Raw genomic sequence first — 72,089 nt, 5'->3', positions numbered from 1 at the left:
ATTTAAAAAATCGATTCAGGATTTTAATGAATCAATGTCATGTTATCCAAGCCAGAATCGATTTTAATCGATAAATCGATTATCAAAACCCACCCCTACACTTGACCCGTTGCCTACTGGTGGTGGTCAGAGGGCCCGGTGGCGCCAGTGTCCGGCAGCCTCGCCTCTGTCAGTGCGCCCCAGGGTGGCTGTGGCTACAATGTACCTGCCATCACCATGTGTGAATGTGTGTGTGGATGACTGGATGTGTAAAGTGCTTTAGGGACTAGTAAAGCGCTATACAAATACAGGCCATTTACCATATGGTTTCTTTTGTGAGTTTCATTAATTGCAAAAGGTTCTTCATGAAAAAAAATTTTCATTCATTTAATTTCATTTCCGATCTCTAGACTCGGAATTTTATCTCTAAATTTCTTTGGAAATATAAAACCCTGGTATAAGTTTAAAAAAGCTACAGAGGACCAAGGATAGAGGAGGACTAGATCTGCCTAACTTTTACCATTACTTCAGAGCCAACAGGCTAAAATACATCTCAATATAGTTAAAACCTCTTACATGAGCCCTGGATAGACGTAGACTATATATTGAGATTTTGGACCTATTATTCATTAGCTCAGATGACATGTATGCTTTAAAAGCACTAATATAAGCTCATCTCTGACAGCATGGTGGATGTTTCTAAAAATGACCAAGTCTTCACTAATCCCATGCAAATGTACACCCATCTGGAACAACCCTGACATCTTACAAAAGTGTGGTTTGGTGCAATTCCTTAATCTCCAAACCCCCAAATTACTGTCTAAAGTATACTGGATGCTCTCTCGATCCTTCCTCTCTTCTCTATTTTTCTCTCCCTGTCCTTCTGTTGCTAACTTTTTCTTTTTCTTTTTTTTACTTTTCCATCCCCCATTGTGGCCAATTATGGTTGTCATAATCCAAAATAAAGAATTCTAACAAAGTTCCACAAAATATGACTAGCAAATGGACAGTGAATGCTGCTTGATAATTTGCTTTGTGTTCATAGATTCTTTATACTGCAAACACCAGTTTCCACACGCCCTTTATTCCCATGAATGGGTGAGTATGTCTAAACTTTTGACTCTTGCTCTAAGTGGTATCAGTAAACCAAAGTTTTGGTTTTATAATCAGACATGATTATTATCTCTTAATGGGATAGTGTAAAACCCCTTTCACATCACACACTATGGATTGATTTAGTTAAGAATATTATATTTTGGATAAAAAGTGCTTGAACCTCCCTTTTTGCCTAGAAATTGCAATTTTGTGTATTTTGTTTTTAAAAAAATATTTGAAAGTTGCCCACCAAGGCTTCGGCATGGATTTCAGAAAAACAGCTGTGTTAAATGTGGAAAGACCTGTGAGATCACTGAATAGACTTTGCTGCGAGGAACAGCCTGGTGAGCACGGTAAACAAGACAGCAACAACATGGCTTATGAAGCACTACTACTGAGTGTATCGTTACTTCTGCAAGTGTTCATGCTTTAACTGTCTGCCACACCACACCATGCATTTGTCATGAGCTGCCAATATTCTACCAGGCATGATCAAGCAGTGCACCATAAAAGTGCAAAAATTAGGATAATTTTGGTACCTCAGCCACTTTTTGCTGGTTTCTTTTGACCCATTTGCAACAGCTGGATGAATGTGTTTACACTAGTCTAAGTGCACTTTGCCAACTTCTGAAGCTGTGTAGAGAGCAGCAGATGACCCTATACATTCCTTTCATCTTCCTCATTAAGTCATATGATTTTCATGATTTATTAATTCAGTGCAATTAGCTGTCAGCTCCTCGTGGCCCTTCACTGTCAGCAGAGGCTTCAAACAAGAATGTGTGCTTGCTCAAACACTCTTCACTCTACCCTAAGGCAACTCTTTGGCACTGCAACAGAGCTCTACCTGACTGAGAGCAGCATGTTTTTCAATCACCCAAACTGCCCATCACAGAGTCAGGACAAGCACATGTGGCGTGGAGTCCCTACTGTTATCAGCTGTAACACATCCAGCCAAAATCTCGGGTCGCTAAACTACTTCTTGAAGGCCTCCAATCACTTTGGGCTGGCCATCAGCAAAAAGAGGGCCGGTCTTCCCTTCCTAGCATATTCACTGGGAAGGCAGTGAATATGCTCTCAGGCTGAGGTGTCATAAATGAAGAGCCAGCATCATGGTGGAGAGTCATTGGTCACCTCAAAATGTGCTACAAAGATGTCTGTATGTGTTCAACATCAACTTGAAGTCATTGCCACTGTTTGCACAATGTGGAATAGTACTCTGACTGACAACCTAAAGACTAAGAAAGAAATTGATGAATGCATCAGCAGAGAATCAGGTGCAGAAATAAGTGAAATTCATTTGGAATGGCCACCATATACAAATGTATCCTTGCTGGACCGGGTTCTATAGTCCCAAAACAATTGTTTTGGACAACTAGAATAAATCATCCATAGTCAAGCTTGATCAATAGAGGCTTTCTTATTTCCCTGAGGAAATGTAAAATGTATGACATAAGCATAATACATGTATGAAATACTTTTTTAACTTTCAGAACTACGGACTGTGCCAGTGATATTCAACCTCAAATTAAGCACAAGAACTGTGCTTTTTCATTTTAGCCTCCGTAGACGGTAGCACTGTTTTCAGATGAATACTATTGATCTGTATGAGATTTCCATAACATTCTGAAAACACAAAACAACCCCACAGACAAGTTTTAGGATCATATTTCAGTATTATAAAATAAGCTCCTGTTGGGAGATATTAACATTTACAGTTATAATGTTGCCCAAAAACAACTGCCCTTGACCATACCTACTTGTGGAAGCGGCGCAATGCAGACCTTAGCCTACAAGCTGTTCTTTTGAAAAGCGAATAATGTTAGTCATGTAAGATTTGCACAGCCACCTTTGTGAATGAGCTTTTAAGTCTTGGTTGAATGCTGCAGTACACTGGGCATCAGATAATGATCATGGAAACAGCTGAAGGCAAGACTTGTCAGCCCAGAAGACAGACTGGTTGGTGGTAGGGATAAGAATGGGACTATTCTTCAGGCAATTATTATGTCATCATCATACTGTCATTTTTTTTCCAACTTGCATCACAGCACAAAGGCCTTTGTCCTTTATCTCATTCACATTTAAATGTACTTTGATAAACTAGATACGAAGCCGTGGATTCTGTTTATATGTTTATTTTCCCTCTCATCGTGTTCCTTATTGTTTTGAAGGCTTTTTGCTTGTTCCTCTGCAGAAGAAGTCAACTTTTGCCAAGACTGAAATGAGGTACAGTGGGCAGACAGCACAAGTAACTGAAATAAGAGGAGGAGCGGTGTCGCATGGGAGAAGGAGAGGTTGCAGAAGGGCATTTAAAAAGATAGATTAAAAGGAAGAGATGATCAGAGCTTCTGCAGGAATAGGAACAGATGCAGCAGGGATGCAGTGTACAGAAAGTATGCAGAATATAAAACCACTTGTACAGTATTGAATACAAAACTATAGGGAAATATAAATCTGAATAAAAAATGGGATTTTCTTGTATAAAGTATTGTATAATTCTAGCCAGTGGCTACAATGATATTAAGCCTGTCTCCCGAAAACTTTACCTCTTTATTCTTTGATTTCTTTATTGACTTATTGAAATCTGCTGGGGTGGAGACATGCTTTTTCCTAATCATAAATAACACCTTTTCTGCCAAACCTAAATACGTTTACTAGTCTTTAAAATGTCAAAAAACACTTTCCTTTTTATGTCGTATATACATTCAATTTATCTGCAGTGTTGCCTTATATAATGGCAGTTATGTAATATAATTAAAAGTTGCTGTTTTACCATCATTCGATTACATTTATGGGCTTTTCACTTGCCGGCCAAGCATCCTAAATCAAGAGAGGTCTTAAGCTTGTTGCAATTCATGGTTATATTTAATTCCAGACAACAGAAGACTAATTTATTTGGCTTACATCATCAAATGCATCCTATTCTATTAAATTGCTAGTGAGGGCTTTCATGTGGAATTATTTCCCGACTACTTCTGGAAATGCTATTTCAAACTCACCCATTCATAAGAGTCACAGACATGCAGAGGCACATAGAGCGCCCTTGTTTGTTTTTTGTTTGTTTATTTTCAACCCAGTTAAACCGTATTTAGTTTTGTTTTCATGAAAAGACATTTTTCGCAGCAAGTAATGAGAAACACTCATGACAAGTTATCTGTAGACATTCTACTTGCTATTCTCTTCTGAGTTTGTACAGCAAGAAGGTGATACTTCAGTATTCAGTCACCATATCAGCAGGATATAATCCATTGTTTATAGCAATACAACTGGATTTATGTGGAGCAAATTCAGCCTGTTTGCGGTTATTAAATTCTTTTCTTCCAAACAATGGCTCTGGCTTCAGTTTTGCTGCTGTAAGCTAGTAGGGTACACAGTCGATGAACACTGCCTAATTCTTGAAGGTCATAGCATAAATATCCTTGGATCCAGTGTGGACAATATGGGCAATTTGGAAGTACTTTTGCTTGGAAATTACTTTCTTTACAGGGTTTTATCAGAATGTATATGCTGCCAGCTGTCATAACGTAAAGCTGTAATAATGTAACCTCTATTTGGCAATATAGATACAATGCAGCTGAAGCACCACACCCAGAAGGCTTGTTGAGCACTGGCTGTATGCACACTTGCTCAAAGGTACATAAAGCTGACTAATCATCCATCCATCCATCCATGCATCCATCCATTCATTACTTAACTGTTTATCCAGGCCTGCGAGGGGCTACGACTTACCCAGCTTTCATGTGGAAAGAGGAAAGGTGCACCCTGGCTAGGCTGTCAGTCTATCACAGTGCACAGAGAGACAGACACCTATTAATACTCCCATTCACACTGCCAACAAACTCAACCTATAAATTTTTAGCTTCACCTTGGTCAGTTTAAAGGTATGATATTTCTCTGTTTCAGACTGGTAAAGATGTGCTTTATGTGCATATGCTAGTGTTCATATTCATGTGTTTGTGTGTGTCCAGCATAAAGCTGTGCTGATATCCTGTTTACTCCTATAAATCACAGAGCAAACCCATATTTATGGTCAGCAGTATCACCTTGTTTCAGTTCTTCTTTGTCTTGTACCCTGTTCAGCTTGACCACTTCTTCACCCTTTGGGGATTCTGAAGGAATCACTTGTATTCCTTCTTCTCTTGCCATGTTCTTTTAACCTCCCTTTCCCTTGTTCTTTCTTTCTGTCTCCTCCTATCCTTCCCAATTTCCCCACTATCTTCAAAGCCTTCTGGATGTTCATTGTCAAAAGCAGCTGTTACCATGTTTATCTCTGAGAAGCTCTGTAGTTCTTAAGGCAGTGACTCTGACTTTCCTTCGACCAAACATTGCAGTTGAATCACAGCATTGTACAATGACATGCTATGTTTGAAAGAAAACTAGCAACTTAAATGTTCTTTTTTTCCCTCTCATCACAGTTTCTTCTTATAAATATTTTTGTGCACTATGAAAGTTATTGCATAATACAGATGTAACATTAAATATATTGGAGTAGAAGTAAAACATTTAACTTCCTCTGCAGGGCAGTCGTTTGTTAGCCTTCTATTAGCCTTTCAGCCTTTAAACATAAATTAATAAAGAACCTACAGGATGACGAACCTACAAGCTAATGTGTTACCAAGGAAGCGCATTGTGAGATACTTTATAGTTAAGCTATATCATGCAGTGGTGAGGGGGGGAAAAGGGAAAATACTTGAAAAAGACAAATTGCACCTCTTCCATTTCACTTGTAAGATTTTCTTGTTTATTATAGGCAACACATACTGCTGTTTGTGTAACTATAAATCACGATTTGATTGACAGCACAGACTGAATCGACATATAACTCACATAACCTCCTAATGGAATTCTAAAGCATCCATCAGAAGTTACCAGGTTGGTCTGATTGGTAGATGATGTATAATCTTTCATGTGTCTCTGTAAAGTAATGGCCACATTTAGGGTGTACAGTAAGCTACACTGACACTCTCTTACCAAACAAAAATATTGTCTGATTGAATCGGGCATTACTTGACACAACTTAACATGAGATTTGATAAGGAAAATACTTTAGTCATAGGGTACGAATGTAACACCACCTATTTTGGTTAAATCCTTCTCTCCAAACAATTAACACAAGGTCATCTTATATTTCAATAAAATCAGGGATTACTGTTTGTATGGCATTTGTCAGCATATCCCTTGTTTTCATTTCATAATAGTGCTCATACGGTTATAATGTAAATCTAACTTGAATCTGTGGAGTCCAGTGCAGTCCAAGACCAATATTTTAGTACTAAATGTTCAGTACATTCAGTGCAGTATTATTATTAATCTCTGGCTCTCTTCCACAGCACGTGTTGGTCCTGTCTCCCTTCCCTCACCCCTAACTGGTTGTGGCAGATGGATGCCCCTCCCTGAGCCTGATTCTTCCTGTTAAAAGGGAGTTTTCCTTCCCACTGTCACCAAAGTGCTTGTTCATAGGGAGTTGTACAGTTTTAGTCTCTGTATTATTTTGGGGTTTATGTTACAATATAAAGTGCCTTGAGGCAACTGTTATTGTTATTTGGCACTTTATAAATAAAACTGAATAGAATTGAATGAACTGAAATAGTATTTGGTCTGTCTATTAAAGCCATGAAAATGAAATAAACCAATCTAATAGTGTGCATTGTAAATGAAATAATTTACCATATTCAATTCATCACAATGGTAAAGATAGCAGACTTAAGATATAAGCAATACGGTGCTATGTCATTACTGCATCTAATTTCTTTTTTAAACCACCATAGAGAAAACCTCAAGATTAATCAATCCAGATGTAATACTGTTGTTTTGGAGCAACAATTCCATATTACATGAGTGCGTTCATGCAAAAAAAACCTTGCAGGCTGCACTTCATGTGAGCATGCTGTCCAGACTTGTGGTCAGTCTTCCACATATTTTATAATCTTTAATGAATCATTTTTGAAATCATTCATTTGAGGGTGAGGGTGTGTGTGTGCATGCTTGTGTGTGTTTGTATCACAGAGATGCTGCTAATGATGTTGCACTTCATTGTGTTCATTTGATCCCACCCACCAAGTAGATAAATAGATACATACACACATACATATACAATATCGGGCTATGAAAACGAGGGAAAAGTTCAGTCGATAAGACAGCGAGAGAAGCTGTGAGATATGCAGAAACAGAGAGACAGCCCCTTCATTATTCATCTGCTCATTTCACTGCAGTAGATCCAGCAGGGGGAGGTGTTGCGATATATGGTTGGTTTTCTGCCTGTCTGTTGAAAGAAGCCAGTCAACTACATAATCTCATTCACACTTACAAACAAATGTGTACAACTTTTTCTTCACACCTGAGAAGCGTTCCTCAAACAAAGGAATACAAAGCCTGCATGACATCCCTAATAGAGTAATCTGATACTGAATAGAGAGCTTATGTGTCTGTTCTGTCTCTCTATAGGCCAGAAAAATATATCACTCTGTCTTCTTTCTTTAGTGTGCAAATCTGACTCACTTGGCTGGAGGAAAGGCAAATGTGGAGCAGAATGGCAAAAAGACCTGTTCAAAACCATGAAATGTCTCCCCTCACCCGGGAGGTTCTGACATTTTGCCCAAATGAAAGCAGGAAGTGAGGGACACGGATGTCAGGATGAAACAAAACAAAGACAGAACTGTATATCTTTATCAAACAGAGTGTGATTGTTGTGTCAAATGGGCAACCACTATCACAGAAAAAAAAGAATCATCTAAGGTACTGATAAAATATTTTTAGGCCTTTTTCTATTTATTGTGATTCAGCTATGCATGAAATATCACACATACAAATACAGCAGTTTAATGAAATTACTACAAGCTAACTGACCCACTGACCCTGAAGTTCACTTTTGTGCACTCTTGGGATTTGTAGCTTGAATCACTTGCCTGATTTGGCTGGATATGAACCATCTTGGGATGAAATACGACACAAATGAAAAAGCAGAAAATATGTGGTTCGCGTATAAAACACATTTGTATCTGTATCTTTGGAATTCCTAAATATTCGAAACAGATAAAACAAGTCAATGTCTCATTAACCTTTTGTTGTATGTACACTAACTTCTACATTCATTCAAGTGTTTATTGCAAATATTTTTCTTGAGTTAAAAGAAAGCCACTTGCAAGTTTACAGTTAAATCAATTAACAAATTAGTAAATGATTATTAATTTTCCAGCTATTACAAATTGTTGTTCTACCCTTTCTAAAATTTCAAAGCAGACATGCTGTTGCTACAGTAAATGAAATTAGTTTAGAAGTTATGATTTGTTTCATTTGGAGTAAAGGTGACATTTTAGTTCCCTGTTTATTTTTTTAGTCTTCCCTTTTACATCTGTTGAGGCTATTATATAATATAAGAATTAGTTCACACACCTACACAAACAAATACATAGTCCGTTATGAAGATTATGATGTGATACACAAAAAAAGAACTTTTGCCATTACATCAAAATCACAACAAACAAGAAGCATCTCATTTCTCACGGGTGGGCATTTTGAAGGCTGATATGAAGTCTCATTTCTTTATTAAATTATTAACACATAGCCAAGGCACTTGCAGGCCATAGTGTGTCTTGGGTAACAGCTATTATTCATTTTGTGGCTGGCCACATGATTTTTTTTTAGCACTTAATGAATTATTGTTGCATTCCAAAACATTCACCACTATCAAGCCTCTCTCCCTCTCTCCATCTCTGCTGCTTTGCGGTTCCAAATCAGATTTCAAAGTGAATCCTAAAATTCTGCTTTTAAGTGTAATTTGTTTATTTACTTTTTTAATATGATGGTAAACACATGTATAAACCTATTTTTAATATTTTCAACCAGTCAATAACTTTCATTAGATTTCTTTCGTTCTTGCTTAACCCTTTCACGCGTAGTGGTCACCCCAGTGGACAGCTATTCAAAGGCTGTTTTCTTGTATTTGTGTCAGTGTTGATGGTATACTTGCACATAAAACACTACATTGGACACTGATGTGTCACTCCATACCCTGCCACCCACTTTTCAGCCAGTGTAAGTACACAAAAAATGTTTCAAAATGTAAAAAAATCTTTTTTTCATGCCTAAAGATGAATAAAAATACTGATTGAGGTTGTCATAATTTATGCATGAAAGTTTAATATTGATTTTTATATGGACAAATATGCAACATAAAACACTATTTTCAGTTTTAACTTAAAGGAAAGCCAGTGATCTTAAATGCTTATAGTGTTACTGTGTCTGGGTTTAAAAAAAACAAAACAAAAACAATACCAGATGTTTTTCTTATACTCTGTATGCAGTCAATAGATCCACAAATACAGCAGCTTTATACAGGTAATTTCTTATCTTTATACATATCCCTCATTCTACAACTATATCATATGTTAGAGCCTGCATGGATTTCATTCATTATGTTTACTTCAACCTGAGATTAATACCATCACCTAGCATTTCATATACATATCTTTAAATGTAATATTCTTTGACAAATCCACCTTCAGCATGAATGCAGTGACATTTCCAAAGGTGAAGGTTTTTTGTGTTTTTTACTGTTAAAATAGTATTGCTTCGGTAGATAGAAGATTACTCCAGTCACCAGCAGTTTCCATGGAAGGTGGTAACAAGTCTGCGAATACTTGGTAATGACTTGCACTAGTGAAAATATTAATATTACAAGATTAAATAACAAGACATTCATGTTCGTTACTAAGACTAAAAGTAAAAGCATTAAAAAGGTCATACAGATATGTTACACAAGACAGTTTATAATGTGTTTTGAAAAATTGTTAAAAAAATATATATATAATGACCTTATTAAAGATTATCTTTAAGTGTTTAAAATGGTCCCTATTTGTTTTGTTTTTTATTTAACCTTTATTTGACTAGGAAACTATCACTCTTAAGACCTTCTGCAAGGTTGTTCTGGTCAAGATAACAACAGTTGCAATCAACAAAGGTCTAATGCCTGAAGAAAGGGTAATGATAATGAGGCAGGGCATTTACAGCCTGAAGTAACTGCATTCAAGTCACTTAGAATCACCTATCCTTCATTTAGCGACACCAGTTCTTAAGCCATGTTATCATAGAAAATGTCAGCAAAATAAATAAACCACCAAAAAAGGAAAGGAAGGGAGTGCAAGAAGCAAATGAAGAATATATTTTGTGGTATAAAAGTATGGTATAAGTTTTAAAATGAAAAAAAAAAATGAAACCAAAATATGTTCTTTACTTCAGCGTAATATATCTGTCAGGTTCAGATCCAGACGTTATCTGATAGTGTGGCTGACAAACTTGGGTAATTTTAAGTTTCTGTGTAACAAAGATTTATTTAATTGAGTGCAGCAAATATAATCACATTTAATGCAAATTTTATGACGCCTTAAATTAATCAAAACTGTTTTTGCTCTTAAAAGTAATTATAAAAGTTTGGATATGGAATTGCTCACCTTACTTGAAAGCAGTTGAGTGTATTATGTCATGGCCACCCATCCTATCTCTTTAAGTGGATTTTTCCAGTCTGTCAAACAGGACAATTTGCTCTCAGATTCCAATATTGTTGAACCAGGTGAGCAAAGAAACAACTGCTAAAGGGCACTTTGTTCATATCTCTGAGACACCAGCTGTGCTCTGAAAAACTGTGGTATTTTGACACTCTGGCAATAAAAATGGATTACCATGGCAGTCCAGACTTGTCATTTTGTTACAATTGGACTTTTTGGATTGTCAGCTTTGCTACCTTGAACTTGGTTGCCTATTGTCACTACCTCCCCGACTAAAAGCAATACAGTCTAAAAATCATTTTATGGAATTGTTAAATAATCAAAATTATCTTCACAAAAAAACCCCAACAAATTCGGTCACATGAATAAAAGCAAAAGGAAACTGAAACTGAAGAAGACATTTAAATGTATTCTCTTCTGAAGGTACAGTATTTTGTGCACTGAATCTCAAGTGCACTGTAGGTTAAGATCTGATTGACATAGCATCAGATATATCATTGGCAGGGCAAAGTAAGACCACTGTTATCTCATATACCCCACTGACACTTCCTTGCTGTCGTGTAGTCATCCAATGATTTTTAGATTCAACCTTACTGCCAGATGGAAGCAACAAGGGAAGCAGAGGACAGCAAGACAGAGGAAGGGATGAGCATGAGCAATTATGTAGGGAATGCTAGAGACAACACAAAAGAAGAGGGAGGGTGAAAAATCCAATAGGGCTTTTGAATGCTCTCCAGAAAATGCATTAAGGAGTTACTTCGATAAATCTATTATGCCTCACAGGATGTGGCTGCTTTTTTGCTCTAAATCAAATCATGCATCCAGGTAATAGTTCTCACATTAGAAAAACAACCTCCGTCTTCTATGTCTTGAATGCTGGCTCACCCTGTTCCATCTGTCTGAGATAGGGGATGGTTAAAGTGAAAGGCGAGGGATGAAGTATTGATGAGATGATGATGTTTATAATGTTGATAATGCAATACACTCCACGAGGAGGGTTCCAGCATTGTGTTTCTGAGATGAAGTGAGTTCTAATAAAGCCAAAACAACAAGGACAGCATAATTGGCAACAGCGATGATGATGACGTGATTACCTTGATTTACAATTGCAAAATTTACTGACTGTGCTTCTGTGTTTCTGCACTGCACTTACACACTTTTATGTAGGCCATTCAATACAGTGCCAATAATCTACTGAGTATCACTGCTGGTGTCTAGAAAGGAGACGAATTTGCCATTGGACCGTGATAATGTAATACTAAATCTTCTATAAGTTACGATTTACATTTTTTTTAAAGTTAATACAGCTTAATTTATAGTTTTGAAAGAAATATAGTACATAACACAATGCAACATAATTTACACCATACTGCAGGCAGGCCACATTAGTTCTCATTCGTTCTGCTACAAGTAAGAAAAATGACTGTGCCATAGCAAATGAATTACTCAAACCTTCAATGTGTGAAGCCCAAATTGACCTTTACATGGAGCCTATCAAAGGGGAGCACTGCATAATTGAAAATCTTTAAAAAATAAATGGACACCGAATCTCATCAACTTCAATGTAGAACATCAACAGCAGTGAACTCATAAAGTGTCTCTACATTTTGATTTGTGTTCAGGTATTCAGTTTGATCAAGTTTCATTCCTCGCCCACAAATTAACATTTTAGTTACTCCTGCCACACCAGACTAGCTGCACAAAAGCAACTAAGCAGATAAGCTGAAATAAATCTGAAATACACGTCAGTCACATCTTGATGATTTGATTTTACATCCACTGTGGTGGTTTACAAGGCAAAATGACCAAAATGTGACATTGTCTAAAAATGTATGGACCCAGCTATACATGTATTTAGCCTCTTTGTCAGGATATCATTATAAAATTATATGTACTACTTTTAGTACTGTAAATTATTACATCAAGATGTTTCGTACTACAATTATAAACACTCACCAGCAACTTCACTTTGCTAAAAGATTGGACCACCTTTTGCTTTCAGAACTTCTTTAATTCTTCAACAAGTGTTTAACAGGATCTCAATCTGGTTTTCTACTGGACTGAGCTCTAGAGGCAAGGGACATCATTGGCATATTCAAGATATTAGTGTGAGATGATCTGATATTGTCTGAGTAGGCTACATCTTTCCAATTTTCGATTGTCCAATTTTGGTGAACCTGTGTGAACTATAGCTTCAGTGGCTCCATGTGTGATCTTCTAATGTTGTAGCCCATCTGCTTTAAGGTTTGATATGTTGTTCATTTAAAGGTTCTCTACTGTATACCGTAGTTGTAACAAGTGGTTATTTGGGCTACTATTGCCTTCCTGTCAGCTCAAAGCAGTCTGACCATTCTTCTCTGATCTCTGGCATCAACAACTATGAGGCTTTTTTGCCCGGTAAAGTGCTGCTGACTTCTCTTTCTTCTTTTTCTCTTTTCAGACCATTCTGTGTGTGGAAAAATCTCAGCAGATCTGCAGTTTCTAAAATACTCAGACCAGCCCTTCTGGCACCAACAACCATGCCATGTTCAAAGTCATTTAAATCACCTTTCTTCCGCATTCTGATGCTGGGATTGAACTTTTGCAGGATGTTGAGTTACTGCCATGCAACCGGGATATTAGATATTTTTGTTACCCAGCAAAGCGAGTGTACAGCTAAAATATAACTTCATCTTTCTCACTATGTCTTCTATATCTCTCCTCTGAATTAGCCTAAACCATGAACACTGTGGTTTCTTTGACAAACTTTGAAAGCACTCGTGGATTAAATCAAATATTGTTTAAGTGTACACTGTCTCTATGACCTTGGTTCTTTAAACCCATCTCTGCAAATATTAAAAAATGTGAAAGGCTCACAAAAGAAAGTGAAGACTTTTGATGTCATCACAGAATACCTCCTGGAGCTGTTCCATTTGCTTGGATGGAACAAATTTGTCAATAATGTGACAGCTCTCAGTGGGACTTTCTTGGGAAACTGGTAATTCTTTGGGTTTGGATCGCTCAACATTTTTATCACAGAAACAAATGTGGGTATAAAACACTGTTTGTTTGTTTTCTCTACAGAGACTACAAAGTCAGTCCCCCAATCTCAAATATGAGGAACTATAACCGTGATGACATCATTGTCACTGGCCTAATTTTAGGGCATATTTCTTAAGGTTAATAACTATTAGAAATGTATTTCAGACAAGGTATTACTTGTCACATACAAGAATACTGTGCTCATAAGTAAACATATAATAGCATGTAATAACATCTTCCAAAAAAAAAACAAACAGATGCGTTCCCATAAACTTATAATTACGTTATTAAAAATACATAAGAGCGGGTTTGTGGTTTGTGAAAGCCACCAAGTTCCCTCACCATATTTGAATACAGTGGCCAGGAAGGACATCTTTCTTCCAACTAATGGGGTCTTACATATGTGGCTAGAGACCAAATAAGTAGTACCCAAAGGCAGAGGAGAGAACATATGTGCTTGCTTGCTGTGGAGGGACATTTAAATTTGTGCTTGCGCCATCAGAATCAAGATATGAAGGTTCATACCTAAGTTTTATCAGTGGAGAAAGAGTCCCCCTGATCAGCAAAATTAAAACGCAAAGGAAACAGGTAAAGCAACCGGCATCTTAATAAAATGTCATCATCTTCCTCTTCAAATCAAGCTTCAATCTCTTAAAGTCTCCTGAACAAACAAAAATGTGCATAAAAATGCTTATTTATTCTTAATATTTTCACACGTACTTATTGTTTGCAGATTAGATATGTGACCCTCCTGACAAAACCCAGCTTAACAACAACATTAGCTGGTTACAGTGTTGCCAAATCGCTATTGGCTGTCCTAAAAGTCTAGAAGTCAATGTCATCGCCCAATTTGCATAATTGGTCATGCTTATGTAATTGTAACCTGACATAAAGTAAGTAAAAAACACCCTAAATGCATTTAGAAAATATTTAGAACTACAAATGAAATTTATTTTAGCAATTATTGTGTTTTTTTTAATGCCACAATTCCAACCTTCCTCCTTTATCGGGGGTTGGGACCGGCAAAAGAGAACTGAAACAGGCACTCTGGCAGACTTACTTGTGTGTGTGTGTGTTCTTAAGTAATTTAAAACATTGTCATCCACAAAAAGTAACAGTAAAAGCAGAACTGACTGCTCAGGGCAGGAGCGGCTTCACTCATGCACGATTCATTTGCAGTTTGGACTGTAGGTGTGAACATCTCCTGCTCTGACAGCAGCTGGGGGCAACTGCTGCAAGGACTATCTGCCGCCTGTAAGTGCTTTGGAACGGGCGAAGTGCCCACGGCAGCACCCGCTGCTTGTTGAGAGTAAGAGGGATATGTGCTTTCACATCAAAAAGTCGTCATAAGTCTCCAATAACACTAGCAAAAGTCGCCAGATTTGTCGCTAGTCCCTTTTTAGAAAAAAAAAGTGGTTAAGGGGGTCTGAAAACTCGCTAAATGTAGCGATGTAGTTGCTAAATAGGCAACATTAGCTGGTTATAAGCTAACGTTAAGCAAGCTAATGTTAAACTTGCCTGTTGTAAAAATCACACTTTCCCTGTGATAAACAGTTTGATTACACTCACACAGCTTGAGAGTTTATTCACTAAGCATCAGCCTACAACAATCTTACATCCACCTGAAAAGAAGAAATAAGCAAATGCCAGGCGAACAACAGCTTACAATGGCAAAAATAGCAGAGCTTACTGCCAGTTAACCACAGCATCAACAACTCACCTCAGTATGGCTGTCATCGGTCAGAAGTGAACTTCTCTGACTCGTTGACTCATATGGACTCCTTTCACAAAATTTTACAACCTCTTCCAGAGTAATTAAATGTGGATGCTTCTCACAGCAAACACAGCCGTACACAGAAAAGGAAAAACTCATGGACTGGTCCAAACAGTAGTAGCTACAGCTGAGTCTAAATGTATTTGTTTTTGAACTCTCTTGGCTAAATAAATATGTTTGTCCTATAGCAGCAAGGATTATGCTTACATTTAGAGGGGTAGGAAAACAGAACTCGATTCTACTGACATCTAGCAGGGAAAATTTTACACACTGTAAAAGAATAACATGTAATTTAAGAATAATATTTTTTTAAAACAAAAATTATTCGTACTTTATTTCCTCTCTAAATTATAATTATATAAGTATGCTTCAGCTTCCCAGATAAAAGCAGATGGCCTAGAGTTTAAACAGCTGCAGTAATTCCAGGTATCATCCAGAAATCAATAACAAGTCTAATTTGTTTTCACTTCATATTGTTTTATTCCAGTTTTACCCATCATTTTTAATATTATCCCTTTTCTCATTTCCATGTTTTTATCATGACTAACCGCTGACAGATATGCCTTTCATATTACAAAAACCAGTTTTGTTCTTGGTGCATTTCTAAATAAAACTTCTCCAGCACACTTTACTTCTGTTAAAATTGGTGATATTTCTGTGTGAGGAAGCCAAGGATCTGAAGTCAAAGAGAAAAAAAACCCAAAAAAATATATGGTTACAGCTTTTCTGTCTGAGTTCATACACTAAGCAGGGTTGAGATCAGGGCTCCCGCCAGGCTCTTTTAAGTCTGCTGAGCAGAGAGATCGTTTTTCATAGACTTCTCACTGCTTGGTAGAGTAAAGATAAAAAGACCTGCATTTGCTAGATTTAACGCCAGAATCTTAAGGGTGGTGTTGACATATACAAGTTGGTATCCATGACACTACAGGTTGTATAAATCCTTGAGGGTCTGCGCGTTGTTTAAAGACACCTGAACATTAAACAAAAACATTTATTATTTTCAAGGCTGTATTATAATTATTTAAAAAGAAAAAGTAACTACCACAAAATTAGTCACAGAGTATGTGTAATAAGAATGACAAACCCGTAAAAACATATGGGCCACAACTAAAGTTCCTCCAGCATTTTATTGCATTTTGGTATTCTGGGTTTTATAGCTCAGCCATTTATTGGCAGATTTTTACATGAAATGTTTGGTTGTTAGCAGACTACCTGCTAAGTGCAATTCATTTTTTTTGACAGTTGCAGGAAGGTAATTATCAGTGGTTGTTGTGAGTTACTTTGAGTCCTGCCGGCTGTGCACAATGGGTCAAAGTTTTATGTCCTTTGGCTGAACAACGTGTTATGTAAGCATCCCAATGGAGATGCAGAAAAGAGTGATGACCTTTGGACAAGGCCTTCTCCTGCACAATGAATTGAAATTAAAGATATTAAAAAACACAGGAGCAGATGCAACAGTTCGTCTTCACCACGTGGCTGGGGCCTGTCTGTGTTGAGTTTTGGATAATAGGATAAGTGGAAGAGGATGCATAGATGGCATTGTAAAACACTGAGGTATGCAAAGACGTACCACACTGACTAGACAAGGTAGGACCAAGATTCATAAAAGTAAATCTGTAGTTCTGAACTGGGCTCATTCTTTTATTCTCTGGCTCTTTTTTATTCTCCAAAAGGGATTGTTTTACACTAGTAATAACGTTTCCAGTCAAACCAGGTGTTATACTGAGCATTTCTTACAGGTAATAATGTATGATTAATCATTGCAATATATGTTAGGCACTCATATCTTTGGCTAAAATAACATTTATACTCTATGTGTGAAAGAATTTTAAATTCCAGTTAGGTTGGGACTCTTCAAAAGAACCATGTTGGCCAGAAATAACTGAAGATGTAGTTCTGTGCTCTGAGTCATAGCCTTTGGACATCATTGGGAAACCCTAATACTATCAGAATGCGACATAAACAATTTCCTTGAGAACCTGTTTCCCTGCTGTTTTCTTAACGGCTTAGGTGATGAGTTCTGTGTCTAGAAGGATGCAGAATGTATAGTAGTACAGAGGAAGTAAATAGGAAAAATGGCTCTTTTCCTGGTGTGGTGCTTTGGATGTCATTGAGACAAAAGAGTTTATGGCTGATGGTTGATGTGATGGTGAAGTGATTCCTAGGGACTTTCCATTTAGTTACAACGAGTGTCCTTGCGCTTTCCAAGTGCAAGGACACTCAGTAGGCTCCACTGGGGCTTTTTTCTATAGAAAACATAGCTTTTTTTTAGCTATTTTATAAAAAGGACTCAAGATAACATACATTGATTTACAGTAACATCTTTTGTTGGCACATGAAGTATAAATTTTAGTAAAGCAGAGAAGACCATTTGGAAGTGAACACTCCTGCAATTCTTTAAGTGGTGAACATCGTGATGTGACGGCAGCCACGGGAAGAAAGGAATTCCTCTATAAAGTTGTTCTCTGTAGCAATGAAAGTAGTGCTTGAATTCCCAGTGCATTAACATTCTGCCAGAGGAACAGCTAATCTTGATGGCAACTGTTGTGTAATGATAGGGAGATTTACTTTTGATAGAAAAATGCATCACACTGTAAGTACATCTCAAAGCAGATAAATACGCTGGCAGCTCCACATCTGTGTGTGTGTGTGTGTGTGTGTGTGTGTGTGTGTGTGTGTGTGTGTGTGTGTGTGTATGGGGGGAGGGAACATTTGTGTATTACAGCTTTCTAACACTTCCGCTCTCTCTCTCTCCTCTTTCTCTCTCTGGGTTTAGAATGAAGAGACAAATTCCTAATGGATGAACACAAAAATGTTCTAAAACCTCTCCGCATATCCCAATATCCTCCTGTTTTCACTTACTTGGCAGTGCTATGTAAGCAACTTGCAACACTTCCATTCTGGCATCCCTGTTTTTTTCCCCTTATATGCATCCGTAGTGTCTGCATCAGTGATTTTGGGTTCATATACAGTTTGTGTTTGATAAAGCTTTGACGAGAAGAGAACAAAAAAGCCTCCGAAATAATACGAGAACTGAAAGCAGGAACTCAATGTGATCTACCTTTGGGAGTGGAGATTATACCTGCTTAACGTCAAACTAACCAAATACCATACAAAGAGGCTATGATTTCAGCCAGCTGAATTTGCCCCGAATCACAGTGGAGAGGTTAGATGCTGGCATGAACGTCATAAATCACATTTCTGGGACATTTGTAAGGCTCATGGGCAGCAGATCATCGAATCTGCCCATTAGGGATACATAGCAAACTGAATTTCTAAATAACTATTATTGTTTGTTTAGTCTGGATCAGAACAATTGAGACAGAACAAAATAAGTTGTGTATTTGAACTTTTTTCAAAGTGGCAAAAAAAAAAACCCTGAAAACTTCAATAAAAGATATTGTTTATATTTTATTCACTGCCTCTCATCCCCTTTTGATTTCAAGATCATTTGCCAAACTCAGATGGTGTAGCCTTTCATATTTTCTTTTTTGGAAGAAAAACAACAAAAAGGCATTTTTTTTAGCACTAATTTTGCAGCTGCACCTGTATGTGGTTTGAGATGTATTCAATGCTCGCAGTATTGAATGCTCGCAGTATTGAATGCTCGCAGTATCTTTATCATTAGCCCAAAGGAGCTACCACGAATATATGAAGGCTGAAAGAATAAAATAATGGAAAAATGCATAGCTAATTCAGTCATGCCTTTTGCAGTGTGCAATAGTCCTCAAGTTTCAACATCGGGCTCCTTGAACATTTCCTTAATGAGGAGTGTCAGTCTGTGAGCTGCAGGCTAATTCAGTTGTCACTTAGTGAGAGGTAGGATACAACCTGGACAGGTCACCTACTCACAGGTGCCTTTAAAGTTCCAAGAAAGTCAATTTATTAAAGTCACGTTTCTTTCATCCAGAAAATACAGGCATGACACAATTTATGTGTTAAGAAAAAAACATCAGCAAGAAGGTAGAAGCAAACTGCAGAAAATCAAGAGGCCTGGAGATGTTCCTCTTAAGGGGGGCCCTCATTATATCAGCAGGGATCACTAAATGAAACAGCATGGCACGCTGATAGATGAAGGAGCAATTTCCTGTTGAGTTTTAGTAAAGACATATTTGAAAGAATATTGGACGTTGCCTTATAAAACACAAGCAAAATAAAGAGTGAATGTTAGTTTGAGTGGTCTCCAGTCTGGCCCCAATTCAGATGTGGTTTAAATTTTTAGTATTGTCAGACCACAGAGAGTGCTTTCTCGTGTTCATGTCCGAAAGTGCTCAGTATGGATGGATGTGTTTGCACATTTTCTAGGCTTAATAAACAGAATACCTATCTGGCCTTTTACTCTGGCTGTTTGTGGTGAGGGTGGTGGCTCTCACTTTATTTTAACTAGAATAAGTTTCAGATTTTGTTACGTGAAATTGACTTCTACTGTGTTTGGATTTTTTGCTTTTGATGTTACATCGTTTTGTCTTAATTGCCAGATTGTTTCTAATATGCAATAGTGGTTACAGTAGATCATTCTGTTCTCACAGCTTGATGTTAACCAAGTGGGGCTGTGACAGCATATGTGTGGGTTGTAAAACTGGAATGATAGTGGAACTGGGCATCTGTGTGTTCAGTGTTGCCATTATAGAAGACTATACCTCCCCCAGCTCTTATCTAAAGATGACACAACATATTATCACAGCCAGACTCACACATGTCACCCTGTCTGGATAGAGAATGGATGCCATTAAAGATGAGATCATTACTGAAATTTTTCAAGCAGACATGTAACTAAACTAAGCCTTCACATGCCAGTGCTGTCACTGTCCTAATGTACCCGTTTTATTATAGAAATAATGAAATGTGTATATTATAATACAGCATAACTGCGGTGACAGTTATGCTGTGTTATGAAAAAGGTCTACCAACTTTTGTTGCAGACCAAGCACACCCCCTATTGGCAATGGCAATGCCCAGCTGGACAATGTGCCCATGAAAGGCTTCATTAAATGACAAAAAGTCCAAGGCGTTAACCCAGCCTACAAACTCCACAGATCACAATCGGATTGAGTGTCTGTGAGGTGCGCCAGAATAAGCCTGATCCACGGAGGCCTTATTTTGCAACCCACAGTAAACAAAGGATCTGCTGCCAATGTGCCGATGCCAGAAACCCTCACAGTTTCAGATCCCAGATAGATAGACAGATGTTCTGTACTGCAACCTACATTGTTTTGACCAATAATTTCCATTTCAGTCTAAACCAAGTGTGTTAACTCAGATTTCAATGAATGTTACCAAATCATTGACTTTCTAAAGCATAAACAAACTTCTTGTTCAACTTCATGCAGGTGCAGTCTGCAAAGGATATGCTGTCTCTAGAGGAGTTGAGAAAATACCCAGTCAACAAGGACATGTAAGGTTAAGGTGTGGGCACCAAGATAATTTTACGAGTAGGCTTCTAGATTTGGTTGGTTATGAATAACCACATGACTATGATCAACAGCATTTTTTTTTGTCAAAAAATGATTATCTCCGTCTTGCTCACCTTTAAAATGAGGTGGTTAGTACACCATCTGATAACTTACTCATTTTTGAATGTCTGTATTGCAATCACAATCATCTGAGTAATTCTGTGCATGGCTGGAAGACTAGCCATTTTTGTTAGCATGTGGAGTAAAAAGAACAGGCTTGCTAACATGGGTGTGTGGAGCTCCAGTGCTAACTTAAGGCTGAGATAGACCTTAACCCACTGAGTCCTATTTGCCACCGGATAATCATAGAGTTGACATCAGACTGTTTAAGCTTCTGAATGATGGGGCTGGAGAGTGTTAAAAATGGTGTGGAAGGCAATAAAAGCAACTGAGCATAAGCTGCACTGTCCTCAAGATGTTGTAAAACCAAATGGATAATAGCAGAAACAGCATCTGTACCCCACCTCTGTCTATGAGTAAACCGCAGAGGGTCTAGTTTACTGTTCACACCTGATTTCAACACAGACACCATGCATTTCTCCAGGCATTTCATTGTCCAAGTGTTGACAGGTCAGAGGTATTTTAATTGCACAAGGGGGACCTAAACAATGTTAGGTAGCTATGTTTCATGTTGTGGAAGATGTGTGTAGCTGTAGCTGTTTAACACTTACTTTATGTGTTAATCAGGGTCCACATACTTGCCAGTATGAGGTTACTAAATCATAACAGGACAAACACACCCAGATGAATAGGATTTTTTGAGGTAGGTCACTGCAGTGGAGACCAGGTGCATCACTGACACGAGGATGCACCAGTTTGGCTCAAATTTCTGCTGTGACTACTGAACCAAGTGGATCTAACCTGACATCTCTGCCTATGTGAGAGACAGTATAAAAAAAGAGATATTGGGATTTTAGCTGGCTTCCTTGCATCACCACAATAAATGTTTGAAATAAGTTAGTCAATATGTCTATTTTGTGTGCACTTAAAAAAAATCTAGTTTAATGTCTTCCAGTAGTGAAATAAATATCCGTCTGCCTTTGACTTAATTGACTGTTTAACTTTAGTGGCAGTTGGGTGTATCAGCATTTATCTAAATTACTACTTCCATCTAAACTAGATCAATACCTCCTTGTGCTGAACAGATTATCTGATGGTGACGTTTGGGCCAAGGCCCGCTAGGCCAGAGCCTATGACAGCTGGAGAACTGCATTAATATGACTGCAGAGGAAAGAGGGATACTGGTCCCTAGAGATGCTCTCTCTCTCTCTCTCTCTCTCTCTCTCTCTGTGTGTGTGTGTGTGTGTGTGTGTGTGTGTGTGTGTGTGTGTGTGTGTGTGTGTGTGTGTGTGTGCGCGCGCGTACGCGTGCACATGAGCTGATAACAAATAACCTTAAACCCTTTTCTTTCAGGAGGATATCCCAGCTATCATAAGGAGAGAGCCAGGGTACACCCTGGAAAGGTTTCCAATCTGCCTTTGGCAAACAAACAATTAAATAAAAAATAAATAAAAATAAATAAATAAATAAAATAAAAATCCCTGTTTGGCTTCGGGGGATTTCTTCAGTACAGTTGAGTATGGTCAAACAAGTGTTCATCCAACTGATCATAGAAGAATCTAGGTGATTGCCAATTTATTCCACTTTGAGAAATGTTGCAGGGTTGATGAAGCATCTGCCAATTTATTTAAGGTGATTAGTCTACATGGAACTCCTCTTGCCACAAATAAACACATAATAATGTTTTCAAATCAGGTACACCTCATCTTCCATGCAGGTCACACTTGCCAGCTGCAATCAGTGCTGATTGCTGGAATCCAATTTTAATAACTAATACTTAAAAACTAGAATCAGACTTTAGGTGATTAACATTCTGGGTCAATGAGTGTATGGCAAAAAGAACAACAAAAATGACCATAGTTGACCATGACTGTAAACTAGGGCAGAAAAAAAGTGATATTGAATGCCTGAATACCTCTGGAATTAATATAAAGAGTGGAATTTGGAGTACCAGACTCCAGATGAATAGAGACAAAAGAATGTGAGGATAAAAATATTTTTACTTATTTGACTGTACAAACATGCAGTAAACTACTGCAGAAAAAAAAAACTCAGGTTAAAGATGCATACAAATAAAAGTTTCAGTAAAACCAGAATACAAAACATCGGTGATGAGAACATGTGGCTTCATCTTCCTGCCACCATTTCTGTCAGTTTCCCAAGAACCAGTTTAATTCTCTATGTTGTTGTGTTTTATTTTTTGAGTTCCTCTATCTTTGCTCTTCTGGATTAACATTTAAAAATAATTCAAACATTTTCTCGAAATGGCTGTTCTGGTCTATTTCTGTAGATGGTTGGGATATGGCACAGGGAGAAGAAAAGAGCTGTACTGCAGCGGAATCATTGATTTATGAGTCAGGAAGGGAAAGGCTACAGTTTTTGTATTTAGAATTATGATATTTTTCTTCTTAAGCTTCTTTTCAAGAATTCACTGAACTGTAGTTAGCAAAGATATTGCATTAGCATACTTACACGAAGATACTGAAATGGATACCAAAGCATTATACATATCTCACCTAAAAAAACCTTCCCAGACTGGATTAAGATAAAGAAAGATATAATAAACATGTTTATTAGACATGTCAGCTTGCTAACTGAATACAAATATAACCTGCTGCATGTCATATAATCAATTTATGTACAAACATGCAACAACGCAAAGCAATCATTTTGGAAATAATAAATAAGTGTAAGATATTAATTCACCTGTGTTTACCTTTTTTTTCTCTGTTATGTTTTCTGTTATCTGGGCCATGCAGCCAGTATTCATCTGACTTTAAGCAGCAACGAACTGACTGGATTTGTCCTTAGTGCTGATTGGTTGTTCTGTATGTAACGCAGACGCAACTGATAGAGCTGTCCGAGGTTCTGATAGAGTGATTTGCCTGGGCTCATGCCTGTAGCATATTAAACCATTCCAAGCAGATGTGTAAGACACCAAGAAACACACAATCATATCTCATCTCAATATATTAATACATTAGTGTAATTGTAATTATAACAGTCTAACACACACACACACACACACACACACACACACACATATATATGTATATATATATATATATATATATATATATATATATATATATATATATATATATATATATATATATATATTCAAAACCTTAACTTGGTGCTTCCGCTTAGTGAAACCACGCATGTGTTGATCCGTGCTGCAGCAACGTGCATCAGTTCCTCTCTGACCCCAGTGTTAATCTGCATTCAGACTGAGGCTTCGCTGCCTTTCTTGGCTTCTCGATAGTGGAGCAGCTTATTTCTTGGGGCTTCGCTGTTTTGTACCAGTCTTGTAGGCCCCTGCCAGTGCTGTCGAAACGGCAACACACACGCACGAAGACGGGCGATACGAAACGAAGCTTTTCGACTCGCGTCGATTTTGTTTTGGCTGATTTCACACCGCCGCGCGCTCGCCTCCAGTCTCGATTTGCAGAACGGCTACTGCTAGCGTGCGTAATGTATCGCAGAGAGGAAACACAGTAAATAGACGGACACGTCCATCTGCAAGAAAGAGGAGACGAAGATGGTGATGATGGCTTCGCCAAAATCAGCCTTCAAATGCTCGATACCGATGGCGAAGCCTTCCCTCCCGCTGAAGCTGCTTTTCTGGGTGTTTATTGTCGTGAATCACTCTACAAGGTAAGATATTAACGCGTATTTTTTCTCAAAACCACGACTGTGTTTCGGCCCGTTGGTCAGCATGTTTCAGATTTTTAACAGCAAATATAGCAGTGCCTCCATTCCAACACTGGCGTGCTATTAAGGGGATCCTGAGCCGTTGGGTAGCTGAGAGGATGTAGTTTTGTATTTAGGGGGAAAAACCGGAGCTTTCGGTGTACATGTGGCACGTTTAATTGCGGTTCCAGTTGAAGTGGAATATTGTTAATAATATTAAAATTGCCTCAGCGATACACGCATGCACATTGTATGTGTGCTACACCCTGTGTATCAATGTGTTGTTGGTGTTTTTAATTTAAAAAAAAATCCTCACAAAGATCTACAGATTGAATATTTGGCTTTGAAAAGCGAATAACAGTGATACACATTTATACGACGATACCAGTGTCTCCCTCCCAATCTGCCCCGCGTTAGATGTAGCATAGTGGCAGGCTAAGTTGAGTGAAGCTAAGGCTACATTTAGTCTGTTAAGCTGTCTTCAAGTATATTCTAAGAGTCAAAGCCTTGTTATGAACGCACTGGCCGGAGGAGGTCGAAATGGAATAGAGGCCACATGAAAACAATCGGTTGTTATAAAGGCAAACTTGAGGATAAAGAGGGAACCTTTCCTCCCACGTATTTGAAATAAAAAAATAAGCATTTCAAAATGGCAGACAATCACACAGAGAATAAAAATATGAAGGCACAATAAGGAAATGGACAGCACATATGCACTGATCCTTGCCCAACACAGGCACACAACCAAAAACACCTGACATTTCTGCTTTAACTGTGGGCCGAAATTGTGTTTGTTACAAAGACAATGAAAGAGAAGAAAGAAAGCTGTGTGGCTGCTCCTGTGACGACTTCATCCCTGTATAGTGAGATAAGAATACTGGAGAGCAAGGGGATGGTTAGGCTCCTCGCATCGGTTTCCTCTTGTGCTGCTGGAGGGTGAAAAATGGAGGCAGATAAATCAACCGACGTTCAATCACCGTCATGCTGGTCAAAACCTTGGGGCTCCTTGCCCAGATCTACATTGTTAGGCCTGTGTATTTCTAATTGTCTGGAAAAGTAAAGTGGTGTATACAATGCACTTGAGTAAATGCTGCTAATCAATATGTGACCATATGCAGACACCTGTGCGGAGGTCACACTTAAAGTATGACTCAAACTATTTTAGAAGTTTCGGTCCTATGTATGGCATAATGATTAAAATGCATCCACTGACAGGAAGTAATTTATGATTCATGTATGAAAGCTCTTTTATAAGACATCAAGGTCTTTGCATGCATTCAGTATTTTGTGCTACTTTGTGACTCATTGACATTTACTATGTGTAGTGATGTCAGACTGCATCACAATACGTTAACCCAGTCAGTTACTCAGGTAGTGCAGTCAATTACTGTCACAGATCAAATTTTGCAGAACACCCTCAAGCAGAAGAAGGGGGAATTTGGTTGCAGATTCTTTGGTATTTTCTTCTATGCGTGGGTAGGTAGGTGTCAGATCTATAACCAGGATCCACTAGAAGATTTTCAGGCGAGGGATCATGGGAAGAGGGCCTCGACATGATGGAGTGATGTCAGAATGAGCAAAGTCTGGTGGTACTTACATTATGTGCCATCCCAGATGATGATTTTGCAAACTCAAGCATGTTAGGTAGCAGATGAAATTCGTTACATAAGTCTAATTTATTTATTTGCTTTATATTTTTAACCTTCTAGCATCAGTATTTATTAACTTCCTGACCTCCCACTGAAGTTGGTGGGACTTAATTGATCCATTTTGTACAGAACAAATGTAACATTATATCTCACTCAATCCATTTTGTGTGAGTGCACTTAAGGCCTGAAGAAGAAGAATGCTTGGATTAACAAAGAAAGTTGATTAAGACGTTACGTTGATCTAATTCTTGGACTAGGTGTTGTCTAGCCAGCTAATCTAAAGAAACCCTGACTATGCTGAACTTGAATGCTTCAGTTCCCAAACACTTGGTAACAAAAGAAGATTTAATATAAGAAAGAGGTAAACACGGTCCTGTCTTAACCTTCTTTAAACATGTTGCTAGCATAGTCAAAATGACCTTATAGCTTTCAGTTACATTTTAGAAAAATGGAAAGAATATATAAGATAACATTTATAACGCACACTGTGGTAATTTCTAAAGGCTTTCTGTGTTTCATTGTGGGACAAACATAAAAAGCTAGTGCCATTTATTCAGCACTGTGATTTCTAAGGCAACAAAAGCAAATTAAACTGTAAGTTGAAAGATATATTGATGCTGTCTGTTTATTCAACTAGCGCCTTTGTAGAGTTCAATTTCTGACTACAAAAATCTCTCAGGCAGACGTATTTTCTGTACATAGGATGTAATCTATGTCCATTCAATTTTTGAGCTGCTGTTAAGTATTAATAATATGGGAAACATTTCACTACACATTTTATGCTAATTGTATAAAGTAGCTGTTAGTATGTTAGTATGCCCATTGCAATTATCCCTATCTGCCACCGATTCTCATCAGTTTGTCGGTATTTTTAGACAGAATTCCATCAAATTGGAAACCTACAGTGAATTAAATGGTCTGCCAAACTGCCATACATCATCTGCTTCTTGTCACTTGGAAAGGGTCAGGAGTTTTGACAAACTGCCATGTATTCCATAATTAACATCATGTGAATTTGTGTCTTAGAATTCCTAAAAGTCAGTTCATAGCAAAGACATGTTGTCATTTTTATTTTATTTTATTTTTTCTGCCTATAGTGAAGACAGTTTGACAGGTCAGTAAAAGAAACAGGCAACACTCATGGTTACCTTTCTACAACTGAGAAACTCTGGTAGATATTGAAGTCAAAGAAATTTTGGAATAAAGGTGGGAGGGCTTAAGTTGAAGCACTTTGGCCTCCTGTTGTTATAGACACACATATGTATTTACATATATATATACACATATATATATATATATATATATATATATATATATATATATATATATATATATATATATACACACATACACACATATATATATATATATATATATATATATATATATATATATATATATATATATATATATATATATATATACTCACTTTTAAAGAGTCTAAATTAATAGATTTTGGCGCTTTAAGTCTCAGTCATACAGGCCTAGAGACCATGTGACAACCTCTGGTTGCTAGGGAAAAATGTGTCTTGGCAAGTGGTTGCTGGAGGTTGCTAAGTGAAATTGGTCTCAAAGACACAAAGAGGGTGCTGTACCAAAAAGCTTCTTGTAATTAGTGTGGTCACCTGTAGTTTGCATTCAGCTGCAACACAAGTTGAAAAAATGAGCAGCTTTTATTTGGAAGATTAATTCTATTTATCGTTTGAGTAACAAAAATGCAATTGCGTCGTGGTTTTCAGTGTAGCGTGATATACCTCAGTGGACTAGAAAAATAAACATTTAGTGTCTTGGCCAGCGTGACTCAGGCCTTAGCTGTTGGTTTCACAGACAGACAGCAACAATCACAGTCACAGAATACAAATTTTTCCCGCTGTACTTGTGTTTGCCATGGAGCCAACAACTGGTTTCTAGGCCTGTGTGACTGGGATTTAACTTAATGTAAGTGAAATTATTACAGAAACGGCTCATTATATTCGCCCACTGATCAAAATCTATTAATATGCTCTAATCTTTGTAATGTGGTTTACAGTGGATTGGTCTGTAAATAGATTGGTTGTATTAGGATCCCAGAATGCAGTTAAGTAGAGCAGTTAAATCCTGGTAATTGGATGTTAATATTACAGCATGTGAGTAACACAACTTCAGTTGTTCATTTATTTAAATTTCCAGGTTGAATAAAGGAAAAACAAAATATAATATTTGAAACGTTTAGAGCCATATGATTTGTCAGTAAAATATCATTACTAACAAAATACAACTGTATATTTTTTCTTTCATTAAAGGTAGAGTCTGTGAAAAGTGTTGCATCAACAACATCATGTACAGAAGAGTTTGTTGTGTTGTTGCCAAAGGTGCAAGATAAATTTCATGTTGAGTAATAAGGATCATGAAGGTTCATTAGATCATGCTGCTTTATTGGCTGCAGTTTGGAACATATGTGGTAGAGTGATAAACTGGATGAGGTCGAAAGCTGCTTATACTGCTGATATTACTGATATTATTGTTCTTGGACCCTCTTGTGAATATGTGAAACTGCAGCAGAGGATACTTCACTATTGCTTTGCATGAAACTTGAGATGAGAATTTAATTGAAATTCCAATACTGTCGTTACCACAGTCAATACCAGCACAATTATTGAAGTGCACATGCATAAGTAAGAACCCAGATATACACATGCAGCATGCATGTGCAGGCACTAACACGGGGCTCTCTGTGGACCTTCAGGTACAGAATTAATAGGCAAACCCTTAGATCTGCCTGTAGTGAGGAACACATGGCTCTTCCTTTGATCTACTCATATTTGGAACATTTCCATATACACAGAGATATTCTGTGAGATGAATACAGATGATTAAATTGCAGCAATCAGAAAAACTGCATAATCTATCTATCTATCTATCTATCTATCTATCTATCTATCTATCTATCTATCTATCTATCTATCTATCTATCTATCTATCTATCTATCTATCTATCTATCTATGGTAGATATCCCATTCTTTTGTTTTGGTAATATATGGCTCTTAATGGTATCTAATGTAGGAGGACTGCTGTTCAAAACATTAGTCACACCCAACTGAAGAACACAAGAAAGCTATCAGTGCTTCTACCCTTGTGTTTTACCATGTTTTTTTCATTCTTTCTCATTCTTTACTATTTTATTCAGACATCTCCCCATCTAAAGCCTCGTTGAAAGCTCACAAATATTTCAAGGTTGCTTTTCTGGTCTGTTGGCCATCTCCTTGATCTAATCCAGCTGTTGCTAGAGGTGCCCAAGTGATCCTGATCTGTGATGGTATGAGGATTAGAGCCAAGAGAGGAAGTGTCCAACCATTTAGGTATCTTCTCATCTACTTTCTTATCTGAAACTCCCTGTTTTTTTTTTTACTAAATCAGTATGTATATATAAAAGGAAGTGTTGATAAATATTCAGACATAAAAATAAATTATTTAGACATAAGACCAGTAAAACATCATTAAAAGACATACATAAAAACAGAATAGGCTGAAGGCAAAAAAATTGTCTGAAATCAATTTTAGACCAAAATGTTTTTGTGTGCTTATTTTCAAAGCACTCGGCTTTAAAGCAGATTATATATGTTTCTTTGGGACCCTTTTGAACACCTAATATGATATAGGTCAAGTATGTATTTGTAGAGAAGCTAAAAGGTTTTTGTATAGTTTTGCTGCAGTATTTACACAGATCTTCATTGACATTCTTATTGGCCTGCTAATCTCAGGAAAACCTGACCACCAAACTGCATTTCTTTATGTATTCTTTTCCTTCATGAACAAAAACCTTCTGGAGGGCAGTCCAACCACTGATTGCATAATGAACTGCTGTCTTGGTAAATCACACACTAATTACATACAGATTGTGCTCACACAAATTGAATGAAAAGATGTAGTGCAAATTTAGCTTGTGCTTGTATGCCTATAAATCTGCCCTGTGATCTCTTTCACCAACATCCCTCTTCTCTGTTCTTCTCTGTTCTTCTCTGTATGTTACTTACATATCTTCATCTTGCCCACTGGCAGTAAAAATCTTATCTTTTATTTTAAAAATGCGTGTTAATGGAAGGTCTTTTGAAGTATAGGATGTTGTAAGCTCATTAATTGTCCCTTTTATATTACATTAAGACTGCTTTTGTTTTAGTAATATAATTTACCAGGATCATACTTTGGTGTTGGATAGAAGGGAAAGCATTTACAGCTCAAGTGTGGTGGTATATGTGATATATGTGATAAGTCTGAGGTGAGAAAGTAAACTCTGGAAAAATGTCCTGTCCTCACATATATTTGGGCTCCTTAAAACCAGCTTTTCTGACAGATTCCCTTGTTTGAATTTATTCATTGTTTCTATAGAATCACTGACCTGAAAATTAAAGGAGAGTTTTAGCTGTTACTGGAAAAAAATACAGCAAAAGCACACACAAATCTTACACGTACTTACATTTAAAAAGAAAATATTTTGCAGATGGTATTATCGTTGGTATTACTAATACTAACAAGGTTGCTAACTATCAAACTGCAATATTTTAAACATGAACATCATGTCTTGATAGGGACAGAGTGTGAACAAGGCTTCCAGGAAGACTAAATAAATGATTAAAGCCAGTGCCACACGGGATTGTAGCTGTCATATACTTTTATATATTATCTTAGCTGCACATATCTGTATGACCCTCGCTTCATCTTGAGGTCACAATTAATATTTTTTTCCAACAAGACTGAGAACAGCAAAATTATGGCAAAAGCAGATCTGCATTTATGAATGCGTTCATACAAATTCAATTCTTTTCACATCAGATATCAGAAAGCAAGCAGTCTGTTTGTACTCCGAGTTATCTGATCTAAATGCATCAAATGATTGAACTGTAAATACCGGCAGGCTGCTCATCAAAAACTGCCTTAAAATATCAAATATATTCAAAATATCTCATAAGGGTATTGAAAATATATGTCTATAGAAATATGTTTTTCCAAATAGTAAGTGAGCTAACAGATTTTACAGTGAGAACAAATGAAACTGAATGTCATGAAAGTTTAAGAAATGAGGCATTTGCCTACACGGAGGACACGCCTTGTATTTGTTCTTTTATTTAACTATGCAAGTACTTTGTTACACAAAAAATACCAGGAACGAAAAAAAAATATTAAATCAATCCTTTAATCTTTAAAATACCTTTCTCTTTCTGTCTTTCTCACCTAAAGATTTCTGCTTTAAAAAAAAACCCACATGGGAAACCACTGGGAAAGAATCTACTTTGTATCCCTTCAAAAGAATTTGCTGATTATATGCATTTTTTTACTCTCTCCCTTGCAGCTCCGTCCAGAGTGATGACGATGATGAGGTGTCTAACAAGACGTGGGTGCTGACTCCCAAAGTGTATGAGAGTGATGTCACACACATCCTAAACAGCCTACTAGATGGATATGACAACAAACTCAGACCTGACATCGGAGGTGGGCGCTGATTTTTCACAGATAATATGTTTAGTCACAGAATCATAAAGATATCTGGCAAAATTTGTAATTAGAGCTATTCAACAACGAGTCAACAGTACTTAGGCTTAGGTTTTGGGTTAAGAGTTATAATAAAAGTGACTTGTGTTACACTGATGTTACTGTAGACCGAAATGTATAACCTACTGAACCAGGTCTAGATTTGTAAGAGTGGTTGCACAAAGTTTCATTAACAATCCAGAAACAAAGACCTTTAAATGAAGCAGCTGGCAGTGTACTAAACACAAACCAGACAAACACACTTATAACCTCTGTTTAACAACAGAATTAGCCTTATGAATCATTGAATACATAATTCATAATAAAAAAAATAGATTTAGATGTAGTTATAATTATTAAGTCAATTTTCAGTAAAACAAAGCATTCATTTTCTGGTTCACTCATAAAAAGCACAGCCATTTCAAACATAATAAATAGATAATGAAAGTAAAACTTCCTCGCCATAGTCTTAAAATTTCAGTAGTCTTTAGAAATTGTGAAAAAACACTGTTGAAGCTTTATACCAGCTGTCTTTTTTTTCCGAGACCCTTACTTCTCGTAAAAAATGCACATGCATGCAGTACGGTCAGGGAAACTGTCACCATCCTGCAAGCCTGTAGACAGCTATCTTACTCTCTGGAGTCTGACAGACAGCTGAGCAGGACTCCTTGTCTGCAGAAGCCTATCACGTCCATCTGCAAGACCAGATAAGGGAGATACTCAGTACCTTTGAATACTTGATTAATGTGTCAGTGGTTTCCTGGGAAACTCAGTTAAAGTCAGAAATAGTGTTTAAGTGACATAGTGTCAAATAATAAAGCTGCACCAGTCTACATGGTACTATAAAAATTTGCTTGCTCACCCACTATAATATTCATACACATTTGGCACTGTCCAGTGCTGTATTCAGGCAAAAAATGACAAGGATAGTTTATAAAAATCCTTTACTACTTACTTCTCTGCTTTGTGAAAGCTTATACCATCGTTAAGCAATTTTGTTGCAACAAAAGGCCATAGTCCATTGTGACAGATGGAATACAGCACCAGAAAGATTTTGACCTAATTTCAATCATAACTTTATTAAGCATGACTAATGAATTGACCTAAATGATAAATTTATTCTGCGCATGAATGTAGCAGAGTAATGTTGATGTAGCATCAGCAACAAATCCTTTACATTAGTCTGTATTCATGTTTTCCTGTATACGATGTACATTATTATACGTATTTTACAGTATATTTAATACCACCTATAAAGTGACAGGTTTTATGAGGGATGGTCATTATTCTTGATACTTTGAAAGTGGGTCTGTGCTATAAATTGAAGAGCAGCTTAGATGTGCTTTGAGGTGAAGCTGCAACCAAGAGAGCCGCTGCTTAGCTGGGCGGCTGACTGCCACAGTCTTAGCCATCATCTTCAAATGTTCTGTGATCTTGCTCTCTCAGCGCTAGTCTTCCAGCTGCCACCAAGTTACACATCTACACAGGGGATATAATTAACTGGCTGTACTGTCATCTGAGCCAACAACCAACCAGTCATACCAAGGCAAAGTGAAGTTTCTACTCCACTTCTCAGAGCTCTCAAAGTTGTGGATTTAGATTAATTGCTGATTGTGCCATAGCTTCCACCGGAAGTCCATCGTGATGCTGATTTAATTTTAATGGAACTAGAGTGTATTGTATATAAAGAATTGAAGCAATTGGACTGTGAGACAGAAAAAATGTTGTAAGACTCTTAGAGGTGATCAGGGTTTTTTAAAGATCCACTAATATGGAGAACAGAAGCAAGGACTTAGAGTTGTTGTACACTTAGTTAGATGATGTTAGGCTTAAGCTTTAAAATGGCTCGTGATGTCCATTAATAGTTTGTTAGCTAACTGAGTAGTGGATGGATTGGCTTGTTTTATATTGTTACTAGGAGGAAGTTTTGAATTTTAGGAAGACAATAAAACATTTCTTTTCATATCAATGATATATTTTAGGACTGGGCGATATCACCCAAAATTCATATCTCAATATTCTTTAGCTGGATGGCGATATATGATATATATCTCGATGTTTATTGAAGTTATGCAAAAAATAAAATGAGATGTACAGTATTTGATGGCATCCTTTGTTCTTAGACTCATATATACAGTAGTCTGGATGACCGCCATCTGCTTAAAGTTCTTTTTCTTCACATAAGTAAACAAAAAGAAGAGAAAAACAAAACAAAACACACAAACGATGTTTTTTTAAAGCCATAAAGTAAAAACAAAAAGAGAGTTCTTAGTCACACTGTGTCCCAGATCTTTTCACATCAAAATCTAAATTAAAAGATGCTGAGCATAGTAACAAAGACAGATTTTGCAGCTGCTCTGTTCCCAACTTCTAATACGTGACTGACAGCCTGGAGTTTGAAATCCTCTTTGTAACCACGTCTCTGAACAGGTGCCATTTGTGGTCCTTAAACACACACAATACGGTAATATTACGTTGAAATACAGTACGTAGTACTCCACGAGGCTCCTGACTACGGCAGCTGTAATGCTCCAACAATCCATCAAGCGGTGCGGCTTCGTAGCTTACCAAAGTCGTACTAAAACATTTTTTGACAGATTGCTGAGCGCCTTGTACCACATAAAAGCGGTTCGCAGTCAGTAAGCACAACCAGAACTCCTACATAAGGAGCACTGTCGAGTTTTGGGAAAAGGAAAGGATTTTAGGCCGTGCAGCCTCGTGCATGGGGCTGAATGGCGTCAACGCGTGAGCGCTGTTAGCTCATTAGCTGATCTTGTTGTTGCCTGCAGGTGAAGCGATGGGGGAGGGGGAGTTACAAAAGTGGACGAAGGAGAGGCAAACTCGCGGCTCCACAAGTATAATTATAACCTGACATAGACTATATCGATATGAACAATATTGTCACATCTCATATCTCGTATAAAAATATATCGATATATTTAAAAACTCGATATATTGCCCAGTCCTAATATATTTTTTGTTAGTCCCAAAATTTGATGTTTTTTTTAAATTTATGATTATATATGTCCCTTATGATTTCATTGATATATCCCGCCCCACTTATTTACAGGTAACAATATTTGAGACCATTGCATATGTGTCTCATTGTTTTGCATGCATGTGTTTGTGTTCATTCGCGTGCAAACAATGTCAGTAGGGTGGGAGTGCAACACACATTTATGTTTGCCTTTGAGGGACATGGGAAATGGATGCAAACCTGCACTCACTTCCTCAGTCTCTCTCTCACACTCACTAAAGCTCCTACATCAAACCTTGAGGGTGGTTGAGTTTTAACCTGACTGTCCTCTAAGACATAGCAGCCAGTCATCCATGAAGATTAGATAGCAACATGTACAAGTTGATTCAGGCTACCTCAGAGGCTCTAGCAGAGAATGAATGTCCATTTGACACCAGCGTTCTTGTCTGGTCCCTGGCTGCCTAACTTGCTAACCCAGGAAAGGCAATTAGGCCACAATGGTAAAACATAAAAAGGTGGACAAGTGGTATAACTGCAGGTGCAAAAGAAGATAGATACATGCAAAACATGTGCATGCAAAGGTTTTCTTTGAAATGCATTATGCTTAATTAAAAATCAGACTTTGAACATTCATTGTAAAATTATGTAAAATATTTGTTTTGTGAAAAATGATATCAACAGTGAATACATAGAGAATGATTGTGTGGTTCTCAGAAACCAGTTTGATGTGGAAGTTGCCCATGTATTCTTAGTCTAAAGAAAGGAGGTCTGAACATTTATAACACTGAAATAATCTAGGTTCAACTCCTTGTTGTCAGCTAAGGAACCTGCAAAACCTTCAGGTTTTATAGGTTCTTTGAGTTCTTCCCATAGACTTTGATGTAAGGTTGGATGCATGTTGCATAGCTTCTGTGATGGATAGAATCATCTACCTTAAATAATGTATTATTGAGTACTCATGGTGTTTGTTTTTTCCCATTGGTTTGAAGAAGATGTTGCAAATTCAAAGCCTGACAAAGATCCACATCAAAATATTCAATTTTCAACAAACTTGGTGCTGACTGTGTAGATGACCTGTTTTTCAGGTGTGAATTAAACAACATGTTCATGTTTCTCCTCTCACTGCCATCTAACTGAACGCTGATATTTTCCAAACACTTTCTATTCACACTTTCACAGCAAAGGGAATCGTCGCCTTCTTTTTCCCTTTGATGGTGACATATAAAACAATCTAACCCTTCTGGAAAATTTTGTGCTACCATATGAAAGATAATTTTTACCCTCTAAAATGTTTTTTCCTGTTCTTCATTGCAGTCAAGCCAACAGTGATCCACACAGACATGTTTGTCAACAGCATTGGACCAGTGAATGCCATCAATATGGTAAGTGAATACATTTTTATTGTTAATTATTGTGAAGCTGGTAGAGAGTGCTTTAGTATGCGTAAGTCTTTAGTGTCATTGTAGTCTAGCATTATGATTAAATTAAGTACATTTTATTTATCTCTAATAGTAAGAAATTAATAAATAAAGAAATATTGAGTTATAAAAGATTTTTATTTTAAATTTAATCAAGCAAATACAAAAGAGTTAACATATTGCAGTTGAACACCTCATATGTCTAAATAAGACAAAACATTATAACAGGTAACAATTTTGTGTTGCTCAGCATGCATGCCAGATCTCACGGCAGTATATTTGAATATGACTGTGTGCACTGGCAAATCCTGACATATTCTGGATTTGTACATGCCAAGAATTGCATCTGAGTCAACTGTCAAAGCTTTTTGTGTTTTGTTCAAGTAAATATACTTAATTTGTTATTTTCTTTGGGTCTGGTTTAAAGGCAAGGGCTTTTTAAAAAAAATTTCTATCATATCTGTTATGATTGTGAATCACGAATTGCTGCTAAAACCATGATACCGTAGCTTTGCTAAATGTATTTCTGTTAACCAATAGCAGTAGTTCATGAATGTTTCTAATGCAGTTCAGTATTTTTGTTTGTTATGCTATATACAAAAGTTCTAAAACACTGGGACATCATAATGTTTTCTCAAAAAAAAAAAATCTGTTCATTATTCAGTGTCATAAATCCTATAACAGCGGGGAAGATTGTGGCTATATTTCACATTCGGTGAGATATTGACTTCACACTAATCTTCAGTGGCCCTTTATTTAATCCGATATCACAATAAAGCGTGTAATAGACATGTCGGCCCACCGTGTCCATTTCACACTTTGCCTCTCCAAAACGTGAAATGTACATGCATGCAGAAGTTGCAGCTGAAGAAGATAATTTATTTCAAGCCAACATGAAAATAATCACAGGAAAGTGTTTAAACAGACATTATCCTAGCTTAATCGATTCTGGTGATTAAAGGACCCTGGAATGTACTTCATATGTTTTTACTCACTACAGATTTTGTGGCTTTAAATGTATTATTTCCCCATGATGGTAATGCAGTTTCTGCATGCAGTAATGCGACTTGTGCACGTGTGTCCATTTCACATTTTGGAGAGGCAAACCGTGAAATGCACGGTGGACCAGTGTGTGTCTATTACACATTTTGTCATAATACTGGGTTGCTATATTGCTTTTCCTTAAAGTTTGATACTGTTTACTGTGTGTGTGTGTGTTTGTGTTATAATGATATTTTTCTTATGATCTTATGTGAATTTAATGATAATACAGAATAAAACGAATAGAATTGTGGTTTTTTTTAAGTACTTTGTTACTTGCCAAGACAAGTCCGTCCAACATGAGACGCATTACTCTTACACAATTTCACATTTCTGTCAGCCAACATGTGTGGGAGAGCTTCTCAACTTCCAAAAATCCCTTTGCTGGATTCTTAGAAGGAAGTTAGAGTGGAAAAAAAAATGTTTGAAATGCTGAATGTTCACTGATTCATATTGGTGACCCCTTAATGCAGAAGTAACAACAAAGTAGGGAAGCGTGGTCTAGAAGGAGGAGATTGATCCTCCTTGTTATCATTTCATGACATGAGCAATCTGTTCTACACTGTGATGCCATTCCATTTTGGTAAGTAGCTAAAACACCCACTCCGCTCTGGCTAAAGTGATGGAAGAAGAGATGCAATGATGGTATCAGTTAGAAAATGTGTGCTTATACTCACATTAGGAAGTCTGCGACCATGCCTGGCTGTGCTTCTATGAAGAGGGCATTTTGACATGAAAGGTTGACTGATTGCCTCGCATTCATATGTAATACATGTGCTTGGGCCAGTCATTTCACACTATAACATGACAAATGTTGTTAGGTTGGTAGTTTTTCTGAGGAGCACAGAGTACTCTGATTGTACGGGGGTGTGAATCTTGGCATGAATACAGTTTTGATTTCTTATTTATGCAGTAGGAATCTAAGATGGCTAAGTAACAAGTTATAAGGGACAGTATAACAGTATAACAGATGGAAAGAGGTCAAGGTCTGAAAAATAAAAAGAATGAATGATACATTGCTGCTTTGTAGCCGCTGCACCTGAACATTTCTGAGCTGCTTTTAGAGCTGTTTGAATACTAAGAAGAATAAAAAGTTCCCAGGCCTTGAAAGATCCCAGACTATTTATGTTTATCATGCTCAGTGGGGCGCAGATGAAGATCCTCGAAGATCCTAAGTCATTCAGCCTTTCTCTTATCATTGTATTTGTACTGTCTGTCTGTCCCTTGTGATAAAAAGGGCTGCTGAAAGGATGGGAATTCTGCCTTGTGAAAATGTTTTTCAAATCTCATTTGGAACTCTTTGGCAAGGATTTAGACTTTATTGTTGGGATAAGCTTTGTCAGAAAGTTAATGCCTCTATGGCCTCTTACACACAAATCCCCAGATTTTTTTCTCTCCTGCTGTACTTCACTTTGAACCTCAGCGCTGAGCCTATCCAAATAACAAAATAAATAACACAGAATGATAGCTCTCTCTTTCTCTCTATTTAATGTTTCACCTAACGCTACACCTGTCATGTTTCACCTATTGCTCTTCTTCTTCTCCCAGAGGTGTATTGCCTATGCTTTCCTCCATATAGTGCGTATGTTCCAACACAGCTGGCATAGTGTCACTGCACTGAATAGGAGACAGAAGGTTTTGTCAATGCCCAGGACAAAGTGCTGCCGAGGCAGCAGGTTATAAGGTCGGGTAATACTTCAGTCGAACAATGGGGGTTATTAATTGCCCCGTTGAACATTTAATTTTCAGGTTGAGGGCGTCAAGCTGGTCTTTTTTCAACAGTGCTCTTTAGCTGCGACAAAAGCACTTCCCGGCCTGAAAAGACACCATCTCCTTTAAGAAAATTGTATGCAAATGCATTTCAGCGTTAAGTTTCCTCTGGCATAGAAAAGTTCCCTCGAGACAGAAAAAAGTTCTCTTTGAGCCCACATTTTTAATTTGGTGTTATAGCATCTCACAGTTTGAAGCTGCATGTTGTTGACAGCGCTAGATGAAATCTTTTATCAGACCTTTATCTGTTGTGTAATGTGAAGCATGTTCAGTTTTTCTGAAGTAAAACTGAACACGACAGTTTGAGTGAAACTGCGTTTTGTGTCGTTAGGAATACACCATCGACATCTTTTTTGCTCAGACCTGGTACGACAGAAGATTAAAATTCAACAGCACAATGAAGGTTCTACGTCTCAACAGCAACATGGTTGGAAAAATATGGATCCCAGATACTTTCTTTCGCAACTCAAAGAAGGCCGATGCCCACTGGATCACCACACCCAATCGCATGCTCAGGATATGGAATGACGGCAGAATACTTTACACGCTGAGGTAAAACGTCAGTGATGCTGGAGCTTCTGATTTGCATGTTTCTCATTCATCTACAACTGACAGATTTATTAAAGTGAATTTTGGAATCTCTGACACCAGCTTAATTTTATCACACTGAATTATTTCTATTATTTCATAATTTATTTATCATTTGTACTTAGTGTTTCATTATTCTGAGTCTTTGGCATTTTGGATTTTGTTCTCTTAGTATTTTGTTATTTTCATTTCTCATTTTCATATGTTGCCTTTAAGCTTCCTAATATGCACAGAGGCCTTAACCTGCATGTAAGGACATTCTACATAAGTAATCTTTACACTGATTATCCTGAACACGCCAATTTTAGCTTCCTGCTTGTTATGGTTAACATTAATTAATGTACAGAAAAATCCATTGTGTTGAATGATTCAGAAAATTGCCTTTTGAGATGGAGGAACACCTGCTTTGGCATGCAGCTTAAAAAAAGCCTTTTAATTTTACATCAGCGTTCAATAGTTTAATTGCTTTAATTTGTCTCAAACCATATAACTCACAATGTTTCTGACTGTAAAACCATGAAACTAACGCATGCTATATGTAAAATAGGTTGATAGATCAAAAATAAATATTTGCACTGACACCACGATACATCAGTAGTGATAATAAGAGAGTAAGTGAAGTCTTCCGGACTCAATCGAGCTGTGATGGATGTTTCCCTATGCAGAACACTGCCTCTCCACTTCATTAATTTAGGGGACTCAGAACTTAACCACTGGTTGTTAATTAGGATGGCCGCTGTGATTCGGTGCACAATGATACAAGACAATAGAGAGTGCGTGGATGGGTAAAGTCATTTAAGGTTATTCTCTCATTAAGAGGAAGTTTAATGACTTCTCCTTCAAACTTCCTCAGGTGTGAAAAAGAACTGTAGCTGTAAAAAAATAAAAAATTTTGAAATTGTAATTAATAATTTCTTGTGTCGTTTATGATAAGGATTAGCGGTTGGTGTGAGCTACCCTTTTTGTAGAATTTTCACATAACAAAATAAAACCAATAATGCCAAAATGTACCAGACTTCGTCTGAAATGAACAATATGACATAAAACAAAACCCATCCCTGGTGACCTGGTGATTAGACTGAAAAATTTGGTTTTATATAGAGTATTGTACAACATATTGCATTTTTGTGTTCATGGAGCTAAATTTCATCTCTCTGCAGGTTGACCATTGATGCCGAGTGCCAGCTTAAACTGAACAACTTCCCTATGGATGAACACTCGTGCCCCCTGGAGTTTTCAAGCTGTAAGTCTGACCATATGCTGAAACCCTACTGATTTACCCCTCCCTGTCTTCGTCTTCTCAAACAAACACACACAAACGCAGCAAGGCCCTAAACACGTCACATGTGAGCAAAGACTAAATTTAAGCAGTGATTATCCAACAGACCAAATCAAGGAATTAACGCTGGAACCATTTAAGATTTTCATTGGGAGCACTCCAGTTACCTAAAAGAAGGCACATGAGTCATGTGTGTATTTATGTAAATAGGAAAGGAATTATGGATGTAGAATATGTAAAGTATGCTTTAATGTAACTGGTTAGGTCTAAGATTGGTAAAAAGCAACAACAGCCTTTCAATTGAAAGCAAGTGAAACCTTATGAATGTGTTAGAATGTGGAATAAATGAACAACAAGATTCAAAAAACCATTCAGGCATTTATTTATTCAAGCCAAAGGCACTATTCATTTATTTTCCTGAAACCTGTCAGTATTGTTCTAAAAGACATTTTAAAAAGTAACACAAGTCCAAACGAGTTAGTCATTCCATGTTAGGACTGGACAGGGGTAAGTTATCTGCTGAAGTCACAGTGGATATATGGAGAGACACACCAGGGGATACTCTCCAGAGAAAATGATTCCTAAATAGCTCCACTTCACAAGAAAGCAGACCTAAAAACGGAACACAAGCCTTCATTTAAATTTGATGAAAGCTATGGATGTTTTTCAGAACTTTGATGTACAGTATGAGCTCAATCTCAGAAGCAGCAGATGGATTAGTGTGCCGCACTTTGCATTCACATTTTATGAACATTTTATGTGCCACAAAGCAACAAAGCATGGTCGATTTTCCAGCGCAACCTCTTTTGCGGCGATTTTGACTGTAGTCAGCCGAGATCAGGCCAAACTTTTTTGCTTCAGGACTTTTCAGACACACAGAGCAGAGTATATTGTTTCAGTTTGCTGTATATTGCATTTTAGTATTTGGATTACAGCGGCTTTTATGACAGCACAACTAGGCCCAAAGTGAATTCATAGGAGCATTATTGTTCCAGCTTATCAAAAGAAGTCTGAATCAATAATGTGTCCTGAATGCATTACCAGTAAAGATGAAGTCTGCCAGCCTCTGTGGCTGTAATGTGGGAAATGGGCAGCACCTTTCATCCCCCTGCTCCTCTAAGGTCAGACATTACTGGATGTCTGAGAGCACTTTAGTGATAAAATCATCGCAAGTTTGCTCTGAAAGCAGTTCATGTGCATTATTCAGACTACTCCCTCATCTGCTACACACAGCTCATCACTAGACTGAAGACTGTACTAGACTGAAATTTAAATAGAGCTGAAAGAACACCCAACTTTAACACCCATACTGAGGGACAGACTCTTACTGTGAGATGGTAAGAACACAAATTCGATACTCACATACATGATTTAATTATGAAAATGCATCTGTTTGTCTAAGTGACTCAGCTGTACTCTATTAAGATTGTTGTTATGATTTGTATAAAAGAGGATGTGCTGGAAGTAATAAAATTATAGAAATCCAACTTATCGCCAGCTACAGAGCTGTGTTGTAATCTTTGCTTTTAAGTGATGTTAGTGACAAAGACGTTTTCGCCCCACAGATGGACTGGATATTTTGTCAACATGTTGTGCTGGAGTCTGTTATATAATGTTTCTTTCATGAAACATTTTATTTGCAAGCTTGCCGACTTGGTGGACACGGATTACTCTAAAATAAAAGACAGCATAGCTATGCAGTCGAGTCTTGAGCTTCTCTCCTGCCTTTAATGAGTTTGAAGTAATCTCCATGTCCTCCCTTTTTCAGATGGCTACCCCAGGGAGGAGATTGTGTACAAGTGGAAAAGGAGCTCAGTGGAGGTTGGGGACATTCGCTCCTGGAGGCTCTACCAGTTCTCCTTTGTGGGCCTGAGGAACACCTCTGAGATTGTCAGGACTGTGTCTGGTAAGAAAATAAGCTGCTGAAAAATTCTAATTAAAACTCTCTTTTATTCAGTTAGGACAGTCAGGGTTTCTCTAGCATGTGAGGACTGCAAGTCAAGCACCCATCATAAATCATGATCAGTCTTTACCCAGCATAGGTAATCTCTCATGTGACGTGCAGTAGAATTTCATACATAAAAACCTTTGAATGCATCAGTGTTTTTATTTGGCGGACACATCTATACATCGTATTACCATAGAAAGTTAATCATTCCCACAGAACCACCACTCTTTGTCCTTGACTGATCTTTAACTAGTTACAGCACATGTGTTGGTAGCTGTTGCTGTCGGGTACAGCGTGAACATTTAGAGAGACAGAGGGATGATCCATCGTGGATTTTATTCATTTTTAGAGCCCACTGCTTCAAGTAAACTCCATAAGGGCTACCTATGGCTCGCTTCCCCTTCAAGATCGATAGACAGACGTTCAATAGAATTTTTTTGCTGCAGAGTGGGATGGCACTTTTCAGTTTTACACGAACTGGATAACAGTATTCAAAGATGGCATCTCATTCATCTCAGGGAATATCGCTCACTCAAGTTTTCTGTCAGTTCTCAGCATTTTTCACCATTCAACATTTTCATCCTGCTTGCATATTTTAGATATAAGATTGGAAATATCTATGGCTATATTTATATTCATAAGATGCCAGTGAGAGACTGATGTATTTAATGGTTGGCAGGGAAATGCGATCCTTGTGAATGCATTAATGCCTGCCACAGAGATTAACTTTAGACCAGAGAAAAGTTCCTTCTCATTAGATTAGCTGCTTTATCCAGAGGGACTGAAAGTTACAGTAAATGTCTGTTTTGTAAATGCAATTAAAACATTCTCTTGTAATCTCTAATGTTAAATTGCTTGGAAGGAAGGGCAGCAATTGCAGCGTCTATTTGCCCCAACTGTCAACTTTTAAATATATGTTTCTGAAAGAGTTATTTAAAAACATGGATGTACAAGTAGTTTTTAGCTTTAACTCCTGTTATATTCATTTAATTGAAGTCTGCTTGTCTTTATCATCGCTTGCAGATAGGACATCTAGTTTGGTATACTCAGTAGGCGTACAGCTTTACAGTTTTTAGAGTCCAGCAGTAAAAAAAGAAAAGTTGTAAAGTGAAACACCTAGTATGGCTGGTTTTAAATGCCCTTAAAATGTGGTTTATTGTTCTCTACCTTTTGTTGTTCTGTTTTTATTTATTTTTTCTTTCTTTTTGTAGGGTAGGTGCAGTTTATAGTGTTCATTTTAAAAGTTATAGAGCTAACATTAGAACAGTTTATAATGCCAGATGGTGGAGGTGGAATGCTCTCCTCTGACAAACAGTTAATTTGGAGGTTATATATTGTGTATTGTTTTTGAAGTGCTTGCTGGGGGAGTAAAAAGCTGTTACTGCTGTTAGGTAATCCATTATTTTCTAAATGTGACAAATAGAAACTGTGACAAAACACCGTGAAGCATCAGATCTTTTAAATGTTTTTTTTGTCTTTCCTTTTGCCACATTCCTTTTGAACAAAATAAAATTACTTTCATAAAATAAGAATCATTTAATTATCTAACGGCATGCACACTGCTGTTGTAAATCTTTATTTTTAGCTTGTTCTGTGACATATACATACTTGCATGCACTCATATACAAAGTACCCACAGGAGTTACTGAATTCACCCAGCCATTGTATAATTTGCCACAGTTTAGCAGAATGTCACCAAGTGTTATGTGCATGCACACTCTCTGACACACAAAGCAGCATAAAGAGTATTCTGGTGTAAGTAGAGGATGTGCATCACAATGCCAAATGCTTAAACTGTATTTGTGTAAGATAATTTAAAAAAAAAGAAAGAAAAGTCTTTGGATTTATTTTATTTTTTTCGTTTTTAATGAATGAATGTTTAAAGTGACAACATGAAAAGGCAATCTATGTAAGAGGATGAGCTGTAGTGGAGAATTTTCAGAGTCCTCTGCCTCTCTCTCCTTTTGATCTGGGTTGTTATTTCCACAAACCGCCATCTGCTCTCTTGTCATAGCAGAGAACCTTGACTGTGGCTGAGAGACCTCTTGTCTCATTTTGCAGTCAGTTTGGGTATCTGACCTGCTTCAAGATTCGTGAACACAACATCTGTCTCAAAAAGCAGTCAGTTAGGGCATTATAATTACCCACTCATCTCAACTGTCACGCAATGCATAGCGCGGGACTAATACTTTATATGCTGCATCATATTCAGCCCTATTAAGCTTTCTGCTTAGGTTTGAAAATAATAATAATAATAACAATGATTCTAGAAATCTCCAAAGCTGGTGATCTAGTTGTTTCTGCATCATTCCCTTGATCGTTGCAGTTCTAAATCCACATCTTTGAAAGTAGATTTTAGAAAGTAGAGAGTCTGCTTTTTAATTCCACTGCAGTAAATTCAATAGAGAAGTCGTTTGATGTTCAATGCAGTGCATTACTTTTTCGCTAGACACTAAAAGTGAAGTCTCTCTAAAGTAATGTCTTGAATAAATATGATGTAGCCACCCATTGACAGCACGAGTTCATTCAGGTTCAGTTCACCGAGGCGCAGCTTTTCAAGGTAGGGTCGGTAGAGCCTTTATGACTCTGGTTGTATGTTTGGGATCACTGTCACGCAGCAACATGAAACTTGCACACCTTCCTGATTGTACATGTCAAGTGCCTAAAAGCCTTTGCACAGTAATGCGTGATTTTATTCTGACTTTTGAATTTCATTATATAGCATTTCGTTTTTAATTTTCTCTTTTTTATTTTATCCAAAAATGCATTAAAATGTCACATATAGGGCTGGGCCATATTATACCGTTCACGGTAATACCGGTATAATGTTAGGCAACGATAGGAAAATGAAATATCGCGATAGAATGGGAGTAAAACGCGCATGCGCAGTGCCTTTGTTTTCATACGCACATGGCCGATTGTTGAGTGAAACAGATGAACCAGAATTGGTTTGTAAAAATGGTGCAACTTCCGTGATGTGGAACTGGTTTGGTGTTTGTCCGTCAGATACACAACAAAGCACATTTTTTTGCAGAACATGCAAGCGGCCGTCGTTATTGTCATATTTGTCGGACTAAGATGCTCTTAAATCTGGGAGTAATCTGGGTCCTAAACTCCGTATGCTTCAGGTCAAACGAACACTGCAGCATCACTTAGAGTTAAAAACTGTCTAAATTCTTTCATCTTTAATAAAACGATCAGCATTGCTGCTTTACCAGGTGTAACTATAAAGTTCAACTTCCAGGCATCCATGAAAACAAAAGTTATTACATTTAACGGAGTTAGAAGTTAGCAGGAAGCTAGCGGAAGTTAGCTCGCTAGTTTCGCTAGTTACCTAAGCATGATATTGCATGTTCTGACTGAGAGATTTCTGAAAAAAAATCAAACGTACAGCTCTGCTATCACTTCCAACATAAATGAAGACAGGAAACTAAACAGCAGTGACGTTTGTAGGGTTACTGAAGTTGGGCTAGCTGGTATATAATGATGTGCTACGTAATCGCTAGCGACACAGCTATGTTAGCATAACATAAACAGTGAAGCTGGAGGACGAACACTAACACTTTTCCACTTATAAAAGTTAACGTGAAGGTTCTTCATGGTTAGAGACAAATGCAATCGCATGGCAGGATGCTGTAAACGGACCAAACTTCAGTCAGGAGAACAACTGAGATAATCCATCCACAATATGAAGTTAGTCATTAATATACTGCAGCAACATGGGAATAGAGCAGCTGCCAGAGAATTCAACATTAATGAATCAATGGTACAGAAGTGGAGGAAGCAAGAAGAATGAGTTTAATAAAGTTTGATTTATCTGACTGCTTTGTTTCACTTAATGTGCCTTATAATCCCGTGCACCTTATGGTCCGAAAAATGCGTACTGCACACTGCAGTTTAATGTTGCAAAGCACCTCTTTTTAACTTCAGTGGATATTATACATGGTTATGCTCAGGATATGTCAGCCCGTTTCTACTGGAAATGCCTTTTGGTTAAACTTTCAGGAAGGAATTTGCATTTGCACTGTTACATTTTTATAAAGCTTTAATGTACATAAAAACCAGCTTCTTGTTTAAGTGAAAATAAATGGAAGGTTGTCTTTTTGCGCTAGTAATGTTGTGGAGTTGTATTTTGTCTCGCATCAATTATATCGTCGGTTATATCGTTATCGCAAATTTTCAAATCTATATCGTGATAAATATTTTTGGCCATATCGCCCTGCTCTAGTCACATATATATAATTATACATGTAGAATGTGACATTTATGTATTATATATAAATATAACTATACTAGTGTAATCCTTCTTATGGTTGAAAGATATCCTACAAATGATATATTTTGCCTTTTTTATGTCGTTTTTATGTCATGACGTTATTTCTCTGGCGATTGCTGCATTTTCTAATTGCAGCAGTGGACTGCAGACTAAAGTGTAGTGAACAGGATGACTGCCCTTCAGTTGGATCGCCGCCAGCTAAAAAGATTATGTGTCTTTGCCCTCCCCGGTGGGTTATAGTTAGTTACAGTTATTCTTTTAAAACCTTATTTTAATTTCATTTCAAGCTCTGTGTTGAATCAGTTGAACTGAGTCGAAACAGGTCAGGTAAGGAAACAGAGGGACACATAATGGTAAGCTAAGCAGACAGGCATTCAGGTGAATTGGCCCATTCCAGACAATGATGACTGTAGCAAATAGCCAGAGGAAGAGATTGCCTCTCATTTTGTGGGACAATCCAATCTCTCCCAGGCTCAACTTGTCACAGCACTGTTCTCCCACACTAATGTATTTGCTTTTTTCCTGAGTATTATTTAAAAAAATATATGAATAGATCATAAAAAAGTGCATTATTAAAGAATGATTGAGTGATATTGTAAGTGCAGGGGCTGGGGGCACATGACATCTGCAGTTGCATTGTATCATTTTATAAAGGCTATGTCTGTTTTTATTTGGTTTCTCTTCTGTCCCTCAGCCAGTGTCCAAAGGCTTGGTCTCTCAACTTGTCACGTCACATCAGGGCTCTCTGTATCGCCTGCAAGCCTATACCTGCATGTTCAAACACAAAGACACATGCATTTACATTCATGCACACACTCGAAGGGATACAAGGAAAAAATATTTTATTGTGACAAGCATGAAGGCTTAAAAGTAGACCAGTGGGCAGGATAGGGAAAAGATAGATGCAGAGGATTTGAATGTCAGACAGCCGAGGCACTACGGGCAAAGCTAACCTTACAGTTAACCCCTCAGTGACCTGGTTAAGCATGGTTCCAGAAGCTCCATTCACCCATCTGCCATGCTGGAGTTCAGTGATAATCAGAAGCGCAGATAAAAACAGCAAGTAAGGATGCTGAAGGTTGTTGAATGGGGGAAGGAGAAGACAACAAAATAGAGAGCAGTGAAGGGTGGAACGGAGTGGTGGTTGTAGCATTTATCTGTCTGCAGTAAAACATTATTGCAAAGAATCAATGATTCGCACATTTGCAAAGATCAGGTGCACAGGGATGCGAGGCTTTACTGTAGTTTGGAAGCTTGTGTCTTATTTAAAACATAACAAGATAAAGATATATTGTCGTATCGTGATTAATTGTTATATGCAGTGCGCGTGCAGGGAGTGGCTAAACAAGAGGGGTGTGGCAGTGTTGATACATTAGGGAAGCAAGTGTGTGAGAAGAGAGCGAGAGAACAGAGATAAATGTTGCGTTATGAGTAAAGATTTTTTTCTTTTAATCAAGAAATGATTTTTATTCCAGTTCTGCTAAATCACATCACCTGTGTGTTGCATTTACTTTAACTGTGAAATATCACCACAATAATATTTATAACCATAGTCAGAGAAATGAGCATATAAAGTCTCTTAGATCGGCAAGGTGTTTTTCCTTCCAAGCATAAAGGAAATCAATGCCATTAGCCGTCTTTCCTTTTTGCAGCTAACTTTACTTTCCTTAGTAGTGAATGTGAGACGTTCTGGGCCGGACATGAGGTGGTTAATTTCCTGTCCTTTTAGCTGAGCACAAATATATCCTTTGTGCATCAGCCAGTGGAACATATCTGTGTGTGTTTGACAGTATGAGTGCTTTGGTCCGTGCCTTTGTCCATGAATTATTGCATGTTTTTTTGTGTCCATTTGCTTGCATGCACATTTCAGCATGTGCTCCCAACTGGATATGAGCCTTTTTTTTATGTATTGGAAGCTATTCTTAGAGTGACCTTCCAAAAGCCATGCCGTGCAGTGCAGTGCTGTTGTCTGTGTGCGTCCGCCTGTGTGATTTAGGTTGAGTGGAGAAAGCCCAGGGACACATCAGTGGCCTTCTCCAGCTTACAGAGCTCCTCAGTTTGAAGATGATTCTTTGATGGGGCAAATCTGGAGGCATTGTGGTCGAGAGGAAGTGACTTAGAAAGAGGAAGCAGTCAGCAATGAAAATGCATGAAAACACACATGCACAAGAACACATATATACATTCATATACAGACAGTTGCTTTAAAGTGATAAGGGTTTCCGCTAATAGCATGACAAAGAAAATCAGTCTTGCATCTTTAGCCCTGTAGCTCTGTAAAAGGCATTCAACATCGATTCCTCAGGCACCCACAACTTGACAACTCGAAAATACAGGTTCACCGAAACAGATCCGAACTGTAAAATATTTTATGCTAAATTTGTTGTTTTCCCACGTCATCTGGACTTTTTTCTCCACCCTTCTCTCCATATTACATTTGAGTCATCTTACATACAGAACCCCCAAAAGGTTTTTTTTTTTAGAAGTTATTAATATTTTAGTTCTGTGTCAGGGGTAAATCACATTCAACAGGGTTTTATTTTTAAATATAGATAAAATTATTTTTTAAATATATTTTAAAGAAACATGACAAAGATGTGAAGATGTTGCATTGATGTCTTGCTATTCCAGATCAGGCAAGGTTATTCTTATGTCACATATAGGTTCAACTGCAGAAATTCAAGGCAATGTAAAGATGAAAAATGACCAAGTTTCATAGAAGCTTGTACAGTTGAGACAAGAATGCCTGTCACTGCCTGCCAGGGTTAATTAAAGAAAACATGGAATGAGACAAAAGGCAATAAAACTAACTAAATTGGGACTTTGAATCCCTGATCAAATAACACACAATATGATCCAGAATGCTGCATGAAATTATTTCACTTTATTTTACTTTCTAGTGGATAAGTTGGTGATGAAAAGCAAATCAGCATCATATATATATATATATATATATATGTATATATATATATGTATATGTATATGTGTGTATATATATATATATATATATATATATATATATATATATATATATATATGTATATGGCCTCAGTCAGCAAGTGGCTGCTGGAGGATGGTGGCAGTTGGTGTGAAAATGGGTTGCCAAAGCAACAGTCACATAAGTCAGTGAAGTGACAACAGTTTGCTAGGAAAGATGTGTGTTCCTCGACAGGTTGGCAAGTAGTTGCTGGTTTGTAGGTGAAATTGATCGGAAAGAAGTGTAGAGTGCTGCTCCGATAATCTCATTGTGATTGCTTTGGTCACTACCAGATAGCAGCAGTCACCCACAGTTCGCATGCAAGATACCTACTTGTCTGCAAACATTTGCCAACTCCTCATTGAGCAGCTTTGAACTTGCAAAAATACAACACAAACCAGAACCTGATAACATGTGGTCACTGGCCAGTCTAGAGCGTGTGTGACTGAAGGCTTAGAGGTTTATAGTTTCTAAAGGGTTAAGAAGCACTGAAACAATCTATTATCCATGCTGTGACTCTGTTGCAGTACTAACGACTCTCCCTAATCCTCTCCTACCCCACCCCCTCTCACTGTGAGTTCTCCCTCTTGCTTCTGGTTGATGGGTGTGATGGGCAGGAGTGGGAGTGAAAATGCTCTGACTCAGCCAGAATTCTCCTTTTGTGAAGTCAAATACGAGTTCAGACTCCCCCCATCCCCTCCCCCATGCTCCATATACACATTCCATACACCTGCCCCATACACTAACAGTATTCATATTTACGAGTGTTGGCTCTATAGAGTCCCTCCGCCTCCAGCCCTTCTCCCTTGTGCACTCCTACAAAGAGATGATTTTTATTTTGGACCTGGCGTATTCCTGTGTCCTACTTTGTATGCATCCTCCCCTCCCCCTCTGTTTATCGCTCTCTTTCTTTCTGCCTTTCTCAGTCAACAGTCTAATAAGCCAGTAATTAACACCTGGAAAAAAAGATGAAAAAACAGGGAATGGGGATAGGCCATAGGAGAAGAGATTGCGTTGAGAAAATAAGACTCTTGTTTCCCTCCTCATTGATCACCTGCATGTAAAAGGCTGCCTGTGGGGACATGAAAGGAACGCAGATTTAGAAAAATAGATTTTTCTGTTTTTAAATCTGTCTGAGATTTTATATTGTCAGTCCAATCTGTGTTAGATATTTGTTATTTTGTGGTGGACAGACCATACAGAACACAGGGAGAAGAACTGAAGACAGTGAGTGATAGTAGCTGGCAGACAGAATAATGTTATCAAAGGCAGCACATTGCTTCGTCTATGCAGCCTGACAAAGTCTTAACATCTTAACATTAATACTTGAGTGTCACTGCCCTCTCACATTTTTAACTGCGTCTAGTGATGCCAAACGATGCTACAACACTAGTGTTATTCATTATTATTTTTTCTATTTAAAAGATTGAGCCAATACCAAAAGAAAACTATTAGTATAAATTATTATGAAGAGCAAAAAAAAAAGTCCATTGTAAGAGAAGATGTATTAAGCATTAAACACAATACTTTCACCTTTGGAGCATTAATCTCAACATTCATGCACCGTTATTGTGCTCATTTTTCTTATGTGGTGGATGGAGAGACTGGGGGGTAGAATGCACATGCATGTGTACATGTGCGTGTGCACACACAAATGGATGTGCATGCAGGCACCCTTCCAGTTTGTCTCTCAGAGAGTGCTTTTATGGGAAAAAGGGCTATATATTTCTACCTTCTACAGTTTTAAGGCCAGGGCAATACAAAGTGATATTTTTAATCGATCGTTATGTGTAATGTAGTGGTATGGATGGCCAGAAACTTGCTTTAAATTTCATGTCCTGGGTCATCACAAAGAATTGTGGAGAAGGAGGGATTTTTAGCTATTTTGCAGCTATTACTAAATCCTAAATGTAAAAATGCAAATGAACTTCTGGGATCTCTTCTTGTGACCCGGTTTAGATGGATGCAGATGGTCTGGAGGCTAAAAGCAGCTCAAAGCAGTTCTGCTCTGTGGAGCAATTGTTCCTAGGGCAAGCCCCTCATTGCTCAATAAACTGTTATAAAGTTTCGTGCCAGAGCCCTAGTTATTCTTCCCAGTCAGCTTATTAGCCTTGGGTAATAATCTGCAACTTAGTGTTTCAAAGTAATTAGCCACAAGGCTAGATTTTTTGTGAAATACTCAGTGTCTGGCCAGTTAATATACACCATAAGAGGATAAAACTTACAGTTGCCATTAAACAGAGTAAGCAGACTCCCATGAATAATAATCATAGTGACACCGCATGGCACCTCACCCAAACTCTAAGCACCCACTTAACAGTTTTTTTTTCTGTTACTGTATCAAAACTCTTTAGTATCAATATGTCATATGTGGCATAAGATATTACAATACACATCCTTGGAAGGAGCATGTTATGCTAATAAGGCTAATACACACAAGCAGACCTATTACTGGTAAGGTTAACATAAATCTCAAGTCACCCCAGCTTGGACTCTGTTTACAAAGAGGATTAACCTTCCTTTACATGAATATTTTAGCTTCAGTGAAACTATCCAAGAGGCGCAATGTACATCCAAGATAACTGGAATAATGTGCAAATCTAAGCACCCGGAGCACATTTGCCAAATAGATATATTCCAATAAAAATGCTGTTTTTAAGAAAGTTTTTTCATGCAAGATTTTTAGATTGTTAAGGTATTTAAGACAGCACCACTTAGACTGAGTATACATAAGCATAAATTAGTGTTATAGTTTTGGGCAATAAAGTTCATAAGCCAGATATAATTAATAATACTGAAAGCTTAAAACCAGTTATCTAAAGCTCTTATCTGTAATAGCCCAAAGCTATTGGCAGTACAATGAGCACTGATTGTCTTGTCTCACAGAGTATTTCTCTGAGCTTATCCATCCAATATACATTTAAACATCCATATACTGTGGACCAGTATATTGTGCCATTATATCTGAAAATTCCTGCTATATATATATATATATATATATATATATATATATATATATATATATATATATATATATATATATATATATACATTTTATTTAATTTTTAATTTTCAGGCAGTCGATGATCCTTTAAACCTGACACTGCGATAACATAATATCTAGTAAATGCTGATTAACTGCTCTCAGTGTTTTCAGTCCAAAACTCAAGTAAATAACTGAATCCCTACTTGGACAAAAGCAAGGGGTTAGAATCTGCTCTGATCAGTGAGTCTGTTAAGAAATAAGGAAATTACAATTTCCAAATTTGTCAGTGTCATTTTATGTTCTGATATTTTAAAGCAAGTCTTAAATCTATTGCTGGCATTTCTAAAAGGGATCGGGAGGTACCTATAGATTTCTCTTCAGTTGAATATTTGATGACAAAATCTTAATGCTCTGATGTTTTTACACTTGATTGTTTCTTACTTATGCAAATATATGCTCTGCCACCATGTCCTTGAATTTTAGATTTAGCCGGAAAGCTTTCAGACACTCAGACATAAAAATAGTTTAGCTGCTGTTAATTATTTAAATTGAACAACTTGTTATTTTTGCTGTGTGTGTATATGTGTATGTGTGTGTGTGTGTGTGTACCAAAGCAAAACATAAAAGCTAAATCATAAATATGCGCTTTACTATATTACTGAGAACAGTTGCAAATATTCTCCGCTTTTTTTTCTTTCTGACTACATGTCTAGAAGTATCAAGTCAACAGTTCATTCGTGTGTGTTTTTAGACTTTACTTTCCTTTTTAAAATACAAATATGAAGCTAAACTGATTAGCTCCCCTTACTTACGGCTTCTGAAAAAGTCCTCTGTGATTATTAGCCGTGCTATCTCTGTTCTTGTCACCTTTTACCAGACGACTTGTTTATTTTGAATTGTAGTCAAACTGTTTTTTTTTTAAGAAACACAAATAAGTCTTTCCACTAGTGTCGTGACTGTTGAGTGCGAATAAGTCCTGTCACCCAGCCAAAAGTGATTAAAACAGAAAATGAGACTCGGGGTGGTGGTGGTGGGGGGGGGAAGCGATGCATTAAACACTGGAATAAAACGAGTGAGAGTTTGAACTTCAAGCTTATGTAATGAGTGTGAATCGCATCTCTACTCAGTGTGTGAATAAGAAATAATGAAGCCATTTTTAGACAAGGTAAGCTGGGAAACTGATAAAATGAGGGGAGACCAAGAAATAAGTGAGGAATGTCTTGTCCTTGTTTTTAATTATGTGATATGACAGAAATAAACTCACACATTTTAGATGCCTTAAAGATTCTTTAGAGAAATACAATATTTTACGGGGTTTGAAAAAGGATGAAACATGAACAAGATGTTCTTCATAGCCTCAGATGAAATACTTTCTACACAAAAATGTGCAGCCCACACTGGAATACCAAATTGGCATGATAGGCAGCTGTCCCTTGACCTGCTGTGGCGATTTGATTAATTATAAATGTGTTTCGTACGAGCCACTGAAGCATAAATGAAAATGTAAAATTAAAACTGTGATAATGTAGCCTCTACATTTTCAGCTTAAGGCCTCATTTTAAATAGGGCCCTTGGGTAAATACCTTGAAAATCCTTGCTTAGTGTTTTAAGTTTTATTAATTTGTGTTACCTTTCCCTTTTCTTTTTCTTTTTTTTGCTAAACTGGCCAAATAATTATATGAAAAATAGGTTCGCCAGCTTCTGACTACCTGTCATAAATCCTACAAACAGTCTTGCTCTCAATAATTTGAGCGCTATTAAGTGTGTCTGGGAGAGGGATAATCATCTGTCCCTGTCACAGTAAACACAATGTTAACAACAAGGCAATCAAACTGTGTAGACTCCTGCCTGGTGTTTAATCATGCTGCTGTGTTGCCGCAGTTACTCACCATGACAATGCGGTGCTTTTTTTAACCCTTTTTTTTTTCTTCTTTTTTTCTTTTCTTTTCCTGTGACATCATCTTGCCGCCCACTGTCGGGGAAGAATAGCTTCTGTAGGCTATGGAGGCAAAATGCAAAGGGATTGCAACTAGTTAATCACTTCTACATAACCTGTAGTCATGTCAGCGAAAGTGCTGCGTTAACATTGCCTGTTCGTCTTGTTGACCCTGGCAACCAGCCGTGGCTTTACGCTGGTCATTAACAAAACTCCTTTCTTTCTCACAAACGGACAATAGCATCTGCTGTCACCTCCGATATACATGACCCTTGACAGGAGAAGAGCTCAGTAAGACAGCCTGTCAGCAGCTCTGCAGTGTGTCTGGTTTGTCTGCTTTCACTGGATGGCCAGCATGTGCCTCAGGTCCTCCCTGCCCATCCATATCTACACCAATTTAAAGCCTGGCTGCCAGCAGAATGATATTCTCATATGACATTCTTTTTCCCCTAAGGTCAGCAATCCAGAATTAAAATGTTTCATTCTTTTGACCTACTGGGGCTATTTTATAATATTGTATGGTCACACTGATTGTGTATACTCGTGTATCAAACACATAACGATAGAGCAAATGTGTGTTTATAATAAAATGTATCTACTGTTACACCACAGTAGAAGGTTCATACTGGAAGACTGATCCTCTTTTTGTTTCTTGTGTGCATCTAATTGTATCTAGTGTGTTGTCTCTGCGGCTTTTAACAATAAAGCAACACTCTTTTCTGATGAATGATCGTGCCTGCCGAGTTTTTATTGCTTTTTGTAGATTGCATCAGCTCGAAGTAAATCACTTTTGCCAAGAAAACGTGTGATCCTAATAAAAATAGGTGAAAACATATCTTAATGTAAACAATAGTTTTGAGCTTTTTGCTGCGTGGTTGATTTTTTTTTTTCCCCACGCAGCTGTCATCACCATTCATCATTCCTAAATTATAAACAGAAAAGGTTGGGCTGAATTGATAGTGGTGCAATTATGCAATAAGACTGGAAGGGTTGGCACGAATGTCAGTGAAAGAGTGGCAAAGAAAGGAGAAAGTGAGATTTGTGTGTTACTGGAGAAGTTAGAACATGACGTTGAACGCAATGATGAAGATGAATCAAAGACTTAGTGTATCACTGAACATGTGGATATTATTAGATGCAGATGGAAAGTTGTGAGATCTAATAAATAGTATCACACCTGTATTATTATCGGTAGCATTAGCAGCGTTAGAAAGGGAACGCTTTCTAGAGACACTGTGAAGATAGAAAAAACCTCATGTGTTTGAGTTAAAATTAGTTTGAGCACCTCAGTTAGAGGGAGAGTGGACATAGATGTTTAGATGATTGACATTCCAGCTCCAGCGCAGTAGAATATAACCTCATGTACACACACACACACACAAACACTGAGCTATATCAGAGAGTACACAAGTGGACAAGTATACAAAAACTGAGATATGCAGGAATGCTGGCAAAACCAAACTTTTGTTCTTCCAACAGCAACAAATGTAAAAAGGTACAAATATCAGAAATAATTGAACTTAAAGCATTAGTCTGGTTCTCCTTTGTTGATTTTTTTAAATGCTCCTACAAGATTTTCAAAAATCTCCATGCTGTGATACTAATTCAATTACTGTTGGATTAGATGCTCATTTGTAATTACAAACGTAAACAACATAGACAGTGTAAAAGATGGTCTTAGCTGTTGTAATGTCACCCACGGATTTCTGGTATTTAAGCATTGAGGTGAACATTTAGGAATGCAACATGTGACACCGCACAATCATTGGCTGCTGATGTGTGATTAGCCGTTAGCCAATGAGCGTGTGGATTCATACCACAGATAATTCTTCACACCACTGAATGACACTTTATGGGGGATCAAGTTTAAAATTCTCACACTATTATTCCCACTTTGATTCTCTGTCACAATGGGTTGAAAATATTTCTGTAACACTGATTTTGCATATATTTAATACAAGCATCACCTCTGTGTTTGCAATGTTCGGGACAAGGCTTACAAAGCGCTGCACAACAATATACCTGAGTGTTGTGACTTTAAATCTGAGGGACTAAATTTACTTACAGTTAAAGTACGTTGTGGCGTGATGAACTTAAACTAGCCAGGGAGCTGGAAGCCATTTTGTTTTGAGTGGACTAGAGACATGATTAACAAACTGCTGCAATACTACAGGGCTGTAATGGCAGACGTTCTGATACTAACACATCGCGCTGCCAGAATAAAGGGCATCGGTCGATAACACCTCCTCAGAGTGTCTTTTTGGCAAGTGCTGCGGCCTGTAATGAAACCAGCAAACAGATGAAGAGAAGCATGGAGCAGAAGGGTCTTACACCAACCGACCTCACCCCTGTGGTGGAAACTCCATTATTGTTATGAGTCTGGGAAAATCTGAAGGAGGCTTTGTGCTGCTGACAAAGCTGAAATAAGCGTATAAACTGGAGGCTTCTCAGCTGTCAAGGGTCTCGGTTTTGGGCCCCTGCTAATGTAATATTAATAAAAACAAAACACTGAGCCGCCTGACCCCTGAGAGCAGCCTTTGTGTCTCTCCTGTAATCTTACAAATCCAGTCAGTGCACTGTAATATCTCGTGCACCTGCCTGCATCGATAGAAAACACACATGGCGATATGAACAGTTATAGTTGTGCTGCTGGGGTTATTACACAGTGCTTATTTGATGACGCCATCGATGGCCAGGTGAATGAAAGGGGTGTGTGCTGGAATACATCACGAAGATTTGGCCCTTGTGCAGTTGCTATGAGGTCTGTGGCGATATACAGCCTGCGCATGGCCGCAGACATAATAAACACTGACAGCCTCCTCGCTTTCTCTCTCTGTCTCTCATTAATGGAAAAATACACAGATGTTGGCTGTTTTCCACTGCAGTATGTGTTGTGTGCCCTTTCTCATGAGAGAAATTATTAGCCAGCTGTTCATTCCCCAGCTGCATAGGCTATGGTGTGCCATGGGTGCTTAAACACACACACACGCGCACGGAGATATATCAGAGAGTATATTCCTGCCCCACAGGTTACAAGCCATAGCGAGAGGCCAGGGGAGGTTCTTGACACGGTTAATTGTGTGATGTTAATCAATTAGCAGACATCTGACTGAGCTGGAGGCCAGCAGCGAACTGTCATTAGACTCCCAGAAACAAACAGGTGCATTGGTAGACAGCAAAAAAAAAAATGGACAGTAGCTATTGGCAAGTAAAGCTGTGTTGTAAAGCTGAGGCAACGTGTGTGTTTGTGCGTGTTCCAACATGACTGTCTTTCTATTTAGATGATCATGATCAATTCAACCTCATTACAGGATGTTAGATTCACATTTGAAAAGTGTGTGTGTGAACATTTGTGCATTTGCGAGTCCTCGCATGTTTGGCACGCATGCTTAGCATGCATTTTAAACAGGCAGGCTAGATCATCCATATTGTCGGGGTCAGGTCTTTCTGGGCTCAGCTAACCTCAACCTTTTAACACCCAACATCTGCTTGAGTCAGCTAGCCAGCCCAGGGATGGCTCATCATCAGCTGGACGGTGGTGTTCATGTTCCGGCTAAATACTGGCAGGAGACAAGCGTTTGTGTTTGTGCATCCAAGCAAGTCCAGCTTCAGCTCTCTGAATCGCTCTGTTCCATTTTAGATCTCAGGTTGCCTTGGGCAGACATGCAGTCAAGACTGTGGTTACACAACATTAAGTATTGAAGACCTAACAGTTTGTGTAATCTATGCTTGGTGTTTCTGTCTTGACAGCATTCTTTGAGCTGCCTTCTTCATAAGCAGACAGTGTGAAATTGCTTAACTCGCACTGGTCCTACAGTACTTCTGTATGGACTGTGAATCAGTTCTTGATACTAATCACTCTTCTCAGTTCTGCATATTTTACACTACATGATAACATAAATAACGCACACAGTAAACTGTATGCTTCGTGTGTTATCTTCCTGATGCCTTGTTATACATTTCCATGCTCTCACTCTTTTTACCCTCTTCTTGTATTGTATGTCTGTCCAGGAGACTATGTGGTGCTGACTGTGTACTTTGATCTGAGCAGGAGAATGGGTTACTTTACAATCCAAACGTACATCCCATGCACACTTATTGTTGTCCTCTCCTGGGTCTCATTTTGGATCAACAAGGATGCAGTGCCTGCCAGGACATCATTAGGTAAGGAAAAAAAACATGATGTCATTGCTGCCTCTGACTGTTTAAAGCAAAAGTATGCAAGTTCATCAGCAAAGAAAAATGAATATGAATTAAATGTTTTTGCTTTTTTTGTTCTTTTATAGATATGTCTCCTTTGTGTAAAAATCACAAGGCTTTATCAGAATTGCTTTAATTCTTTTTTTTTCAATCAGTCCACTTAACCCTGACACAATCTTTGCTTTAATTACTCCCCCTGGTAAAACACATCTGACTTCTGTGGTGATTAGGCAGCACACTCATATTGTAAAACAGTCTGCTCAAGCTTCCCATTTCTTGTTGTTCTTTTCATTTTGTCTTCTCTTTTCACATACGCTGTTTCCAGTCAGGGGCAACACATCTGCTTAGGAATCTAGTGCATCTTGATTAGAAGAGCCTGTCCTAGCACATATGTTTGCACGCATGCCTTAATGAGGCATTAATTATGCAATGCAGAAAGGAAGATGCAGAGATGCCTCGTCAGCACAATAATAATGCAGGTGGCTTTCTCACAGAATGCAAAGAGGCACCCTGCATGTACCAAGGGGAGGGGGAAAAAGGAGAATTTCAAGAGAATTCTTCAGGTTTTGAACTTGCCCTAATGGACATTCTCAAAGGTTTTCTTGTGATGGAGTAAGAAAAAATATTCTTTTGTCAGCTTTTTTTAGACCCTCGAGGCTCCAAAACCTGACCTGAAGTCCATGTGGTGTGATTATTAGTATTAGAAGGAGTAACTTTATGTAAAATAATCCCTTCTGGCCAAAAATCCCCTTTCCACCTTCCTACCATCACTGCTTTGTCTGTCATTAATCTTTCTAAAAATAGGTTGTTTTCTTGTTTTTCAGCCTCTGGAGTCCAGACGTGATTTGCAGTTGTAGTAATAACACAGTTAATTCCCTGCTAAAATTATACCAAGAGGGAAATGTCTTAATTTCCTTTTTAAAACATGATGCAGAAGGTGCGTGGAGCCTGGTGCCTAGGAAGCAGATTAATTCAGATGACATAATTCATAATCCTTCAATGCCATCCAGAAATATATCAATTCACTCACAGTACTACAGTGTTAATCTTGGCGCAGACTGATATCCTTCAGGCCACATTAAATTTAGACATAAATCATCTTCTTTATATACGAAGCGAGTCCCCTAACACGTATGGTCTATTTAAAAGGGAGGAAGAAGGCGGGCTTGTTAGTTGCTTTTTTGTTGGTGTTTGGGGATTGTGATGGTGTTGTTGGTAATCTGCTGTGTATGTGTACTTACAAACACATTTCCTCGTCATGTGCCATCACTCTGCCTCCATCTACATCATCATTAGAGCCCAACAGAGTGAGTAAAAGGGTTAGCAGATGGTGGATATAGCAATGCAGTATGTCACTGTTGTGGTCAATTGCAGTTGAAATGTCAACCAGTAAGTAGCTATGTGGATCAAGGCAACAGTAAAACAGCTGCTCGCTATTCCCACATGGCTATTCCAGTGTTAAGAGCTAACAAATCAAAAGACACTTTTTTTTAGCCTTTTATACTGATACAATATACAGTGCATAGACATCATGCATATGAAGAGAGCATTTTTAAACATATAATAGGAACTTGGGATGTGCAAATTATACATAGCAAGAATAATCGAACTTGTAATCTGTCATTATTTAAAACTGGTCTGATTGTTTTCCTTTTTCCTGTTATTTTATTACCAGGCATTACCACAGTGCTGACCATGACCACATTGAGTACTATTGCCAGGAAATCTCTTCCAAAAGTTTCCTATGTGACAGCCATGGACCTCTTTGTGTCTGTCTGCTTCATTTTCGTCTTCGCCGCACTTATAGAGTACGGCACACTGCACTACTTTGTCAGCAACAGAAAGCCGAGTGCCAAAAAGGACAAGAAGAAGAAGAATCCGGTGGGTGTCTTTCCAAAACTAAACTGAACTTTTTTTTTTTCATTTTTAATCATTAGGAGTTTCTCAACTATGGATCTTCGAATTAACAATGAGACCACAAATAACGTTTTAAAATTAAGTGTTTACTATTTCTGTGATGTGTATTTTAAATTATTAGTTAGATAAATGGTCAGATTATCACTTCACATGTTTTTTCCCCTCCCCCACTCTGTTACAGTACTGGAATAAGGTGCAAAAAAGCTCTACAGTGCTTAGAATTCCTAAGACAGTATTTTCCCAATGGCCGCCACCCCAAATTACTCAATGAGTAATGCAAGCAGGTCAAATCTTTCATAATCCTCTACACATCTGCTACAGTTGTAATTTAGATCCAGGTCACATGACAGTTGAGTTGCCTCATACTTTACAAGTCTTAAGCTCCCAAGAGATCATGCCAGCTCAGTTTAAGGACCATGATCTCTGACCTAATATTTTGGAGGATGTTTATGGTATATAGCAAAACTAGCAATTTTTCTCTAATCATTTAAAGTTGATTTGTGTAAGAGGAACAATTTTTAATTAAAAAAATGTTTAAATATACCTCTGGTGGTATTTACTTTATGGCAAGACAAAGTTCCAGCCATTTTTTTGGGGGGAAGGATAATAATTGTTTTAACAAGGCTTTTCAGTGAAAGATATTAGAGCTTAAATCAAGTACACCACCATGTGTTGATGAGAATCATTCAAATCTAAAGTGGTGAAAATTGAGGTGATCTAGCTGTAGGCTCTGTAACTAAGGTTTTGCATATAGTCAGAATGTCTTGCGGGTGAATAAAGGAATAATGAAGTGGAAGGTGTAGTGCTAGTTTGCTATTTCAGAGGGGAAGACCAAGTCAAGCAAAGAGAGGCTTTCTTTTTTTCTTCCATTTTAGTATTTCATTACTATTTGCTGTTTCAGCTACATGTGATATGACCCTTTGAAGAATTTGAAATATTCTCAGGAATTACAATTAAATAAACTACGTATAGTGACACCGACTACAAAGCTAGTGAAGTACTGTGTAATTAAAAACTTGAAGATACGATGAAGTCACAGTCGCAAGGAGTTTGTAAAGCTTGAATTAAAGTGGATGTAATGTTTTCCTAAGGCAGTGCTGGCCTAAGAAGCATGTAAAATACATGTATCCTACCATACATCTCCCCCTGTGTCCGTTCATAATATGTATGTCTCCTTGCAATATATATCCTCTCTTTCCATTTTGAGTTAAATAGTGCAGTATGTGTAATTATCACACATTTTCTTTGTGTTTCTCTTTATTTTTTATGGTTATTTTCTTAATTCTCTGTTTACATGTATTCTGTGTTTTTGTTCTGTTTTGTTTTGTCCTGTTGTGTTACTCTCTTTCAATTCCACATATTCTTTTTCTCCTGTTGGGACAAAAGCTCCTCCGGCTCTTTTCCTCAAAGGTATATTGCCTGTGTCTGACTGCATGTGTCTGCTGCATTTTGGCTCTCTGAGCCCCCAGTACCTCACTGCTTTTTTCTGTCTGTTCTAAAGCTGATACACCTCTCTATATTCCCTCTTTATCTACCTGCATTCTTACTGTACTCCTCCTCATTTACTAAATAGGTATCACAGATAGCATTAAAAAGGGCGCTCTGCAGTGCACAGTGCGGAGGCAGCCAGCCAGACATACTTGCAGTGTTTAAAATTCAAATAAGCATCCCACACATCCCATGTCAGGAAGAATGTAATATTCCAGGCTCAGTGTGGACTTAATTCTGGCTCCCTCTGTCCTGTTTCACTCTTTGTTGTTGTTGTTACCACAGCGAACTAGCAGCTGCTACAATAGCTTCCTCTTCTTTCCCTTCTTCTGCCAGTTAATCTATACCTGTGTGTTTGTTGGGCTTCTCAACCTGACGCTTCCTATAGAGTCAGCAGAGCCTTAACAGACTGAAATAGACAACCCATGCAGTGTGCTAGGTCTAAATTAAATTGGAAACCATTTAAAGGATTAACACACAGTGAGACAAACACCTAACAAGCGTCCAGGGTAGGCGAAAGCAAGCAAAGATTTTAATTTAGCTTAAACCACAAACTGCTGATACTATTCTAGACTAAATAATTTAAAGTAAGATTAGTTAGATTTCCAGGAATCTAATTGTGTTGTTAAAAATCACCACTTGCAATGTGGAAACACTACTACAAATGATCAGCTTAAGCTAGATAAGCAGTATTAATCCTGAGTGTTTCTGAATCTTTTGTCTTCTCAGAGCGGTTGTCTCCTTTCAGTCGGTTAAAGCTGCAAATGCCACTGTGTTGGTTCTTTGTTTTTATTTCTTTATATCTTTTGCTAACACCGACTCAGCATTGCCCAGCTTGACCAGGCCATGCGGCGGGATGCTGTTAATGCTCCTTCTGCTTGAGCTTCCACTGCGCTTTCTTCAGTGCAACCAATCCCCCTTTGAGAATGGAGCCATAACCTGCTCTGCTAATCCCGTCATTAACTTCACATATGGTCCGTTAAGAGGACAAAATGCTGAAACTAACCTGTGCGTCATTTTGTTGTGGTTATGTATCCTTTTCAAAGGGTCAGCAGATTTTTGCACTAGTGCTGGGCAATTTCAGTTTCAGGGAATGAACATTATTTTGAGCTGTATTTTAAGCTTGTTTATGGTTGCATGCTTACAGCAGATAATGAGGTGTATTAAACTAAAACTGCATTTATATTATTCTTTTTTCTTTTGCAGTAAACATGCCTTTTCTATATACTATATTGAAAAGGAACAAAAGCAATAATGAGGCAGATGAAAACAAAAAGCATTCGCCGTTTTGAGATGGTTGTTAACTCATTAAAAGTGTTTATATTCTCACAAAACAGAATATGAATTTGTGTTGTAAACTATAATTGGAGTGTAAGTGCAGTCACTTATAGACTACACTGGCACTCCAAATATGGAGTGCAAAATTATAGATTATCGTCCCTGTTAGCTATCTATAGTCTCTCCATAATGGAGACAATATCTGAGAAATAATCTAAATCTTTAGTTTTTACAGTGGGAGAGCATACGAAATTCTTGGAGTACACTTAACTAACAGACTCCTTTTAAAGCATGAGGCTGACACCCTAGTTTATCAGCAAGGTCAAGGAAACTTTTGTCAAAGGGAAGAAAAGCATTTAATCTGCCAAGCAGCAAGACTTCCAATTTGTGCAAAGGTGACATGGCATTTGAAGATAAAGGCTATTTGAATACTAATTGTCTCTCTTTAGAATGACAGGACCAACAAGTGACTGATGTCACTGTCCTATTTTAGAAACCTTAACAAATGAAAGCCGTGTGCCCTGCAGTGGTGAGCACAGATTGAAAAGAGGGTTTATTTTTAACCCATCTAGTTACAGAAAGAGTAGGTTGGAAAAATACTGAGCTTTGTGCTGCATAATTGCCAGCACATGCTTTCTCTTAGCTACATGATGCATCATAAGCCAGTTACAACATATCTCTTAAATGAATTTTCAGAAAAACATCCATTCTGTTCCAAAATCACTGAGTGTTAAAAAGATCTTTAAAATGTCACAGAACAAAATATGAATAATCATCTGCTTTCGTTGACATTTTGTAGGATTATTTAATGTAATGTTTTGAATGCAGAGCATCACAATAAGAAATGGAGGGCCCATTGCCCAGCACTAGCTTTGTATAGCTGGCAAGTAAAGCAGTATGGACCACTGTACTAAAATTTAACTGATTGCTTCAGCTGCCTATTACACCCTAGCCCAAAGGTGTAATTTGCATCATGGGTTCCATGGGGATAGACCCTTTGTCATTTTAAGCCTCACTAATTACAACTACAGGTGGTAGTTATAGGTCTATTTGTATTTCTTGACGCTAAAAGGGTCCATTGGCAAGTTAAAGGTGCAAATTACATTCTGCTGACTAATGACTGAAAATGAAGAAGAAGACAAAAAATGGTAGCTCAGATGAGGTCCCTTGTTATGTCAGTGAAGTCTTCATTAGAGCTTTCTCAGGTTCTGGTGGCTAATTGCGTCATTTTGTCCTGTTAAATGCAGACACCCACGGTGGACATCCGTCCGCGCTCGGCCACTGCCATTCAGATGAATAACGCCACGCACATGCAGGAGCGAGACGAGGAGTACGGCTATGAATGTCTGGATGGAAAGGACTGCACTAGCTTCTTCTGTTGTTTCGAGGACTGTCGCTCCGGAGCCTGGCGGCACGGCAGGTTGCACATTCGCATCGCCAAGATAGACTCTTATGCACGCATCTTTTTCCCCACTGCATTTGCTCTCTTCAACCTGGTCTACTGGGTCTCCTATCTCTATCTCTAGGCGCAGGTGTGTATCCAGCCTTATCATACAGTCCATTACATTCTACATATGCTCTGCGCCAACGAGTGACTTTATGGAGGAGGGGACCCACTGAAATACCCAGAGATTTGATTATAGCATTTCTTCTATTTCTTTTGTTTTAATCCAATTAAATCTCGTTTATTTTATCAAAGAACTCTGACAGACATTGCAAATGTTGTAGCATTACATTTAACTGGTGTGAAAAGGTTTATAGATGTGTTGAGGAACTATGGATTGTGTAAGAGATCAAACAAAGTTTTGTTTCATTTTCACCACTTTATTTTTGAATTAGAAATTTGAAAGATACGTCTCAATGGGGGGTTTACCAGTTGTTTTATTAGATAAAAGATCATTTCGCAAGAACCAATTAGTAATTCAATAACAGCAGTTTGGATCATGTCAGATCAAGTATTCATCAGAAAAAGTCAATAGGTTTCAGAGGACAATTAAAAAGAAGATCAGAGTGCTTTGCAGAAATCAAAGTGATATCGATGTGTTTTTATAAATGATTATCACTAAATCAAAACAAAAAGAGTGTGACCAGTTTATGGTGAGTAATAATACATAACATCTTTTGCATTGACTGTACTTTTAATTATGTTCATACTTCTATGTTCACTTACTAAAAAACAAAATCCAAAGCACTTTAACAGAGCTGTTAGACACTGACATGAGAATATTACTTTTTTTTTTTTTCAAATTTATTTGTTTAGTGTGGTCAAAGTGTGGTGATGCTGTTTATGGACTTCTACTGTACAGACACTGTATATATTTTACTATTGCATAGTGGTTTACATTTATTGCATGCACCTTTCGGGCCAAAAAGCAACTTATTTTATGGTCTTCTACTGTTGGCTATGGAAAATAAGAAAACAAGCACTAATAATCATTCAGGATACTCTTCTTTTTTTATGAAAATTCAGAAAGTGACACAGTGAAAATGTTAAGTTGAGGAATCCCTCACGATTACAGGTGGGAGGATCATCCCAGGGCAGAAAACTGGTTTAGTCAATTACCTTGCAGCCACTAGCTTACACTTCATCCCTTTCTCCGGTTGCTGTAAAAGTGCATATTTGCAACATGACACCATGCTATTGTGTTTTTAGTTATGGAAGTTTGTCAGAGTGGTAACTGCAGCAGGATATTCAGAGCCTGAGTTTTACTTTTGAGGATACTTCAACTAATCTACAGACAGCTGTAGGGCATTGTGCAATCTTTGCAGTTAAAGGTTCATTCTCTTTGTTATTCTGCTAAGATTACAAGAAGAAAACGAGGCTTTTATTCAAGCGTAAGAACAGATGTAACCTTTTTTTTTTTTATCAAGCATTTCATTTCCTGTGTCTTTGAGAAGAATCACATTGAGAATGTATCTCATTCGTAGTGGGAAGAGATATTCAAAAGGCTGAGAAGAAGTCTGGTATTGTTTCAGTATTATTTTTTTTCTTCCATTAATCAAATGTCTGAATGTATAGAGAGCAGAAAATAAATGAAACATTTCTGAACTGTAAATGCTATGTATGATACAGTACAATCCACTTTACAGATCCCTTACAGCAGGCACCAGTATGCAACTAATGGAGAGCTCACTGATTGTGTACATAAATTATGAATAAAAAACTGGTCAAGCCCTTGGGATATTTTGTAAAGGGTATATATTTTGTCATTTCAGCATTGCTATTATATCAACGTAAAGTATATCACACCTATTATATTATGGTTTTACCAACCATGTAGAATATTTGGGGGAATTGGGGTATTTATTTATTTATCCATTGCTGGCATTTATTTATTTCTTGAAAGAAAATGCATTTTATGCTCATATAGCCCCTGAAAAGAAACGCAGAGTGCTGTCATTTATATCAAAGATACATTTTTGTTTAGTGTGTCAATGGAGCTTGAGCTTATTTATCTTGTGTTTTGTTGTGATCAGTGTACACTACTCTCACAAAAGCCTGTCAATCTGTTATATTTGTTAAATTAGTGGCTTGCAGCATTACCTGTTGTGCATCTTCTGAGTAGTAGACTTTATTTAATGAAAAATATATATATAAATATACAAAAACAGTTCCCAAGCCACCAGAAGAAGAACATTTGCTTGTCTAAATGACTATTAATTGCGTTCACTTTTCCAGCCATCTCATTGGTTTGCTTTGGTCTTGACATCTGAAATAAATAAAGCATCTCTGGTTATACAAATATATGTATTTACCAGATAATGTCATATTTCTTACAGTTCTTTCCCTTTTGTATTAAATGGTTGTCCTGTTGTGTTACAAAGCTACCACCCAGTAGTCTGAATCTGTCTTCAGTGTATACATATGCTATTTCTCACATCTTTAGGGTTTCCAAGTGTGTCAGTAGCAATGTAAACTGGTCCTCATCAGTGTTTGTTTAAAGAAGTGTAATGGAGTGACTACATCTTATAAAGTGCCAAACTGACACACACTGAATAGAGAATATCTAACTTTAATATCATCATATACTACTTTGTAAAAGAAAAGACATGATAAAAGATGAGGGTTTTCTTTAAAAAAAAAAAAAATGCTGCCCTGCGGGATGGATTAGCAGGTGCCCTGGATTTCTTTTTTTTTTTAGTTCAAATTTGACATGATGCAGAACCAAAATCATCAGCTATGCTCGAATGAACATGAAACTAATAAAAACGATCAAGGTAAAATGGAAATTACTTGACTGTGTGACGTACCTTATTAATGCCGATGAGAGCGTGTGCTGAGGTTAAAAATATATATATTATGAAATATTTTTCTTTCCATAATAGATGCTTGTTGATTGATTTCTGTTGTTTGTGTGTGCTCTACAGAAAATGTAGAGATAGAAAATTGTGTGGGAGGTACTCAAGTGTGTTTATTCTCAGTAGCGTGCATGCTGAACATGTTTGAGGTTTAAAAGGGACGTTTCAAAGAATTGGGACTCGCTCATCTGCAGGTGAATCCTTAATCCTTTGCTTGCATTGACATGGACACTTAACACTGTACTTCTTTTTGATGTGATTTTATTTCTTTTGGGACCCACAAATGAGACATATATGTGAACAGCACATGTTGATATTTTCTAATGTGTGTATTTTGTCAAACTGCAGAAAAGAAAATAAGCGCTGGAATCACAGAGCCCAGTAAAAGGTATTCTAAGGCTAAACACATTTCACACGATTCTCCATACATACAGTATAATAGTTGTCTCTCATCTATGTAAATTTGGTTATTGTATAAAATGGGCACTGATCAATTCTGTTAGGATCTGCATAATAAATTATATATGTGAAGATAAAAGTCCTTTTCATAAGAAAATTGCACATAGCTGTGGAATTTTACAATAAAATGGTCGCATTTATCAGTGTGTACAGGTTCATTTATTATTATTATCATTATTATTATTATTATCATTAATGCTGTTGTTGTTGTTATTATTGTGGGGTGTACAGTGGTCAGTGTGTTCCCCTGCCCCTGCTTGAATACTCTGCCTTCCTCACACAGTTTATATATTGGGGTTAATTATCCTGTAATAACAACAGAATTATTGAAGTAATCACTGAGCATCTGGATCATTCTTATCCAGTTTTTAAAAATTATTGTTACATTTCAGTCATCTCACATGGGTTTTTTCCACCAAGAATGGAGCCCTTGCTTTTGTAATTCTCTGACTGTACCAGCACTTTCAGTTACTGCCATCACCATTCACCTCTTGCAAGTATTTGGCAGTATTGTTTTCTCAGCTGTTCTCTAACAGCTTTTTGTGCTTAGGGAAATTTTGCACTTTCCTTTACACCTCGCATAAAGATGCTGCCATTGTTTCTTGGAAGCTTGCCTTTTAGTAAACAATCTTACCTTGTCTCTTTCTCGTGCTCTCTTTAATGCGCACACATGCAGTTTTAAAAGTGCTCTTGCAGAACACAAGGTTCATGTTTTTATGCATTTTGTGCCAAAACAGTAGAAACAGTGACACACTATCAGGTCGTGTATTGTTTATGCATTAAAAAAAACCAATTTCTACAGAGGCACTCATTGTTTGCAGTTCCATGCTTGGGTTGCATGTTTAATTTGCCCAAGTCCAGCTGAACCATGCTCGGGAGAACATTTTTCATGTGGGGCAGGGCAAGGTTCACATCACTGGGCCCAGCAACATCAAGCAGCACTCAATGGCAAAATAAGCAGTATTTTGCAGGGTTGCTTACTGCAAGTTACAATCAAGGCCAACAATATTGGACAATCACACCATTGTTGTAATTTTGACTCTGCATACCATGTAAGTGGATTTTAGTGGATGTGACTGAAGTAGAGCTTTAAGTTTTACATGAACTGTTTGGGAATTACAAGAGCTTTATTTATTAATTTTCAGAGGCTCAAAGGTAAGTCAAGATTTGACAAAAAAAAAGCAGTGTTGTGGCCAGGTGAAGCAGATGTAAGATCTGGAGTTGATTCCAAATTGTATTTGTCAGCTATTTGCTGTAACTCTCAACACGGGCTCTAAAGAGATATTGATTCAATTATCATTAAAGTGATAAAACAAAAAGAAACCCATGAGAGCAACCAGAACAACTTGGATAGTGGCCAAAATCAATAATCTGACATATTTTTAAAAAGAAGGAAAGCACCTGTCAGCTCAACAAAACTCAAGTCTGGGAAATCACAGAAGTTAAAATGATCATTGAAAAAATAATTTTCTTGGCTAACAAAACCTGTAGCCAAGTCTTATCATTGCCAGGTTATTAAAACGTAAATTACTCAAAAGTATTAAAAACAATCTGTATCTGTAAAATTATGTCACTTATATATTATATTATTATATTGATATTGATATTTGTATGACCACTAAAGCAAGTTCTGTCATCTTCAACAATGCTGTGGTGGCAATATAAGGGCAATATATTACAACAGTCCTGAAACTTAGACACCAGTTAGTTTTTTTTCCCACTCAGTTGTAAAAAACAAACAAACAAAAAACATTAACCTCCTAGGACCTGGCATCCACATTTGTGGACATCACATTTTGGGTTATTTAGACCAAAATACAAAATTTTGCTCTACAAGGACCTGATATCCACTTACGAGGACATAATACTGCCACTGCTCTATCGAAATTTTAAACGAATGTCCTCATATGCGGCTCTCATTTTTCTTAGAAACAAAAATCAGGTTAAAAAAAAAAATCTGGTAATTCTTCGTTTTTACATTCATCGGGTCCCAATCAGCCCAAATATCAAAGAGAAATTAATGCATGCTGTGGAAGAGTTCAGGTCTTAGGAGGTTAAACACTGTAATTTTTATTTCAACTGTGAATCTGTAAATTGCTCAGAAAAAAAAGGTTCACAACATATTTATCTCATCCATTGTGGACACATATTAACATATTTAATAATGGTCTATCCTCTACATCAAATGGCTGAACGAGATACTTCAAGTCAGTTGCATGGATAAGCATCCAGGCAAATTGTTATAATTCTAACAAAGGAGGTGGCTGATGCTTTAAGTTAAAAAACAACTAAGGGCATTTTGTATTAACATGCTTCATGTAAGCCTTACATAACCCCAACAGAAGCTTATTTTTTTTATTTAATGTGTCATTTTTTTCTTTTCTTTTTTTTTTTACATAGTAGCACAGTGTGGTTTAGTCCAGTGTCTCTTCCTTCCAGGAAAGTGCACTTGAAACAGAGCAGCAGTTGGCTGCTGGGCCTCTGTGTTGGCACCTCTCTCTCTGGGCAGGGTGGCAGCTGCAAAGGACAGCAAGTGAATCCCTCTGATTATTACACAACCGTCTGCAATGTACCACAGCACCGTGCCATCATAGCTAGCCCTTTCATCAACTGAGGTACAAGCGCTTCAGTCAGTGCAGAGAAGGGAGTACAGGGAGTCCTGTATTAATAATGCAGCCTGCACATGGTTCACTTTTTAGGACTTCACCTCAGTGCTTTGATCCCTGTAAGATATCCAAAATATTAATATTTTGGCACAGATCTATGGGGTTTTTTTTAATGGAATTTTTTCTTTTTTAAAAAGGAGTTAGATTGTCTACTGATGGGTACCAAAAACTAGAAAATAAAGTAGTAAGTGTTTTCTGTAAAATTTTTAATAATCACATAATAATATATATATTTTTATTTGTTATTTAACCTAAGATATATATTTCTTCAGGTGAAAATGTATGTTGTTTATGTAAAATTTAAAATATAAAGTTCATTATTGCTTTCCAAAAAACACTGTTTCCATTAGCCACAATACCACTTTTCTCTATCTGAAAAGTCAAAGTGCTCTACACAACTTGCACCCGTGCACTTTTTTATCTATGCTGTTTCCAAGTGCTTACTTAGTACTCATTCATCATCATCGTTTATTTGTATAGCACTTTAAGAACACACCAGGCAGACCAAAGTGCTGAACAACACAGATCAAAACAACAACCAAATTAAAAATACCATAAAATTCATACTCCGGTGGATGCATCGGAGAGCAACATGGAGTTAGCATCTAGCCCAAGAATATTTGGCATGCAGATTGGAGCAGACTGTGATTAAACTACCAACCTTCCGGTTAGTAGGTGACCTGCTCTATCACCTGAGCTACAGCCACCCCAATGACATATGACAAGGACCTACAGACACCCAAGCATGCAGAATAGTTGGCAACAACTTGTTAACAACTGATCAAGGAAAAATGAGTATTTCTCAACCTGTTGTGAATGTTTGCTGGCAGTCACTGCCTAATCAAGTGCTAAAGCC

At 37.6% G+C, this 72,089-nt stretch overlaps 1 protein-coding gene across 2 annotated transcripts; it reads left to right on the top strand.

The window, feature by feature from the left end:
* Window positions 1–24,033: 24,033 nt before the first annotated feature.
* Window positions 24,034–68,707, top strand: gabrg2 (gamma-aminobutyric acid type A receptor subunit gamma2). 2 transcript variants are annotated; one of them, XM_085470720.1, is made up of 10 exons: window positions 24,034–24,539; window positions 31,552–31,691; window positions 36,022–36,089; window positions 39,268–39,488; window positions 40,685–40,767; window positions 42,572–42,709; window positions 58,938–59,090; window positions 60,802–61,007; window positions 62,430–62,453; window positions 65,057–68,707. In XM_085470720.1, the coding sequence occupies exons 1-10, from the start codon at window positions 24,424–24,426 to the stop codon at window positions 65,333–65,335; spliced, it is 1,428 nt and encodes a 475-aa protein (XP_085326846.1). In that variant the 5' UTR covers window positions 24,034–24,423; the 3' UTR covers window positions 65,336–68,707. The 2 variants fall into 2 exon arrangements, with proteins under 2 accessions (XP_085326846.1, XP_085326847.1); XM_085470721.1 differs by lacking the exon at window positions 62,430–62,453.
* The last annotated feature ends 3,382 nt before the right edge of the window (window positions 68,708–72,089 follow it).

Source organism: Copadichromis virginalis, linkage group LG10, assembly GCF_057382275.1.
Source record: "Copadichromis virginalis isolate Kocher_CV1m ecotype Utaka linkage group LG10, C_Virginalis_male_GT1.1, whole genome shotgun sequence".
Lineage (NCBI taxonomy): Eukaryota > Metazoa > Chordata > Actinopteri > Cichliformes > Cichlidae > Copadichromis > Copadichromis virginalis.
This window is presented reverse-complemented; position numbering and strand designations above follow the sequence as displayed.

Coding starts and splice junctions, on each gene's coding strand:
- gabrg2 (XM_085470720.1), top strand. CDS start 24,424: ATGGTGATGATGGCTTCGCCAAAATCAGCCTTCAAATGCTCGATACCG. Junction 40,768..42,571: donor CCCCCTGGAGTTTTCAAGCT/GTAAGTCTGACC, acceptor TCCCTTTTTCAG/ATGGCTACCCCAGGGAGGAG. Junction 59,091..60,801: donor GCCTGCCAGGACATCATTAG/GTAAGGAAAAAA, acceptor TTTTATTACCAG/GCATTACCACAGTGCTGACC.